The sequence below is a fragment of the Phlebotomus argentipes genome, unplaced genomic scaffold (assembly GCF_947086385.1).
Source record: "Phlebotomus argentipes unplaced genomic scaffold, Phlebotomus argentipes genome assembly contig_5, whole genome shotgun sequence".
Taxonomy (NCBI): domain Eukaryota; kingdom Metazoa; phylum Arthropoda; class Insecta; order Diptera; family Psychodidae; genus Phlebotomus; species Phlebotomus argentipes.
This window is the reverse complement of record NW_026776165.1, coordinates 10,069,818-10,141,906: the sequence shown is the minus strand read 5'-3', so window position 1 is coordinate 10,141,906 and position 72,089 is coordinate 10,069,818. Positions and strand designations below refer to the sequence as shown.

The 72,089-nt window shown below is 42.5% G+C and overlaps 3 protein-coding genes across 3 annotated transcripts; all 3 read right to left on the bottom strand.

Annotated features, from left to right (window-relative positions):
- Window positions 1-3,085: 3,085 nt before the first annotated feature.
- Window positions 3,086-7,851, bottom strand: LOC132255982 (uncharacterized). The gene is made up of 4 exons (XM_059752159.1): window positions 7,758-7,851; window positions 6,560-7,267; window positions 6,301-6,500; window positions 3,086-4,492 (listed from the first exon to the last, which is right to left on the bottom strand). The coding sequence occupies exons 1-4, from the start codon at window positions 7,849-7,851 to the stop codon at window positions 3,491-3,493; spliced, it is 2,004 nt and encodes a 667-aa protein (XP_059608142.1). The 3' UTR covers window positions 3,086-3,490.
- A 13,757-nt stretch (window positions 7,852-21,608) lies between these two features.
- LOC132255981 (probable cytochrome P450 6g2) lies at window positions 21,609-26,688 on the bottom strand. The gene is made up of 3 exons (XM_059752158.1): window positions 26,594-26,688; window positions 22,106-23,034; window positions 21,609-22,042 (listed from the first exon to the last, which is right to left on the bottom strand). Exons 1-3 carry the CDS (start codon window positions 26,686-26,688, stop codon window positions 21,609-21,611), a joined length of 1,458 nt encoding a protein of 485 aa, XP_059608141.1.
- Window positions 25,270-66,220, bottom strand: LOC132255980 (protein embryonic gonad-like). Its single transcript, XM_059752157.1, has 3 exons — window positions 65,686-66,220; window positions 47,519-47,596; window positions 25,270-27,607 (listed from the first exon to the last, which is right to left on the bottom strand). Exons 2-3 carry the CDS (start codon window positions 47,594-47,596, stop codon window positions 26,804-26,806), a joined length of 882 nt encoding a protein of 293 aa, XP_059608140.1. The 5' UTR covers window positions 65,686-66,220; the 3' UTR covers window positions 25,270-26,803.
- Between the last annotated feature and the right edge of the window lie 5,869 nt (window positions 66,221-72,089).

Below are 72,089 nucleotides of genomic sequence, written 5' to 3'. Positions count from 1 at the left end.
GTGAATCCCATACTTTATTGTCTTCGGCGCACAATTGCGAAAAGGTTGCACCACGGTGAATTTATTAATTTTATTGATCTCGCGTCGCGGAGACAAACAGGTCGTGTCATGGATATATTTCTCGCGGTTCGCGGCTCGTGCCTTGGGAGACGTGCACTGGAGGATGTGACCAGAGGCGGCTAATCATGCTAATTGCCACGCCAAGTGACACGCGATTCACTCTTCACGCACACACGCGCGCGCGCAGCAACTTTGTATCCGTGCTGAGGACGTCCCACGCACTCAGTGGCTGCTCGGGCCATAAATCACGCGTCAAGAAACGGACACTTCTTGCCATGAGACTTCTTTGGGACTCCATCGGCAGAGGCGACCGGCAAATCTGCCGCAGCTCCATCAATAATCTCTCTATGAGGGGAAATTGAGACATTCCAGCTGGCCTCCACGGATGCCCCATGAGAAATATGTGGAGAGAGAGACACTCTCTTAGGCATTCAACAATTTCCATGCCGCGTCGTCAAATTGATGAATTTCCTCCTTGGAGTGGTAGTCAAATAGAGAATCCACCTCCGTCTGTCCGATACCATTATTTATCGTTTCTCATCTCATGTCGATATTTTGAAAAGAATAATCAAATCCCCAGGGAAGAGCGCAATCTGCCAATGCGTACATCATCTTAGGCTCAAGATTGAATAATTCTCAGCACTGAAAGACTTCAAAATTGTCCACAAAGAGTCAAAGAGTGTATTCGATCCTTAATTACTTCTTTCCGTCTTGAAACTGAGAGAAATTGAACCAAAATCAAGTCTTTTTTAGCATTAATTCAAAGTCTTCCCAGACTTTGACTTTATCTTCCAAAAAAGTACACCAACTTTGCCATTGGACTCACCTTGGTTCAATGTGAAAATAATCTCGCCAAGAGGAGCGAACAACACCAGAAAACTCTTCATCGTGATGCTTTATTGGTTCCAACTAATTTTAATTCCTCTGCAGATAACACCTTTTTTCCCTCCTTCAAAACAGCCGAAAAAGTATTTCGTTCCTTAAAAACCCGTCCGCGTGAGTGCGTTTCTTTTGATGCCCATGGTAAAACACATAATTAGGAGATGTTAATTGAATAAAAATCACATAAATTGATTAAAAGCAAGGCGAAAGAGCGCAAAGGATGGAATAAATTCACGATGTCAGGGAAATTGTGTCAAAAATGTGTTGGAATCCATATAAGATGCGATGTTTCTCTGCTCCAATCCAACTCATACTCATAATCACCCAATCAAACCATAGAGTGGAATAGCATGGAAGAAAAATTTCGTTGATAAAACACGGAACGCGAACCAGTTTTATTGTAGGTGTCTCGATATTCGAAAATATAATACTTCAGCGGGCATTTATGGTGATTCCGTCGCGCGATTTGCTCTTCTTTTGCCCTCGCAAACATCGCCAAGAGTAGCAATTTCCAGGTGAACAAGAGGCGAAGACACAAGAAAACAAGAATATACCCTCAAAGTCATGTGTTTTCTGCGAAATCTTCATGTCTGCAGAAATAAATTGAGGCAATGGACGTTAATACTGCGATTTATGCGACAGAGCCATTCACGAAAATCTCGCCAAAACTTTTATTATACACATTATTATGTGATCTTCAGGAACAATCTGTCCACGAGGGAATTTTCTGCATTCCATCCAATATATGGTATTCAATTTCTCTCCATATTTTGCCCTCTGACTTCTTTTTTATTGTGTCACGCATAGGCTAAAATACACGCGCGAATTGCCACTAAATCACAAGAGCGAAATTTCACCAATGGATTCAATTCAAAAGCATGTTTGTTAATTCATGGCAAAAATGCGAGATAAAATGTCTCGGCAATCCATCGCGTCAACTCAGGAATTCGCTCCAATTTTGCAATACAAAATCATGCTTGAGAAAATATTAAATTGCGATTCGATGTTGCAATAATAGTACATTTTTTTGAAAATACAAATTAAAATATTTGTCAAGTCAATTTTGAGTTCAGATTTTTGGGTTAAATAGCAAATTCGCGGGTAAATTCTTCTTAATTTCCATCATTTTCATACATATTGACATAGAGAAACCATATCAATTAAGAGATATGGACAAATTAGGCATTTTAGAAAAGCTTTCCGCATTTCTTTTGACTTCTTCAAAGATATCAAGTGTGTTTTGCGCATAGAAGACTTCACCAAAGCTTTCTCCAGTTTTACTTATCATTATTATACCTATTTTTGGAACAAATTTTCTCATAGAAGCTCTATTTTGAAAATAGAAAATTATTTGCAAATATGAATGAATAAAAGCAAGAAATTAGCTCAGTGCTAAAAATATCTTCAGCTGAGTGCAACTCCACCTAAATTTCTTCTCACTTTTAAGAAGTATATCTGTAGATCATTAAACTTAACGACAAGTCTTTCTGACAGTCTCTTTGTCCGCTGAAATGCTGCTTCGATCGGCTTCTTATCAGTGCGCGCTGTGGCGGAGTGAAAAGAGATCTGCCATTAAATTTGAATAGGAATTTCCAGTCCAGATCCAGAAAGTGTGATCACAGCAAAATTGAGAGTTATTCGGGCGCTGGAGATTCTTCTAAACCCTGAGAATTCCTGCTTCTGCGGAGATTCTTCAGGAGGCCGCGCACTATTAACATAATAACTCTCAAGTCTATCGTGGATTCTCCAAAGATTAAAGCGGTACAATTTGCTGCTGATGAGACTCCGGATCGGATGAGTTTGTTTTTTGAAGAGGAAGTTGAGATGCTGCAATAAAATTCTTGGGAAGCTCTTGTGCAACGACTGAGGAGTGGTTCGGAAGGTCGTGACTGGAAACACACCAAATTTATACCTTCACTTGCAGCCGCTTTCTTGACGAGCTTCTGAATTTGTCACTTTTGTCTAACATCTCGGGGAAAAATGGCCCAAATTGTGAATGAAACTCAAACAGAGAGAATGTGGGAAAATGCTTCGATGGTCAGAATGCTGTGCCGCAGAAGAATTAAATGATTAAACGAACTTACCAAGTGAAGTTCTATCATAATTGTACGAAGCTCCTCTTCCGAGATGATCAACTTTGTAGTCCTTCTACTCCAGCCGATTTTGCACACGTTTCGTAGATAATTTTGAAAAATTATCCGCCACTTATCCAACAGTGGCGCTGGCGCTGCCGCGAATGTCATTATTTTAAAGTTGTATAGGCCGTAACAATTATTTAGGGTTTATAAATATAGGGAATTCTGGGTGGGTATGATCATCTCGGAAGAGGAGCTTCGTACAATTATGATAGAACTTCACTTGGTAAGTTCGTTTAATCATTTAATTGTACTCCGCTCCTCTTCCTCGATGATCAACTTTGTAGATGTTCAACGCAATGTTACGGCCGCGAAAGATAAATTATATCCATGAAATTTGATTATTGATCTTATATTTCATAGATTAACTTCAGCTTAGATCTTATTTCTAACAAGATTTTTTCTTTAGTAATTCATCCCTGTAGGATTACATTGGCAAAGGAATTCTTGTTGTTTGCCAATGGTAAGTTATAAAACTTGACAAAAGTATGTGAATTCATTGTCCACCCAGCAGTCTTTTTAATCACTTCAATATCTAAACCCTTTCTATTTGCCGCTGAGGTGGCAGCATGGCGTGTAGAATATCCCGAGAAAACAGTAGTGTCGATCTCACACTCTTCCAGGACATTCTTAACCCAATGACTGAGAGTTTGGGCGCCTACTAATTTATGTGGACGTTTATGTGATATAAAAAGTTGCTTTTCTGCGCCTCTTAGTTCATTTGTTTTGCTCAAATAATGTTTAAGAGTCGACGCCACACATAATTTGGGTTCTTCTTTATAGAATGGGATGATTAATACAGGTTGAGATCGGCCAACACTTGACGTCTTGATTCTCTTTGGAATCCTTATTTCAATTCTCTCTTCGGTCTCTCTAATATCCTCGATATTTATCAATGAGAAAGTCTGCATTCGATGTCCCGTAATAAGAGCCAGGAGGATTATCAATTTAAATGATAGATCTTTAAGAGTTAGTTCCACATTGATGGGTTTCTGCCTATATAGCTCTAGCACGACTTTAGGATCCCACGTACTATCGTATTTTGGCTTACTAGGTCTGATTCTAACAACTCCTTTGAAGAATCTTTTTAATCCTTCATCTTGGGCCAACCAAGATCCAACTATCATCGATAGGGCTGATCTATATGAATTTAGCGTACCATAAGAGACTCCCTTGTTAAATTCAGCAGTTAGAAAACGAAACACACTTTCAGTATTCGTTTCAAAGGGGTCCAAATTGTTGTCTGTGCAGAACTCCCACCATTTCTTCCATCCTGTGTTGTACTGCTTCCATGATGACTCCGAAAGAGATTGTAGGACTATCTCATGACTCTCCGACGGGATTCCTTTCCTCTCGCAGCTCTGCTTGACAAGACTCCTGCCACCAGGGTAACTCCTTCCCAAAATTGCATTTGCCTGTCGACGGAAATGATACATGTATCAGCTTGAAATTCTAATAGTTCCGAAATAAGCATCGATTGGAAGATCGGAAACCATGGCTGAGTTGGCCAGTAGGGTACAACAACGATCCCTTCGGCTTTATCATGCTCGATTTTTTGCAAGACTCTCAATATTAGAGAGAATGGAGCAAATGCATAAAAGAAATAATCTTTCCAGGAAATTGTAAATGCATCTACTGCTATCGATTGAGGATCTTTCTTCCATGACACAAATTTCCTGCATTTTGCATTTACTCGTGTTGCAAAAAGGTCAATCTCAGGCTGTCCAAATTCCGCGACAATGCAATTAAACGCTGAATTCGACAATTCAAACTCTGTGTTAGAATGTAATTTACGTGATTCTGCGTCAGCGTCTGCGTTATCTTCTGAGCTGATATATGATGCGAAAATCCATAAGTTTCGCTGCTCGCACCATCTCCAGATGTTCTTGGCCAAAATGCTTAAATCTGTCAATTGCACTCCGCCCATTCTGTTGACGTAGGAAATTGCTGTAGTATTATCTACACGCAAGAGAATCTGACAGTCTCTTTTATCCTTTGCAAAGCATTTTAGTCCAAAAAATACCGCTGTCAACTCTAAGAAGTTTATACTCTCTTGTGTTTCACGATCAGACCAGAAACCACTTGCTCTTTCTTCATTGTAAATAGCACCCCAACCTGATTTGGAAGCATCCGTGAAAATTACATGATCGTAAGACGGATATCTGATGGGATTTATGCTTAGTGAGCCCACAGTTGCCCACCAGTTGAAATCTTCAACCACCTCTTTATTGATAGTTAATCTTCCTTTGTAACTACCATTGCTATTCAAAAGAGCGTTAAATTTTAACAGTTCACTGGCCTTGGTGTAGACCAAGCCGTATTTAACTGCCTGGCAGCATGATACAAGAAAGCCTAACGTTTCAGCAAATTTTTGAATGCGATACGTCTTATTTTCCTTGAAGTTACTCGTTAAAGAGACAATTTTCTCTCTCTTTGCCTCTGGAAGTTCAACTGACATCCTCCTTGAGTTGTAAAACACACCGAGAAATTTGCAGTATTGTGATGGTTTCATCTGGCTTTTCTCGTAATTAATTACGAGACCCAACTTGGTCAGGATCTTCTCAGCATTCGTCATATTATTTGCGCAAATCTGAGACGATTTTCCCATTATCAGAAGATCGTCAATGTAAATGACTAGTGGAATCTCCAAACTTCGCAAATAATAAGCCACGGGCTTCATGATTTTTGTAAAGACGAATGGGGCTGTACATAGTCCAAATGGCAGACACGTGAATTGATAGAGATTGCCATTAAACGAGAATCGTAGGTATTTTCTATCCCTCTCATCGATCGGGAGTAAATAATACGCATCCTTCAGGTCTATTGATGCCATATAGCAGTTCTGCGTCATGAGTTTAGTGACAGTACGACCGTCTTCCATCTTGAAATGCGGAGGATCAATAAATTGATTCAGTTGTTTGAGATTTATAATAAATCGATACGAGCCATCAGGCTTAGGGACAAGAAATATCGGAGAAATAAATTGTCCCTCCTCCGCAGAACAAATCTCAATTGCAGATTTTTCTATTAACTCATTAACGGCTAAAGTGATATTCCTGAATTCACTTTGAGAGAATTTCTTCTCATTTGGCGGTCGAGGTTGATGTACATGGCGAGAAAATGGGATTCTGTACCCATCTAGCCAAGAGAGAATTACTTTATCTGAAGTAATTTCACTCCAACTCTCATAAAAGTCTCTCAACCGACCAGCCCGATGACCTACCGTCTCTAACGCCGGCGTCTGGAGTCTGACGTGGTGCGACTCTTCTCCCTGGATTTGTACTGGGTCTGCTTCCTCGACGAAGTCTGCTTCTTTGCCCCGCTGGCCGCTGTCGAAGTCTTCTGCGTTCGCTGATGCTGTCGCTGCGGGGCTTTCCAGTTTTTTGTGCGTGGAGTCGACTCCTTGAGATCCTTCGATGCAGCCTGGAGAGTTTTGGTATTCTTGATTGTCTCCTCCAGTGCATCTCCAAACAGAAATTCACCAATTTCTGTTTCCTTTAGAGTATCTCGCATGGAAGCACCCACATTTGCCACAATCAGGGACCTCCTGATTAAAGCCTGGTCGTGCTGTACATCAGAGATGATTTTATTGGCATCGGAAAGAGTCTCAGCGAGACTCTTCCATTCCGGAGGTTTAGACGTCACCACCACAGAAAGCGCTGTGGCGATTGCTGACAAGGCAGCAGAAAGCTTCTCTTGGCGTTTCACAATTTGATTGTCACGTGAAACGACTTTCTCAGACATAGTAGCCTTCACAACTGGGTTCAGTTTTGATGGCTCAAATTTGCCGCAGTTCTTTGGCGGAGGATACTTTGCAGTTAAGATCTTGAGCACATCATCGGGAATTCCCTTGCCAATGATTTCATCCCAACGCACGGCCATTTCGGGAAAGACTTCCGGAGCAGAGTCTTTTTCCTGGTAAAGACGCTTTCCCAGGACTTCAATAACTTCACCCGCGGTGAGAATATCAGCCTCATCGTTGTCGATGATAGCCAGATCTGGTGGAGGATCTTCCTCACTCTTGTGAGAATCGCTTTCAGCCTCATCGTGGGACTGAATTGAAGGAATGTCGTCCTCCTTGCGCGACCTGTCGGGGCTCTCACTGCTGCTCAGCGAACTCCTGCTCCTCGTCCTGTGTCTGGAGGCGCTCCTAATCCTGCTCCTGCCCCTTGAGGTGCTCCTGTTCCTCCCTAAGTTCGTAGGAAGAGAAAGAATTTAAGGATACCTTCAATTCTGAGATGTCAATGTAGACGCTCTGAGATGTCAATGTAGACGCGAGATTGATGTGGGCAGGAGACGATGCTAGCCTTGCGCATCAATGAGAGATATCGCTCTCAACCGGAAGGTGCTTCTCCTTCGAGTAATGACTCAGAAGGGACGTGTGATGCACACTTAAGGCTATGCTTATAGCCTTTAAAGCACGCTCAAGTAAAAACTAGAGCTTTCCGGGGACACAGTGAGCATGGCTCACCTCAGACAATGGCTGTCCGGAAGCATAAAAAACAATAGAGCAGACCGCGCCTGGCTCAATAGTTTTTTATGTGTGTCCAATGCGCTGTGGTCAGGGCATGACCTGACCACGATGAGTGAAAACTCATCTTTTGGCTATCCGGAGTGTGGTGTCCATAACCTCACTTTAGGTGTCTACAAAGAAGCAGAAAGTTTTAGTTCTATTCTTACCGTGACGCTTCTGCTTCTTCTTCCGCTTTCTCTCCCTCAGCTTCCGCTCCATCCTGTCGAACCGCTTCGCCAATTTCTTGATTTCTTGCTCCATTTTCGAGAGCAAAATCACGAACACGTGTACTTTATTCAGCACAAAGCAAAAGAATGACATTCGCGGCAGCGCCAGCGCCACTGTTGGATAAGTGGCGGATAATTTTTCAAAATTATCTACGAAACGTGTGCAAAATCGGCTGGAGTAGAAGGACTACAAAGTTGATCATCGAGGAAGAGGAGCGGAGTACAATTGCAGAATGTTGCGGCGAAATGACGGGGAAATTACGACACGATTGTGCAAATAATATGTGCAAGTGTGGGTGAAAAGATCCGATCGCGATGCACCTTTTAAATGCAAAAGATCGCACTGATCTACATTTTGGGAATATCTCGCAAAACACTTCCCCCCAAATTGTCTTGGGTATAATTTTGCCCACTTTGGAGCAATTTCCCGCCACTTCTGCCCAGTAATTTGCATATATGCGGTAAAAGTGTGTCCATTTTTCGCATATATAAGGTGGAAAAATGTGCGCCGTTTTTGCTTAGGAAAAATAGACCTGAAAATTGCATGAGCGCAATTTCCATTGCAGTGAACATTTTCGGTGCATGTGAATGCTGTTGGGCATATATTTTCAATAGCAAAACACCGCATAGATGATTCTCATCTGCTGCAAAGTGCCTCAATATGACCCTGATCTAAATCGTGATCGTATTCCACGACAGGCATCTTCCACAATGGGGCATGCCTCTTGCCAAAGAAATCATCAGCACGGTGCGCAGCCCAAAAGTGTGAGAAGAGAATTGATATCGCGATATTCCGTTAAATCAATTGATTATTGGGATTTTCTTTCCCAATCCGCCGCGACTGCACAAAAAAGTATGTGGCTTCGCCATCAAATTCAGAGACATATTAACAGAAGATCATCGCGCGCACAAGGGGAAGAAATTAAGTGTCTCAATTCACAATCAACCAGAGAAGAATTTATGGTTTTATTGGACGACAGATCATCTTAGTTTTTCCCGCCAGCCCATGAGTTTGTTTTTCCTCTAGAGTCTCTCGCTCGGCGAAGGAATAAAATCAGCATTTTTGAATGATAAAATTTCCAATAAATCGTGCGTGGCTCTAATTAATTTGATACTAAATTGATCTACTTGTGTTTTATTGATGAGGAAATTAAGTAATAAATTTTAATGGGCTCTCTCTATATTGCCAGCAATTTTATCTAGTGGGCAAAACAGGGAAAACATCTCAGTGAGATGGATCATTTCTTCTTCTGACCACTCCAGAGACTCAATCACGCCTTGCTTCACAGACGGGCTCAATCGCGATGCCCAGCGATTTGCCTCACATATTTTCCGTGCACCTCGATTCATCCACACTCTTTTTACAATTTCTAATCACTCATCCACCTCCAATCGTCGGCGCGGTTTTTCCTCCACGCAATCTTTATTATCAATTGCCGGCAATAAAGGATGAATTTCACCAATACGATCTTGTGAATGAATATAAACCTGAAATGTCAGCGGCTGAGTTCCATCCTCAAAGTAATCTGGAAGCTCGTTGATCTCAATTTTCGCGGTGGTGCGAAAAAAGGCCTATGCGAAGCGGCAAATGGCGCATTGGACATCAAACTGTGAAACTCAGTGGCAAAGGCACTCCATCATCCAATTTAATGGACTCGAAGAGCGAGTCCTCCTTGTTATGCTGAGGAGCATCGCGGAAAAAAGAAGCCTACGCGTCTCACTCCTTCGTGGTGTGTGCTCGCGATGCCCCTTCAGAAAGTGCTCTAAATGGCAAAACCATAAATCGATTTTATTGCCATCGACATAAATGGTCGTAATGCCTTCTTTTTCCTACCCCGAGCGACCTCCTCGGCTGCAATACCATGCACTAATTGCATAATTTCATTGCAAATTATTGCCACTTTGGCCGCTTTTAATGCACATATACAGACTCTCCTCGGCTCTCCTCGTGGGGGGTGAAAAAGGTTACAATATTGCACCCATGGGAAGATGCTAAACTCCCAGCTGAGATTCCTCCAATGCATTTAACACTCAATATGGTCGTCGACTGTGCGGAAAAGAAGTTATCCTGCCCATTTAAATTGCCAACTTCTTCGCGTCGCCCATTGAATTCGCCATGCCAATCTGCATGTGAGAGATTGGTTATATGCAAATACGCCAGACTCTGTGTACGTGTGAAAGGGGCAAAAAATAGCACGCGGAAGCTCCAAGGGAACTAACTCACTCTATTTACGATCATTGCCACCACAGATCACACTTTTCCACCTCTCGTGCACTCCAGATAAGTGGAAATCGTCGGTGCTTTCAAGGGGAAAATGACGCGACTTTTGCTCCAGATAAGTGCTCAGAATTTACGATTCTCAGCTTGTTTTAGCAAATAAAAATTGGACAAATTTCTAAAGCGATTCCCACTCAAACGAGGAATGTTAAAAATGTGTTATATTAGTTTAAAACAGTCTGTATTATATTCTTAGTCCACATGCGTTTAACATTACACCACTTATGTTATGTACACACGTTAAGCCAATTCAACCGCCTAAATGTGTATTTTTTTTTAATTACTTCCTGAGATTGTGTTAAAGAATGTGTCAAAAGTAGAATGACAGATCAGAATAACTTGCAAAATATGGATCAATCTGTAATTGTGGGTCTAATTTACAAGAATGAACATTAAAAATATTTGCAGTAAATTCTTTTCACCATGAATTTACTAATAATTTACTTTTTTACATGTTTGAAAGAAACAGTTCTACTTTCCATTCTCTAATTCGGTTTCTTATTTCCCCCTTGGCTTATTTCCAGCATGAAGTACCCTAAATATTGCACTGCGACGGAGTGAAGCTGGCATTCTTGTGGCTGAAGACGCGCGTGAAAAGAGGGAGATTTCCAATGGCGTGGCGCATTTTCATAAATTGATGGTGTGATAGAAAATGGCGTTGATTTGCATATAGTGGACTCGGAGTGAGTGAGATTGGTCAGAATCAATTCTCGCGATCAACAATTGCTGACAGTGTGCCTTCAAAATAATCCCAAAGCCCGCGGCCGAGACAAGACTCGCGGATGGATGTATGCAAATCGATCTTGACACTTTTCACCATCGTTTCAGATGTCACTCAATTGATCTCCTTTTCTCCTTCTCGCCACCATTTGTCCCATCACGATGCGCGCGATGCTCTCTCGCGGGAAAATTCACCGCGCTGGAATTTGCACAAGAATCCCATGGTGAATGTTTTATTTGCTATTTGACAATGAGTCACTGGGGGACTGATTGATGATCGGAATACGATAAGTTGATCGCTATGAGAGATGGAAATTACAAACACACCGATTCCACATTGCTGCAGGTCAGTTTTATTGTAAAACTATTCCGCACGATCGCCTGTGATCTTCTCCCATGCTTCGCCATGTGGAATTCATGGGACAATTCCTCAGCCTCATTGTTTACGCATTCCACCTACATTGCACAATCAATCAAATTGGGTCGATTTCCAGACATCCGGGGGTGGTTAAGTCGCCAAAATCACGCCTTAAATCCACGCACAATCGACAAGAAAGTTCACCTTTCTTGCCACCAAAATCATCTCTAAACTCAGTGAAAAAGCAAATGTGCGTGCAGGAAAAACTCTGCTTGATCACCCTTTGACGCATTTCTCTGCGCATCCTCGCGATGGCTGCAATGTGGCTTTCTTCCTTCAAAGGCACCCGTCTTGTAGCTCAATCTCCAACTGGGCATTCGTCAAAGTCAAAATATCAACGCAAATGCATATTTTGCCGTGCACTGATCACAACTGACAATCTGCCGTTGATCGCGCGCGATCTTCTTGATCTCCACTGAAGATATCATGTCTCCCCGGGGGATTTTCCGCGTATTTCCTCAATTGCGCACCGGAGTGAGGAAAATTCCAGTAGCCGCGCACTCCTTCGCCATGTGTCGTGACGCGCTGGTGTGACCCAAATTTGGGACTTCTTCGACAGTGGAAAGAGAGCCGAGTGACCAAGTTCATATTTCTCACGATCGCCTTGTGCAACACAATAAAGTTGATTTTATTTGCTTAATACTGATGCGCGGTGCTTAAAATTCTAAATATGCAATACGGTACCCACATGCTCATGGAGTCAGGTTCAATACGAGGTGCATTCTTCCTTCTTTTCATCTTCTTCCCTATATTCAAGCATATATAGAGACACTTTGTGGCAATAGAATGTTCTCTCATCTCTTGGCCATTTGGAGTCTCTCTCTCTCCTCTCTCTCTCTCTCGCCTCCTCTGCGATTTGCTGCCGGGGAAAAATTGTGAAGATGCTCGACTCGGGGGAATTTTTCCGCCATCGAGCGCGCAAAAAGACCCAACTTGATGGCGCGAGTGAGTGAGAAAGGGGGGAAAAATCATAGCTCCGCGAGAGTCTATGGAGTTGGGATTATTTTGCATATTCTATTATGCCCATCGTCACATTGGCAGAGGAAAATTCACTGCAATGTGCGAGTGAGAAGGAGCTCTCAGCCATGGATATGTCATTTTGGACTCAATGCACCGCGATCACAAATAGAGATCCGCTTCCTGCATAGATATGTCGCACAAGTAATATTTATTGAGCATTCTTGGCACTGCTACGGGATTCTATCTGGAGGGGAGTTGGCAAGGCGGAAAAAACGCCGGCCCCATAAAGAGTCACTCTCACGGCCAGAGCCAAGATTCAATCGGCAGATTCGTTGTACCTTCAAAGCCCCGACACGCATCCCCAGATAATGAGGGCGCTTTTGCAATTGGTCTCGCCAAATCAAACTTCCAACACATCCGGGAATTGCTATTTTGGCACAACATGTGCTTCAGTGGCACTCTGCGAAGCTCCCTTGGCTCTTATAGCCTATTTTGCATTTTCATTCACTGCCAGACTAAATTATTCCACTTCATAAAACTTACCCAGAGCAATTCCAATCCTAATTTTATGGCTATTTCACCGCTTCTTCAGAATCACGACACCTTCTCAAAAGACTACCAAAGAATTTCTCATACAGAATTCTCAGAAATTCTCAGGGAATTCTCGAGCAAGATTGCAAAGTTTATAGATAGAAATTTTAAATTTTGATTTTAAGTCAACACACGTGATAAACAGCCATCAATTCAACGGTTTCACTTGAACAATGCCTTATTTTCTCAACTTCCAATTCGCAAATTGAAGTTGATTTTCGTGAATCTCTTTGTTATACATTTGTATGTATCTTCGAACTGTTATTTAAAGCAGAATTGATGCAGAGAAAGTCGCAAAATTGTCTCATGAATCTCATATTTTACTTCTGTGAAACATGCAAAGTTCCTTATTTGCTGAAAATGCATTTTTCTTCACACAATTCGCCATGAAACTCCAATAAAATTATCATCTTTTCAAATAAAATTTGTGCATATCTTTCAGCGCCAATACAATTTGTCATTCCGGTATCTTCTTCGCGTCTTTCCCAATAAATTGTCCCAAAGTGTCGCTATTCTCTCTCACTGTTCTTTTCATATTCAACATCAAATTGATGACCATCATTTTCGCGTGAAATTTCTATGCTACCGTTCAGTGTGATAATATTTTAGAGTCAGCCAAAATTGGTGTCTCAAATTACCCAAAATAAGAAAGAATGAAGAAAAAAGAATTCCCAATTCAATTCCACACACATCTCGGCAGATGAATTTTAATTAGTGCCAAAGGAGAGTCCGCAGAGTCACCTCGAAATCACCTGAAGATCGCGATCGCTCGAGGAGTGCAAAAAATAATTCAGGGCGAGAAATTTATCATAACATTTTTTTTCTTTATGACTTTTTGATTTCCCCCAATTAGGGGTTTACCATGTGTGCAAATTAATAATCTTGCTCTGGGTGAAAGTCATTCAACTCGCGAGATCAGTTAAGAGACACTGTGCACATCTCGTGACGTCAAGGGCGAAATATTACAGTCGGAAGTGGTGTACGATTCGGTTCTTGAACACTTCTCAGAGAATTCAAGAAAGATTCTCCAGTTAATCCTGCCCAATAGACACGAAAAGTAAGCCAAAGACGTTGTAAGATTTCTCTGTATTCTTCCACGTTCAGAAATGTTTAAGAACTGCGGTGTACTGATCGCAGTCTCATCATCTTCACCTTGTTTCGGACCAACATTCAGCGCGTCTTGTGGAGAAGACGCAGAGGAATTTTACGATGGACATCGCGCGAGGTATTTCGTGGGCAAATATTAATTTTCACAGAGATAATTTTCATATTAATGCCCTCACGGAATTGAGGAAGAACTGTCGAGATATCGTGAGAATTGCACAAGATTTTTACCTGCAATTTGTTGCGTCGCTCATCGCAACGCCGCGGCGATTTCCGCGATGATATTTTTCCTCCCCAGATGCAATTTGACAAGCAATTAGCAATTTTTGGCGGTGTGAGATTGGGTAAATTTAGCGATTCCGCCGCGATTGGACAATTAAAGTCTTCATTAATTTTTATTGGCTTTCTGGGTCGTGAAAAATTAATTCAATTTATTTGGTATTTATGAAACAATAATAAAGTGATTCGGCACGTCGCGACAAGCCTTCGAGCATCGCGAGATCGCATTTTTGGTCGATGCTACAAATAAATGAAATTCACTGCATGATGGGTCTTTTAACATATAACACGACAATCCCAAGAGGGCATTTGCGTCTCCACGGATGATCTTATCACCTTATTTATTTGATTAGCTGCCTCTCTTCTCTCCTTCGCCAACAGATTTGGCCCGCGAAGTGGCCTCACAAATCGGGTCGCGTCGCTGGGTGATTCATAGAATGCCGATGGTGGTCTCTTCAACGGGTTCGCTTAATTTATTTTCACGAATTTTATCAAATAAATTTCAAACCACCTAATTGTGCCCGAAGAACACTTTAGCATATGGCGAAAGAATGATATGCGCCTTCGAAAACACTCCGAATCCAGAGTCACTTTCCAATCAATTAATTAATATTGATGATATCATGCAATGCGATCTCACCAGATATATTTCTATTTTCTGCCTCATCTTCTCAATTCACTCGCACACCATCGAAAATGGTGAGATGGAAAATTTCAGGTATGCCAGATATTTGATGCGCGATGCCCAGAAAACCACCTGATTTCCATTCAATGCTTCTTGCCACGTTCTTAATCATCATTTCTCCTTGCCGAATTTCCCCGCGCTTTTGATGGCTTTGAAAGTGAATTTGATTACCTCGGCGGTATTCCTCGTGGAATTTTTGGTTTGCCGAAGAATTCCTAATCATACTTTTGGGTATTTCTCACCGTGTCTGCGAGAAATCTTGCCGGGGTTTTTGCAATTTCCACCACGACGATCCACTTCTTCAGGACACCCCAGTCGAAAAGGGATTGTCGGATGTCTGACTGGACGTGATTTGGTTCGGCGATGGCCGTAAATTGGCGTTGTCCGTTAAATAGTGTGGCCATCAAAATGCCAAAAATGGCCCAGTCAATCTAGATCGGGGCTCGTTTATGGGCACTGCGTGAGATAAAATGCAAATGGGTGCATCTCGGCAAATGTGTCTCTGCGTGGGTCAATCAGAGCCAGACAATATCCATTCTAGCATCATCGTCACTTTTTGTCGCGCTAATTAAATTCACTTCAATCAATTCTTCTCCCCGCGAGCTGTCCGCTGGCGCGGTGAAATTGCCAGTTGAATTATTCAACAGGACTGGTCGAAATGGTGAATTTCGTGGCACAAATTGGAGCTGAAAATTAATTTCAATATTCTAGATAGACGAGATTTATCTTCTCCCCTGTGTGTTTCTGGGCACTGGAAGATGCACAGAGCGAGGAGAAGATCAATCTTCGGTGTTTTCCAGACAACGGACGAAATCATGCGCGCGAATCCACAATGCGGGAATTAATTATGAATTCCACCGCAGATTTGCAGAACTAATTCATGATTAATTTAAAACCAAGAGCCGAGAGATCTGAATTTTCGACGTCGCGACTGTGCATGTTACAAATATCGTGGCATGGACCATTAATGATCGCATTTGATTCTCCGTGACCAGGAGATGGGAATCCGCGGAGTGTCACTTCTGACATTGATGTATCGCTTCGCGGACACACCACGAAATTTCTGCATTGTGCGGATAATTGAGTTTTTGGGTGCATCCAATTTTTGCACAAATCAAATTCATCAATCATCCAAACTTGACCGTTCTTCAACCGTCAATTTCCCAGCCATATTTTGCACGATGCGATCATTAAATTTGCATAAACAGCTGAAGCGTCCGGATCTCAGCTGGACACGGGAAAGACAATTGGAAAAGTGCGGAAGATCCTGGCGAAAATGCAGAGCATCGCGATTGTCTTCTCACGGCGTGATGAAGCGTGGAAAGCCAATTAACGGATTTAGCGTCGCGCACACTGTCTTAATTTATTCGTCCCCAAATCAGATCTTCTATCAAAACATGTGATTAACAAGACACTCAACGAGGCAGAGTCATAAATTCCTCCATCTCGCGTGCTCAACTTGTCTCATTTTCCCTCTGCGTGGTTCTTTTTTCCGCGCGCCTCGCATGTTCGCCATCGCGGCCACCAAAAGGCCTTCGTCAAATGCAGCCAGAGTGTTTTCATCAAAACATCATTTTGACTAAATATGCGCCACATTGGCGGGTCACAGAAATCGGACAACGCGCGCGCACGTTGGAGAGAAGATGTATGGCCATGGAAAAGGCTCTCCGCACATCCTCGCAATAAGATAAATATCATCAATGCCGTAACTAATTGTAACGAGTGCCTATTAAGCAACCTTTACGATCATGTCTCTCACACACTCCTTCGGCACTCACCAACTTCCCGGACACGAGACATAATTTAATGTGAGAACATGCAGATTATTGCTATTATTGGGAAACACCTCAATTATTCACTGAGACTCACCTCTCCGGCCTGTGTTTCCTGCACCGGCACCCAAAGTGCTTTATGATCGTAAAAATCCATTTCCCAGATTTATTGTCGATAAATTCTCAATCCGCATGCAGATTATTTACGGCTAGTATAAATCCATTTGTATAACTCTTTATAGGTGATATGCAACGTGGCGATACTCTTTGCCATATATCCTCGTCTTCATTGAGAAGACCATCGCCTAATCTTCGGCCTTTTATGTCGAAAACGCACACAAGAAAACTGTCTTTCCACTCAATATTGGCAGCCGCGCTTCGCTTGTGCAAAACTATAAAGGATTTCAGGTTGTAACATTTGTCTTTCAGACCCTTAGAAAGTAATACAAAAACATTCTGGGGGGTGTTTGAAATTGATGAACTTTGTTCATCCATCAGAGAAGCACATTGTCATTAATCAAAGACAAACGCCACGATTATGACATTGGATCAGATTGAGAGTGTTCCTTGAGAAGTGTCTATAGAGTGGCCGCGATGATACCAAGTCTATAATTCTCTTGTAGTGTTAATTTCACAAATAAACACCCGTCGAGGAGATCACATTATCTCAGCCACTTTATTTCCCATCGACTTGGAGTCACTTTTAATTGAAGATTGCGCCACCCAATTGTCGCACATTCGACACGATCGCATTATTATGTGCTCATACTTGCATTTGAAGGCATGTTGCGCAACTTTCGGCAATCCTCCCTGCGATTTGCCTCCCAGCAAACAGCAAAATATGCGACAAACAGTGTCAGGAGTGTTCTATTGTGGATATTCACATCAAAATCGTGCCACTCGCGAAACCCCACAAAATTTCCACCATCGCCATCAAGATTGTGACGCATGTCATGATTTTTCACACTCAATTCGCGACGGATTATGATGAGAAAATTGCCAGGAGAAACTGTCGTAGCTCCGAAAGAGGTGCTTTTATGAACTATTTGGATCGCCAGCTTTGTGATCCGCCAACATTTATTAATCTCCACGATGGGCAATTCGGCTCAAGAGTCGCCAAAGTGTCGATAAACTTATCAACGAATCGCCCTATTGAAGCTCTCGAAGATGAGCTTATTCACTCCGGCCGGTGTGCAATAAAAGGCTCCATATCTTGGCTTTTTATTGACACTCTGACCACATTTCGTTACGAATTTTCATGGATCTTTCCGTAAATCCCACGAAATTACTCTGATGGCTCTTTGTGCGCCTCAAATTCCAGCGGGATCAACTCACTTTCTTGTGCCCAGCTGGCAAAGAGCGCACAAGACATCTCTCTTGCCCTCTCTGGACGCTTCTTGATGATGCGATGTGTGGGATTTTGTGGGTCAGGAATTTAATCTCTTGCACGGTTAACAAAAGTATCGCTCCAAATTGATCGCTGGTGAGGCAGCAAGAATTGCCAACAGTTGTCAGTTGGATTGACGCAAGCGCTTGACGATGGCATGGCAATCGATACGATAAGAACACGGCTATGATGACTAAATAATCTCTCAACGGTGGCGAATTCCATCGACTTCGCCAGGCAGATTGAATTCCGCACAAGAGCTATTGACAATTGATGTGATAATTACCCATTCAGAATTGATTGTGCACTTAATCAATTACGGGGGATCGCGCTGGGTTGAAGATCGCGCGGCATCGACTAATTACCTTTTATCGCGGGCGCTGCGAGGAGTGCTGGCGCACGATTCACTCTTTCGATGGATTGTAGCATCATTGAACTGTCAAATCGTGTAATTTAGATTGGTTGCACTTACAACTGGATGATGTGGCACATCTTATCCATGTCAATCAGGAGCCATTCCCCGCGCCATTTGCCAGAAGTCACCACGAAGGGCGGGAAAGCGACGATGAAGTGTGACACCTTCGCGCATTTCTGCCGGAAGAGCAATAAATTGTGCTGTGACAGGATTTTCGCACTTAGAACCACTTGTGGACATCTTGGCCGCTGCTTCCGCTCAAGTTCAGCCACTTGATCACCCCTTGCGATCATCCTCGGGCAGCATTAGAGATCCACGGCAGGCAGAAAGAACCAGTAGCCGAATGCTTTGTTGCACACAATGCGCGATGGCACATTGTAGATTAGCCATCGTGTGTTGGTGGATTTAGGGAGCATTAAATAAATTAACACGCGGTGCAGTGCCGGAGAAATCTGCCATGGGACTTGCGCAAGAGTGGGTAAATTTTATCTCTTCATATTAATGCCGAACGCCATCGACTTTGGCACGCATTGTTGCGAATCATGGCGATAGGCATCACGAGACTCTCTCTCCGCGAGAGTTCCTGGACCACGGCCGCGGAAGGCCTGAGCGGAGGACAGGGAAAAAAAGTTGCACGATGGCAATCGCACGTGTGGAATTCGCGGGGAAGTTTCAAGTGGAACGCTTGATAAGAGAGATATCACCATGGCGAAGTGCAGCCCAGCCAAGTGTGTGTGTCTCAATGCAAATTTCACCCATCGTCGCTGGGCTCTCGCGCACCAATTGCCATCAGATAGCGGCAAAATGTTGGCTATTAGTTGCCATTCTTCGCGATCAGCAGATTCATACCATTCTATATGCGTTTATTTGTACGAGGTGTGATCGTGATCGTGCTATGCGGGTTGATTGTGCCACTCTCGCGGCATACCTCGCTCTTTCTCTATGTGGCACGGCAAAATTTTCTCATCACACATTTCTCGCGCATACACATAACCCTTCTGCTGCCAAATCCACCAGATAAATCCCAGCCGAGAGGCGTAAATCACTCCCATTGACCCGCGCGATGGCAAAATTCGCACCGGAATCGCTCGAGATCATCGCGAAAAATTCGGCCAAACCAAAGAGCTTTGCGCTGACTGACTTACATATTTGCATCAAATCCTCCATATTCACAACTCATATCCTATGCAGAGGAAAAATGATTAGTTTTGCGTGTTTGTTAAAAAAAAATTATGCCTCTGAGACGTTTTTCTGAAGCCCTTGAAAGCAAAAATTTACTCTCAAGTGTTAAACTTTACAAGATATTCAATTGATTATTATTATTGTATGATGCCAAGCGAGAAAATTGCACATATGTTTAATTAATCTCACAGCACATATAAATGTGCAAAGTAATGGCATTAAACGCATAGAAAGCAATCTTTTGCTCATAATTAGCATCTGATGCAATTGATCTCACCATAGCAAACTGTCCATCTGATGTGACAGGTGATCGAGTTTTTATGCTCTCGAGACATGATCTAATTTCCAAAGTGGATAGCGATCATTTTTGGGCAAGTTTGTAAATGTAAAAATGCACACACATCGGCAAATGGCTCAAAAGGGCATGCGGAGTTTTTTTTCTTATACTTCTTCTTCTCTGGCCACAAGCATCTTTTCCTTCTCTCCAGCGCCGATATACTTTCGCGATCAAGTGATGAATTGAGATCAGCAGCAATAAATCCACCCATGGACAAGCCGCAAAGTAATCCACAATTTAAAGTCTCTCTCTCGCAGGGGATTTGCGATGAAAATGTACAGAGAGCTCGCTCACTGTCGCACATAATTGAAATGATATGATGACATTATGATTGACATACGACCCATGAGTGGATAATTTATAAATATAGCTCACTTTCATTCCATTGCGCGCAGACTTGATGCTCCACACGGTGTGCAGCGCATAAATAATTTATGTGCGTTTTGCTGAATTTTCTGCATTACAATTAATGGTTTTATTAGGCTTTGTGCATTTCTGTGGTGGCTTTATGGGTATCTCTCTCTCTCACTGTGTGCATTTTCCAAGCGCTAGATGGACTTTCCTCCGACCATTTCCACGGCGAAGATGAACAGCGGCCACCAGAGATTATTGGTGAGTGAGTGGACAAAAGGCAAGAAGAGGCCTTAAGCACCAATTGATGCCACACTTCTTTGGACATTGTGCAAAGAGAGTCCGTCCGACCGAGGAGATATACTTTATGTTGTCACCCAGCGCCATGAGATATGGCAAAATTACGACTCGCGCGATTTAATAAGTAATGAAAATCCTATTTAGATGTCTCATGGCAGCCAGATACGCCAGGGGTCACAATATTTATACGCCGCTTATCAAAAGTCACCAAAGACGCACTCAAATCTCAACTTAGCCCATTCTCTCTCTCTCTTGGCGACGCGCACAAGATGGCAAATGCAGCGGAGATTCCACTTTTCTGTGCCTGTGCCGTGAGGAGAAATTTATCCATTTTAACAAATTTGGTGCAAATTTATTCAATTTCTTCACCGCGCGCATCTCATGGCCAAAGTGGTGGCCGAGGCACACAGCAAGAGAGGCCTCTCCTCCCCAGTGAATGGTCAATTGAGCGAGATTCATACACAAGAGAGCATGAGTATGTGCATGCAAAATGAAGCAATACACAATTATGGGAAAATATTGGAGAGACATAAACAATATTTACATAAATAAAAACATCGATGCCGTGATGGTGCTTTCTTGCATCTCTCATCCACTTGTGCACAGCCAAAGAGAGTCGTCTTTGGTATGCACAGGAGCTGGAGAGACGCGGCGGAATCATCATATTCAAATCGATTTATAGGAAGTCAATTGTTCTACATGGCTGAATTGCCTTTTCTGGCCACGCAAGCCTCTCTCGCTCGCACTGCGAATGGACATTGATTTGTCATATTTATTTCAAATTGTATCAGACTGCCTATTCACCATTGTCACAAGGCTGCTCTGCAGATGGGAAAATGCAAAAAGGTGGAATTTGTCAAGGAGAGATTCCTCCGGCTTCTGGACAAATGACTTGCGAGCGCGTCATCTAATATCTCTCTGGCTGTGCAATGCTCTGCAATGGCCTTAGGAATAGTCTTAAAGATCATAACATTTTGTGTGCGCTGGGAAGTTAGACTTCCCAGTCATTTATTCAAATTTCTTGGAATGTGAGAAAGATGGGATCTTCTGGATACAGAAGAAATGTCATCCTCTTGAACCTTATCTGTTTGGGAGTTCTTTTGCAGAAAGATACGCGATACTTAAGCAAGATTGTAAGTAATCCCATCTTCACTTGCAACGCTGCAAAGCGGAGTCCTATGCAATTTCTAGGTCCTTGGCCGAAGCTTAGAAAGTGCCATGGATCAATTGGAGGTTCGGCGTTGGCGGCGAAGCGCTCCGGACGGAAAGAAAGCGGTTCCGGGAAGAAGTTTGGATCTCTCTGAATGGCGATGGCCGGAATATAGATCACCGTGCCTTGAGGAATGGAGAAGTTATAAGGAGGTGGCAACGAATAGGAATTCGACCCGTTTGTTGGCTCGTAAACCCTCGTCAAGGCAGGTGAACTTGGGTAGAGTCGAAGGGTTTCTGGAAAAACAATTGAATGATGTAGGAAAATTTCTCCGACACTCATTGACAAATTCGAATTACCTTGGAAAACCATGTGAAGATACTGTAAATTGTTAAAATTTTCAATATTCATCTCTTTCCCACTGTCTCTGAAGTCTTCTAGTTCTCTCCTTAGCTTCTCCTGCACATCCTGATGCCCGGCCAGTTCGTACAAAGCGAAGGACAGCGCTGATGATGACGTATCAAATCCAGCAACCAAAAAGGTCGCCGCTTGACCAAGTAAAAGATCGTTGTGGAAAACCTCCTTTTGGCTCTTCTTCATCGCATTGAAGATGTCGATCAGGTCATTTCGCACAATTCCACTCTTCACCCTTTCCGCCATCACGTCCGAAATCGTTGTCCTGAAGAAGTCCTCAGTTTCCTTTGACAAGAATCTCAGTTTGAAAAGTTTTGCAAGCTCAGGGAAGAAACAACATGCTCCGAATTCCAGAACACGCATAAAGCTCGAAGGATTCACAATTTCACGAATTTTTCGAACAAAATCACTATTTGGATTGGTTAAGGCTTCAGTTGTCACTCCGAAAGCACTCGTTGCGATCGTTTCTAGAGTGTAAAATCCCGCCAATTCCCTGGTGTTGATCTCTGCAGAACCTCTGGCAGGGATATCTTTGGTCAGTTTGGCTTCCAAACCCTTACAACTGTCTGAGATGAGCGTGAAGAAGTTCTTCAGCTTACGAGTGGTGAAAACGGGGCTTAAACTGCTTCTGACACTCTTCCAAATTTCCCCTTTCGCGGCCAAAAGAGAATTACTCCCGATTGGATCACTTTTAGGATCTGAAGCCATACGTCGGTTCATGAATTGGGGAAAATCCTTCACCACAATCCTCTTAATGAGCTCAGGATCACGAATAATGAGACAAGGCTTGTGGAAGAAATAGAATCCGATCAATGCGGCCTTTTTTCCCTTGGGATGATTGTAGAGATCCAACAGAAATTGAGGAAAACTGATTCTGTTAAGTAGAAAATTCTTAATTGCGCCAATCATCGGCGGTCCGGCGATGTATGGAATATTCCTGGATAGCCAATAATGCTCCAAATACTTTTTCAAGCCCTCCCAAAGACACAGGAGAACAATACTCGTCCACAAGATCACTTCGAAAGCACCCATCTTAATGCGTTTCACTAAATAATGCTGCCAATTCCTCTGTCTTTATATACCCTTCCTAATTAAACTGTATTTTTCTTTATAATACCTTTAAGTTTTATTGTCTTCACACTTATTTTTTCTTTGTTTTGAAGCTTGGTAGGAAGTTGCCTCAGAATAATCCGGACCTAACCGAGTTTTCCGTATCTTAATCGTCACAACTTACTAATTAAATAGCAAAAAGAGCAAATAAATAACAAAATGAGAAGGTTTAACGATCTTCAGCCTCCGATTGTATAGCTTCTGAGAAAAAGAGATATTGAATAAACAGACAAACAGATTATTCCACCATCCGAATTGAGTCTATTTTCTTCACCTTGCAAGGATCAGTCGAATTTACTGCAGATCGCTTTCAATACTTGTCCCAAAATCTTGGATATCAAAACAACCATGATTTCCTCAAATTTCCTTGGGCTTGTCTGTGAAAAAACTCAGCGAAATGATGACGAATATCGCATTGAGTCGCTTGAATTGTGGCGATTGTCTTGCCGCGTGCGATGCGATCGGTTAAGATCAAGATCGCGGTAATTACTCTTTGTGACACCGTAATCTCTCCGGTCATTGAATAGAACTTTTCATCATTGTCTCAGCAGCATGAAAAGTGATTTATCAGTAATTTTAGCACCAGCGACGCCATCGCGAGCCATAAATCAACACAGCGCGCTGAAGTCTCACGCTGCTTCACGCCACGCGCAAAATTTGCGTGTCCGCGAAGATCGCGATCAGGTGAACTAGTTGCGATTGCAAATTTGCAAATTTGTTCACCCGAGAGTCCATTGTCTGGCCACCAGTAAATTGTGCATCGCGCGGCGAAGGGGCAAAATTTGAATTTATGGCCTTCCAGTGTTACTTGCGTTTGGCGCGGAGTAAAAAAGATCTACGCCGTGCGGAGAAATTCCGCAGCAAGTGCATTTGGCCATAATTCAAGCACGTGAGCACACAATGCTCAAGTTCAATTGAGCGTAAATCGATGCTCAATAGTTGGAAGGCGAATGCAAAGTGCGTCTTTTTTTCTCTCTCCTCCTTCCGCCGCGAAACATTATTTATCTCCGTGGAAATTGTATTTGTACAACTTTGAGGCGACAGATTAGGGGAGAGCCAAGAAGTGCACGCATATTTGAGCGGGTTTATTTTGTCTTCTCCGCGCGCCGCACCGCGACTTAATGTGGCAGCATCGTTTGGTGCACTCTTAAAAAGTGTTGAAACGACATCAATGGCCAATGCCAGCAATTTTGAGACGCACAATCGTGGCTATCAGGAGGCATGAAAAAGGCCCCAATTGAGCATGTTGAGCGTGCCTTTTTCGGATTGCCAGCCAACTCGCATAAGCGTTCTGCGAGAATTTATGCTCTTGATCGCACACGAGTTCAAACTCAAGCGTCACGGTTTTATTTTCTCAGGGATTTGTCAAGAAAAGCACCGATTGAGAGTGCTCTTCAACCCTTACATTGTATGCACAGATGATATTGAATGTTTAACTGTATTGAATCAATGTCTCACAACTTTCTGTCACCAAGCAAAATCTCCTTTCGGCTCAAGAAGTTCTTGAATTGATTAGTTTCGTTTAGCAGCAGCCTTAGAATAATTGTGATTAACTCATAAAATCTAAATGAAATTCTAAACGATCACGAAATATTATCTCATAAGTGGATATAAAAAAAATCAATAAATTAAGCAAAACACATCGTAAACACAAATTAATTGACCACTTTTTCCGCTGATCTGTTTTTCATCACAATTTGTATCGAACTTACCTGGAATGACTTATTTGCCATTGAAAACATGAATCGTTGTCGAGTGGAACGGCGCGATTTTCTCTGTGTGCACTTAATTGGTGAGGATCACGAGTGGATTTTTTCCACGTTTCACAATTTAATGAACGTGGCAGAAGTTCCGGGATCAAAATAGCAAGGCAACCACTTGACTCCTCATCTAAATTCACTATTGGAGCTATAAAATAAATAGCGAAATCACCTGCTGAAGAGTCTCTTCATGTGCGATCAAGTGCACAATTTACAATTGTCTCTCGCGATCTCCTTCTCGGCTCTTCTCTCCCATTCAGTGTGAGGAGTTTCAACATGCGCGGGCTATTAAAAATCTGCTGAAATATTTGGTGTTGAGCCTGGAAAAAAAACGGCTCTTCAAGCTCGAGCGCAATAAGTTCATGGGTGTTCAAATGCAAGGAGTTGGGAAAGATTTCTCGTGAAAAGCTGATGTGTTTGAAGATCTCATTTTGGTGATTTGATGACGTTTTTTGTTTGACTATGTCTAACAAATAGATCCAGATTGTGAAGATCTCTCGAATCGACATAAGAGGATTGATGAGATCTCGAGAGATCGCGCCAAGGTGACTTCTTTCGAATTTAACACAGAAATATCCGCTAATGAGTTCTCTTTTTTTTTATGCAAGAGGACAGACCATCAAAAAATAAATATACGCACAAACAAAAGAGAATCATGAATTGATAAAAAAAACGGAATATATTAACATCTCTCATCTTTACAAAATATAAATCTGACATTATTCTCTTACACAGATTTGGAAAAGTGTATAGAGGAAAATGTGGGATATTTTTCTACTGTATCAAGTGGAATGTCTTGTATTTTTCTCTGGTTTTCCTTGTAATTCACCTCGCGCTTCTCTCTGGTTGTCAAGCTGTGTGTGTGTTGCGAAATTCAGAAGATTGAGGATGAAATGTCAAAGTTATCAACAAATATCATTAATATCTTAACTGTCTAGGAATGCCTTTTCTTCAGCTATTTACACAATTCAATTCATAAGTCTTTTTTTTCGTCCATCTCCTCACAATATTCGAGCAAATTTCTACAATCGAGAGTGATTTGCGGCTATAGGAAAAATAATTAACAAATAAATACGTCGCACATCTCGCTTCTCCTCCCAACACTCAATCGAGGGTCAAGAGGCACAAATATCATTAACTAATTTCATCGGCAATTGTACACTCTCCTCGCTGATTGTCTATTATTTGTTTGGACGCGCACGCAACATGATGGGGTAGGTGAATAAATTAAGACGATCACAGGTCGCCGCCACAATCAGCAACCATTGAGGCATTGTCTTTGATCTTCCACTGGGGATGGGCACAGCGAGTGGCACTCCGAGCCTCTCGCGAGATCCAGAAATAGCCACAACTTCCGCATTTCTTATTGGGATTCGCCATTTGAGATTCTAATCTGACTCTCAAGACTGGCCATTTGAGTTTTTCCACATATATCTATTGCACACAAGCACAGTTTGATGAAGAAGCTCTCAAGAAAACTTAGCTTTTTTGATGCTCACGCGGATGTTTCATTCTAATGAATTGATTGATTCACAAAATTGTATTTTGGAATAATATACTGACCGAACAATTGTGGCAAGAATTTTGGCGGAAGTGAAAATCCCCAGGACGAATGCCGACAGATGCTGACTAGGCTGGCGATTTGTGCTTTCTGGCATTACGAGTATTTCTTTGTACATAACACAATCATACTGGCGTCTTGCGTCCCTCGCGCGGGACTGGGATTCCTCGTGGGGAACTGGCACTGCGTCCCAGGGCGGCGTGGCGCCGCCATCATCCGAGCAGCGGCGGATTGGGCGTGCGCGTGCACGTGAGATCCAGTGGAACTGGCTTCGACTGCTCCAGCAGCGTCACCGGCGACGGAGACTCCGTCCGGGCGCGCTTCCGGGCTGGTGAGTGGCACGGGGAGGTCTTCATGGAGAGATCGATGGGCTCCTCCTGCTCTGAGGCGCTAGACAGCAGCGGCAGGGCCACGCGCGGTGGCAGCTGCAAAGGCGGCAGGCGCAGGAAGGCGTCGGTGCGGCAGAAAGGCGACAGAGGCTCCACGCCGGGCCGGAAGGCCTCGGCCGCCCGACTGGAGACGGAGGAGTGCTCTGTCTTGGACTCGGCGCTGGCGCTGCCGATGGAGCGGCAGCTACCCTCCTCGGGATCGGCTGAGGAGGCGCCCGAGTCGCTGGGCGAGCTCGTGGCGCACCTGGAGGCGTCCGAGGCGCGCTGGCGCGGGTTCTGGCGGCTCCACGGCGGCATGCCCGAGTGCTTGAGGCTGAGGTTGGACAGGAAGTGCGCCGGGAGGAAGGAGGCGTTCGAGAGCAGATTCGCGCCGGCGTCACTGCTTGGCGGCCCGGCGCCCGTCTTCTGGTTCACCTGCGCTTGCTGCTCCTGCAGCAGGCAGTGGATCTTGAACCAATTGGAGCGGCGGCCGTAGCGAGAGCCGCTCTTGGACATCCCGACCACCAGACACTTCCTCAGCCGACACGCTTTGCACGCCGTCCGGTTCTTCTTGTTGATCACGCACTCGCCGTTGTTCTTGCACTCGGAAATCGACGAAAGGTTGTTGTACGTGCGCCCGAAGAAGGACTAGAAAGAGAGGAGAGAAGGAAAATGTGCGAATCTATAAATGTGAGACAAAATTGAGAACTCAAGACTGGGTGGAAGTTGTAATTTAATACATCAATAAAATAAGGGAGAAATTGAAGCCGCGCGCATTTTGCGAAAGAGAGACAAGAGTTCGAAAAACAGGCAGAGAAATTTCTTGCCTTCAGGACACCGAAAAACGCCCATAAATAATTGATGTTGCGTCCAATTAATTTGAACAATAAACCATAAATCCAGTGCCAGTGACTCGAGAGCTCGTTGGCATCAGACAATCAGAAAACGATGAGTTGAATGGAATGACGCGTAAATTCCACTATAATTCATTTTGTACCAAAATGTTTATTTAATATTCCACTCAACCCGCGATGTTCAATAATCAAGTGCGGGACTTTCGCGCTGGAAAAACTTCTCGATTTGCCCCCCGAGATTCGCGATTTCTGCGCCAAATTTTCGCCGCGGCAATTTGTCATCGAAAAAATGTCGCTCAACTCAACGTGCTGGCATTTGCTAAAACATTCTTGCACTCTTAATTTCTTCATTACGTGCACTCGCTTAATTGCAATCTGCACTGGGAGATAATTGCGCGCGGTTGACGGAAGTCGAGCGACTGCTTGTCATCGCGCGCGGCTCCCAAAATTAACTGGTTTCCTTGGGCGAATTCTAAGAACAAAACCCAATTCGCCCCAGCCAATGGTGTCTATCTGAAAAATTGAGAAAGGATTTCCCAATGCTCGCTCAAAGCCATTCACTCTGCCGCTAGATTGAAGATCGCGGCGAAAAAACTGACAATGTTATGTGGGAACTTCATGTGCTTTTTGCCACTTTTTTGCGCACAGAAACACCAAAAGCAATGACACGAATTCACTGTCTTATTATCGCTTCCCTGCAATTTATCAGATCCGCAGAGTTCGCGACTTTTGTTACTCTTTCAACACCATCCATCACTGTGATCCTATTCCGTGGCCGATTCATTGCCTCGGCGATTGGGAATATATTGTTGATTTGTTGTTCGGCAGATTGGAATTGCCTATATCACTGCCTCATGATTTCACAATTTTCCATCTTGCAATGTTGCGACTCGATGATCGCCACGGGGTCAGCATGGGAATCACACTTTGCGGTGGGAGATCGTGTGAGATTCCTCGCTGAGCTCGTCGCAACATTTTTGATACAAATCTGTCGTCTCCGGAAATTCCTGGGCGTTTCGGGTGGATTTTTGCAGGTGTCTTCTTGCGAAACACATGAAATGCAGATTTCTCTTCGCGTTGACAAACGAAGCGCGCATTTCTGAGTCAAGGGGGAGAAATTGTGCCCGAAACGATCCCTAATTCACTTCGCTAAATTATCTTAAAATGAACAATTAGATGTTATAAATTGTCTTAAATTTAAAAATATATTTAAGAGCTTTTTCTACAGCTCAATCAAGATTAAGATTAAATTATAAACAAATTCATGTAATTGTTCAACACTTTGTAAGACTTTGACACAGCTGCACACCATTTCTGGCCACAATATCTCCCCCTTTGCTCTGAGTGCAACTCAGAGTCAAAAATGATGGTGCGATAGAGAGTTTATTGCCCATGATTTAGTCATATCGTAAAATGGAACAATTAAAATTGTCTGAAGTCACTGGCGTTGTCATCGACAATTTAGCACTCTTGGGCTTTTATGGATCACGTCTTGTGGCGAAAAATCGCGAGAGATTTCAAGAGAAGGTGTGGCTCCTTTTAAGCCTTTCAAGTGGACAATTTTGTCGATCGGAGGACAGCTTTGCCGAAGTAAATCGCACACAGTTTCTTGTCACTGGAAGTTCCCACATGAGAAGTGGCGAGAGAACTCTGCGATGCGATCAGCAAGCCAAAGTCATCTATAAATCATCCATGTGAAAATGTGTGAGATATGAAAGAAATGATGCCCTCTGCCCTCCATCGCGAGGAAATTACCACTGATGAGATGTCTAAAATGGCTCTCTTGTCTTCGTGTTCGCGTTCATCCTCACCTTCCCACACCCAATTGAAGTGTGATCTAATAAATTTCAATCATTACCATTTCCATATCAGATCGTGAAGGTTCGATTGTGATCACAAAAACGCTTCCCTGCGGTTTAACACGATATACAAAGTCGAAAAATTCTTCCACACTCCTGAGATACAGTTCCCGAGAAGCGCTCTCATCGCCATTGCGCCTCTCTTTCTTTGGCAATAGACGGCGGTGAGAGAGACGTGTCGAATGTAGGCCATTATATTGACGAGTACAATTCTCACGATACCAAAAAGTGCCACTTTCTGTGGCAATTGCACTGCGCTCTAATCCCTCCCCCACGACAATTCCAACCCAGGCGACACGGCATCTTTATTGATCACTGGATGGCAATCCAAGGAGAAATGTGTCCCCAGAAAATCCACCTTCTTTTCGGTTGATCTTTTTATGACACAATAAAAGCGACTAATTAGCCGATAAACTCGCCGATTTTATCACACTTTCAGGTCAAACAATCAAGTGTGAAGGAATTTCCATATTTCTCAAAATAGCCAATCGTTACTCCAGCTGTTACAGCGCCAACATTTCGCTGGACAAAGTGTAATGAGATTTAACGAGGCAGTCAGAAGGGTAACCATCAAATGCATCTAATAAAACGATTATGGGGGACTTTTATTTTGGGATATATCACACAATTTATGGGTGTTTAGTCAACACAATTTATACTAAATGTTTCACATCATGCGACCGACTATAAAATGAGGCCGCCCACGCGATCAAGCTGTTTCTCAGCCACTCGCGCCTCGCCGCGTGAGCAGGTGTATTCTGATATGACATCTCTCGGCGTCTTCGCCCAGGAGATTGCCACAGGTGGGCTTTTGCCAAATTTTTCCGCGAGTTTCACGACTCTTCGGGCATCGTTTGGCTGAAGCCAAAGCTCCTGACGTCATTTAATCACAAGTTAAATCACGCGACTCGTAAATATAAACACAATATGTAATGAAATCTGTGCGTAAATGTATCGAATATCCAGATTATGTAAGAAACCCAAGAGAGAAACAATTTGCCCATTTGAGAGAATATAAATTTCCAAGGAAATCACTTATTGAGGTGATCTTGTTGTGGCAGAAATGCTCCTTAAACCAGTGTTTTCTTCCACAAAACTCACGAAAAGAAAGTTCAGCATAGATTTTTAAAAGCTTGCCATGAATTTTGATAGAACGCTATAATTTGCCTTAAGTCAATTTGCAGATCCAGAGGAAGCTCAGTAATCTGTCGCGAAGACAATGGTCAATTGCTGGATGTTTGGCGAAAAATTGAATCCCCAGCGGTGAAACCCACACGCAGCCTCACATGGCGCAGGGATTCTGTGCTTTGTGGACCAGAAAGCACGTGGAGGAGAGTCGATCAGTGGGTGCGATTGCGAGAGTGACACAAATGGTGAATTATGCCAGCGAGCGGGCGATCAAATTGACCCCAAGGGAGCGAATCCGGCGCACCAGAGAGATCTGCTAAATTATTTGAATCAGACAAACATCCTCGAAAGACGTCATGTTGAGGAGAATTCTGGCAAATCTCGTCTCATTCTGCCATGATATTTATGACCAGCAACACAGACTTTTATCCAACAGAAGTATCTTCGTCACTTTGGCCTTCGCTTTTTCAACAGACGACTTGCCACTTTGCGGATATGCTCTTCCAGAGAGACGAAACTCTTCAGGCCATCGCGCAATGATATTTCTAATTCGTCATATTTTTGGCTGACGCGGCAAAAGCGAGTATAAGATTCAGTTGAAGAACCAATTCTGAGGTCTCTCGAGGGGCGTGAATGTATCATTTGAATGCCCGCGTGCAGAGCTATCGAGATGACTTTTGCCCATGAGTTTTCCCATCGTCATTCCAGTGCGAAAAGTCCGCGCTTCGGTGCAATTTTGCATTCTCCACGCAAAGAAATGCGCCTTTGCCGTGCGGAGACGCGAATGAATGCCAGAGAATCTCCGCCAAATCATGCGATAACCACACCTAGAGATGTCATGTTGGGGGTTACGATGGCGCAGAAAGAATCCACATCATCTCGGGCCAGTATCTTCCGGTTCTTTCATGCCCATCGCACAATGTTACACACAATTGTGCAGAGAAAACAATTTCTGCCAAGAAATATTTATGCAAATATTACGGCCATTTTCAACAATCAATGCTCTTGGCCTGAGAAATGCCCTCTTAAACATTCCTGGCCACTCGGAAAAATTTTACGACTCTTTTACTATTGCAACATGAAATGGTTCACGCCAAAGGTGTTAAATTTCTTGTTTGAAATTCAAATGAAAAGTTGTTGCAGAAGCGCGAATTGCATGTCAAAGATATCATTCAAGCGTTGTAATGGGAAAACTCTGTAAGAGAATTTTCTTTTCCTGCGCAGCGCTTTTAATTGGAAGTTCTAGAGATATTTTCTGTGGAAGATGGAGCAAAAACCTTCGTCGGCAAATAGTCCGCATTAATATGCGAAAAGGAATTTTTCACTGTCGAATAGCAGAGGCATCAACATAATGTTGACATGAATATAAGAAGCGACAAGTCCCAAGACGCACGTACCAACTCTAAAAGGCAATAAGGTGACTTTAAATTCACCACGATCACCAATATTTTTATTACGGAACGTGCGTAATATCAATTGAAATAGTTTCAATCCAGTTGCGAGTAAGTACGCGACAAATCATGCTTATTTCGACCTCTCATGGGGATCTTCGCTCAATTGTCCATCAAGTCTCCCCAGTTTCTTGTGCGCGCTTTTTTCTCCACCTCGCGATATATGTATGTTTTTCCACTGTGATTGTCGCTTGACGATGTCTTGACACGAAAATTAGCTTCACCATCTCAATTTCACGGCGCACAGTGAAAATCTTCTGCTTTTCCATGGACTCAATCTGTTCGTCAGGTGGAAAAATTAACAAATAGGCATTTCGTAATGACAGCGAAAACCCGTTTCCATATCTGTGCCAGCCACTTTTCACCCCAGCGCGCGAGAGAGATTCCACGGCGAAGAGGCGCACACAAAAGAACCTCCGCGGCGGGTTCTTTTTTGCCAAGTGGCCATCCACTGCTTGTGATTCATATGCCAGAAATGTTTACTACAAAATGCACAGTTGAAATGGCATGCGAAAAAAAAGAACGTATGGATGCGCGAGAAGCTTAGGGAGAGTCAAACCATGAGAGTAGATCAAAGCGCATCCTTCTTGTGACAATATTGAGCTCTTGCATATCTCATTTTGATGCAGAGCACCTTCCACCTTGCCGCGAATGCTACATGAGCCGCAAAAGAAGACGATGACGACCTGGAGCCGCGAGAGCCATTGAGAGCCAACAATCGCGTAATAAATTGCATATTAAGCATGTGAGACGACTTGAACTCCTTATTCACGTCATATTTCTATTAATATATCATCTCGAGGAGGGTAAATGTGACAACGATTGCGGGACTATTCAGCATCACTTCTCAGACTTCTGAGGGAGATTGTTGTGCAAATTACTCACAATTGCCACGTGATGCTGTGAAAGAGACTTCAGCAGCGACATTCTGTCGTTTGCACTCCATTTTCTGGCTCCATTTTTCGACTATAGAATGAAAAACTCAAAAAAAAACATATTTAGCTCTTGGAGAGAGAAAATCTATTGACAAATATCGCGATAAGGTGGCGCCAAAGCTGTGCGAAAACTCTGTAAAATCTTGTCAATCTTCCCAATAGACAGACTCTCAAGAGACCCGGGAAAAGGGACTATTTAGTTACCGTTCCAAGCGACAATTCATTGCGTTGATGAGTCAAGAATGCCTCACAAAATACCTACAAATCCATATTCTCTCCGCGACGTCCAAAAGTGGATCAATAAATTGTCCTCCAAACCCCAAAAGTGGGAACCAGATTGATCCCCAATTGAGATAACAAGCAGAGCATCTTCACTGTGAAGTTATCAAGCCTCGCAACTTGTGAATGCCAAACGACGAACAATGTCACGGATTCTGGATGGCATAGAGAACGATAGAGGATCATAAAGATCACCAATAACTTATGGTTTGTAGCTAATTTAATTGAGTGCCATTTATTGCTGATAATCAATAGACATGCGACAAAATGCCGAGAACATTTTGAGCATCGAATTCACACCATATTTGTGTATGGACAAAAGCACATCTTCCACGGGAAAAATTTCCAATTCAATTATTCGTGGGTGTGTCAATTGAATAGAGGAAATTTTCACTCCAAGTGGAGGAACGAGTTTCATGGATGGCTGAAGACACTTTCGGTATTTCTCGAGCACGCGGACGAGATCAAAAAAGGCCGCGAAAACACTTGAACGGAGTCACCAATTAGAGAGGATGGGCTTTTGGCGTAAGTTTTGTGGGTTAATTTTTGTCATGTCGCAGCCATTGAGGTCTAGCGCGCGGCTGATGAGATTTTGTGGCCTCTTCAGAGCGTCTTCTGATTAATCATAATCCCAGCTGAATTATGGGGCAGGTGGAAGATGTAATAATTACGAGCGGACTCTCGAAAATCGCCTAATTGGATAGATATTGGCCAAGAGATTTCCCGAGATTCACTTAATAGGATCATATCGACTACCGTCTTCGAAATTCACACGTCAAATCCCTAAATATATCACCTGGGAACTCTCTCGCGATGTGAGAAGATCACTTGAATCAACCGAACGCTTTGCACGAGAGATTTTCTCTTTGTGTGACTGTCACCATTTTTTATCAAATTTTATTTCCTCTCGCGAGACGACCGAGATCACAAGGAATTCCGTGAGATATCAAAGCCCATATTTATATGAAAAATTCAGTTTTGGAAAATGAGACAATTTCCATTCACATCATTGATGTCTTCACCCACCTAATAGACCATTTTACATTTCTGTTGATTTTTGAATCACGCCGAGCCTCAATCGACATTTTGTCACAACAAATGCTCAAATGTTGCAACATATTTGTGATGATCTCTATTTCTGTCTCGATTTCTGTGCCTTCACTGGACGGAAAATGATCTGCACTTTGCCAAGACGAGTGCTGATCACTTGATGAAAATGCACCAGAGAGCTTAGAATGTCTGTCCAAGGCTTCATCTTGTGCAACATTCGCGACCTTTTCATCCGCACACAACTGATGATAAAATTAAATTTATTTATTTCAAATATGATTGCATGCAAATTTTCAGCAACGAAGGCAATTTGTGTCGGTATTGAAACACTTTTCTGCTCCTATTTCTCATTGGCAGTGCTGAAAAAACTCTGAGTCTTTGCATGGCGGAGGGAATCTCAAGATCATTTCACACACAAAGGTGATCTTGGCATTCTGACAAGGATGCGCACAATAAGCCAACGATATTGAATTGAGCCGAAGCGCCAGCATGGAAAGCAGAGCGAAAGACATGCAATTTATTTAAAATCTAATGTTTGTATCTCATGAAGTAATCTGACAGCATCATCGCGACTGTTGAATGTGTCGTCACATAATAATTTGAATTATGGCACTAATTTGTCCAATTGCATCTGCAAATATGTGCAGAGTCTCCCGCGATCTAACGATCAGCGAGTGCAGAGATGTTGTGATGACAATTGCTGGCCTTCCCATGAGATCTCATTGCTTCTTTTGAGACACTTGCCGCGCTCTCCTCATTTCACCCTCTTCTCACGTCGCAGAGAAACCCAGAGAAAAGCTCCACTTCCTCGTCGCCGCTTTCTTCATTCCTTTCGCGAGTGCCAGCCAAACTGCCAATTGATCATGCTCCAAAAATTCCTGCTCAGTCGCGCCACAGAATCGGGAGACGCTTTATTGACAACACACCATCGTCTATATTGACAGAGGCAACCCATCGCATTCCACCTTAATTTCATAATTGCAACTGTGTGCGACGAGTGACACAGAGTGCTGGAAAAAAGCATCAACTTTGACTTTTTGACATTTTCCGTCCGAGATTCCCGAAACGATCATCTCACTCGGCCAATTAATTCTTACCCACATTCGCCTCATCACGCCACATGACCCTGAATATACTGTGCCGATTCGATCAATGATCTCTCCAACGATTCTCCCAAAAGTTCCAAGGGGCTAATAATCTGCCGTTCGTCGGTAAAAAATCAGTACGCTTGTCAGTCGATTTACTGTTGAGACAAAACGCTCATAATCGAGCAACTTTCTGTTCAGTATTGAGCAGATAAAAGCACTTCTCTCAGCACATTGAATGAGCATCCCTTAAAAACTACATCTTACATTTCTTTGGGTGGCTTAAAAAACATGTGTATTGGCCAATAAGAGACCTGACTCCTTAATTTGTACAATTAGCTCAAGTAATCGGCGCTGTGTTCGCGAGTAATGCTAATACTTTGACCTAAAAAAAGCGATTTTGCGAGCAGATTTTCGCGAACGGTGAAATTCTCAGCTTAACGATAAAGTTAATATTTTGGGCAAATCTCTGATCAACTCGCTTTTGATCAAACTGATTTGCCCCTCGCAAAATCCGCAAGATTTCCTTGAACACTTCAATTTGAGCAACAGTGGGAATTTTTTCCGAATGCACTCTTCTTTGATATTTACGAGCCACCATCCCCAAAAAGTCACAGCAGGAATTCTCACTCGGCGAGTACAAATTTCGCAAAAAGAGCCCATATCAATTTTCCATCCACGTCGAGTGCGATCAATAAAGCCAAAGAGATCGCGGCGATCGAGGCGAGAAAAAAGAGCGATAAATAAGGTGCATGTGAAGGAGCAAAATGGCAAGAGCAGAAACAAGTGTAATTGATGCAAATGGTAATTAATAATGGAGCAATTGGTCTCGATCTAGATTTAACATCTTATAACAAGATTTCAATATTGAAGAGCAGTGAGAGAGAGAGAGGCCATGGCGATGCTAATCATCAATTGTTCCACCAAAACATAAATAATGGCATTCGCGAAGGGAGTGCGAGCGAGAGGAGACTGCCAGATAATGTAACAAATAACGATCACTATCGTGTGTCGTTTCGCAATTTCACAAGGAAATATATAGAGTCATACAAGAGAGCCGCAGCAAGATCACATAATATAGAGTTGTACACAGCCTTGAAAGTTGTTCCGTGCATTGAGAAAGAAGACGCGAAGTAAGGAAAAAAGCGACCGATCGTTCGGCTGTGTATATAATTGAATACATCGCTGATTGCAATGATTATTAAACCATATAACAAAGTATTATAGGGTATAAATGCTCGGATATGATGTTGATGGCAAAATGCAAGATTGCGACGATGTTTGGCATCAACTGGAGCAAAATGCCTTCGCATGTCCAACACATGGTGAGCACAGTGCAAAATGCCACCAGTGATTGTTTCTAATGTCTGTTTGTCTTGTTATATTATTCTTATAATCTCGCTTACATCACCTGACACTTCACAATTGTATGAGAATGACATTTGCTTGACTCGCGATATTATAATGATCATCTTTATACACTTTTCAATGACTATATAGCCTTTCTGTGTGAACACAGATTGCCAATCAGCGCATGAGGAAATTTTTTGCATACTGAAGGCCAGGCGAAAATCCTTTTATATCCACTCCAATTCTTGAAGCAATCTTCTTCTTCTTGGCCGCGTGCACGCGATCGACCAGAACGCTCATGACGATCGAATTAATTTCAGCGTCGTTTTTTTCTGCGCCATCGATAAGTAAAATGGTGAAATTTGTTCGCAACTCATGGTTCTCTTTCAATTAATGTCCGTGATCTGCGTGAGGGAACAATTATTTAGTGCCGCGAACAATTAAAATGATATCAAAATTGGCGGAGTGATGCGCAGAAGCCCCCCAGAAGAGAGATGAGCAAAGAGCACGGCGAGGATCATGAAAACGTAGGCTTGCCGCTGGTAATGAGGTGATCTTCATGGTGATCTTCTTCGATTCTCACGTTTAGCCAAACACTCAGTGCACGCATTGGGTGGAGAGCATTGGCATTATGGCAATTTAAGTGGGATATGGACTCTGTACTTGGGCTAATTTTATTAGATTGCATCATACTCTATATACACGACGTGTTCGGGCGGTGAATGAAAGAGAAAGGGGAATCGCACACAAGCATTTCAATCATTGTTTATTGTAACAATAAATTAAATGTTGGAACAAATTGCAATGGGAAGAACTAAGGCACGTTGTGAGCAATGCGTGAGCTTATCTTACAGGAGTTTAAAGTTTCAATTTGATCTGTAAACTTATATATGAACTACAGCGCATCTAGCAATTATTTAATGTACTTCTGCTGTTCAGTAGATTGCCAGTATAAGTAATACAATAGAACAAATAGTAATTGAATCAAATATCCATGGTTGAAGGACTGTCCTATGCTTTTCACAGGACATTCCGTGGGACATGTCATGCGCTCTGTCTTCTACCACATGCATTTGACCAGTTTCCAAGCGTATTCACTCCATATTGCTGCACTAACCGTTTCAGCTGCTGCACAAATTGCATTGCGAAGAGTTAAGTAATTGCCGAGCACGATGATCCAGAAAATATTGACAGAGAGTCTCTCGCCCTATCTTGGGCATTCTCACTCGCGATACGCATCGCTACCTGCCGCTGTTTGCACACGGAGTGAATGTGGGATAAGGATCAGGTGGAGAGAATCCATTAGGATGGAGAAAGGCGAGGCGCAGTCTGAGGTAAATTGCAAAACACACTCCAAACCACGTAAAACACATTTGTGGATCGTGAGACTTGGCAATGATGAGGCGATCATGACAGTTAAATAATTTTTTGTGCCGCGATCTCTAGTGGAACGGTATGATCGCGTGTGTTCATTGAGATCACTTTATAATGATTTGGATCTCTGCGCTCTCAATGTTGATCCTCTATGAGGCTCTTTAACTTCAAATTAAATTCCTCTTTAGTATCAAATGTTCCATCGTCTTTTTTTTCTGCCCTCTCAACTGCCTCTTGAATCTTCAAATTCACATCATGGGATGTATTTTGGCGCGATCACCTTTGCACACACACACACAGACGACCACCCAAATCCCACTTGCACACGAGCATCTTTAGGGGAATTTATTGTTCTGATTCCCACAATAAAATCCAGATACTCTTGATCCATTTCATTGCGCTGCCAGAGTGTGAGTGTGAAGTTTAGTCGATGGAAAAAATGATCATCTCCCGGAAATTCATAAATCCTCGGCGAAGAAATACTTTACGATCGGTGCTTCAATATTTTTATTTGGCCGTTCACACACCGCGGAAATATCTTTCAATTGTGAAGAGTTCATGACCCAGAGCATCATCTTTGCCTGATGTTTTCCCAACAAAGCCAGGCAAGAATGTTGAGAGGCGCGTGATGTGTAAATATTGGAAAATGAGCTAATATGCTAAAATTCACCATCCAAGAATTACACCTGATGCTAAGGTAGGAAATTTCTTGATTTTTTTTCGGCCCCACAAAAGCCATCAAATCACCTTCCATACACCCAACATTGGATGGTGTTTAGAGGAGTCTGGGCCACGATATTCTCACAAGGAGAATCAATAAATCTAATTTATAAATTTATATTTATGACTCTTTTCAATTACCATCCCAAGATGATTATCGTATTTCGACTCATGTGCTCGCTCGCCTTAATGTGTAAAAGTGAATTAAATTGCGATCACGAGGTGAATTATTCAATTGTGAACTCATCGATCATTTCGAAAAAGCAGCAAATTGCAGAGTAATTTCACCCTTCGCCCCACCAACTTCAGTGTTGTGTTAAATTTAGATTTATCTGTCAGTGATCTAGTGTATTATTTTCCTATGCCTTTTTTTACAGCATCGCCACTATGATTCATGAGATTCTTTTCATCACACCATCGCGCGCGCAGAGAAAGGCGCACTTTTGAGGAAGAACCACACATTGGACAAGTTCCCATCGGACGCGATATTGCCAAAGTACCGAAATAATGACAACCAGAGTTGAGGTCACTTTTTAGCCACCGACAGCCAGCGAATGTCTATGACGAGATGAGAGAAACTGCGCACATCCTCGCGCTGCTCTCTTAGGTAAATTGTGTCTGAGGCTTGTAGATCATCTCATTATGGGGCTATTAATTTACTGGCTTGGCGAACGTGACTATTAGCTACACTTTGCACATTCACTGTCAGAGCAATCCAATCAGTGCCAAATGATTGTGCGAGCAGAAAACAAACATGAGAAATCATCTGCGCGATCAGCTGAGAAGAGGAAGTTCATGAGATCTATTTGTTTAACCTGTCTCAAGTCCACCTTCACGCAAGTGATCTCGTTCCGAAGACTCAAACTCACAGGGTCCAGCTATTTGCATTGACTTTCCCACTCTGAACTCATCTGCAAAGTTGCAGCGGCCACATAACTTAGAAAAATTGTCAAATTAAGCTCCTTCAGACTTCGTGCTATGATTTCCCTTCTCACTTAAGGCAATCTTCATCCCAAGAAGCTTTGCGAAACACTCCTATCGCTCTCTGATTTCCTCTGAGCAATCTCAGGCAGCACGAAGACGGTTCGCCTTATCTTGGGATACTTCATCAACGTCTGGACTCTAGCTGGAGCTCTCGCCCTCCCAGACGGCCAGATAATTTGACTCTGAGCTATTTGCTGTCACTAATATGATGGATCTATCAATCAGCAGTGTCTCAATTTTCTCATGGGCGCCCCCCATTTTTTGTGCGTCGCGGCCGAAAAGACGTGCGCTCATTTGAGGTTCTCAGGGCGTTGAGCAACGCGTGACGCGCAGTGCATGGGAAATATGGGGGCTCGCGGCGCAGATTTATGCGTCCGCCGGGGCGATTCCGCAATTAGAACATTCTGCTGGCCAATTGAGTGGCTCAATGGAGGCATGCTCGGTGCAATTGTCGACCCATCATGATGAATAGTGTGAAAAATTTGCACGACGCGAAGACAAAGGGCCGCCGCGGATTTATGCGATGCGCCGCGATTGTCTCACGCTGCCAGGCTGTCGGGGAGGTGAAGAGGGCGGGCATTTTCGCTGGGTGGACAATTTGTGGCCACCCAGTGGCGCTCGTGGAGCCCTCGAGTTGATAACTCAATGAGCGCCCGGCGATGGCACTCTAAATCACCGCCGGAGGACAATTAGTGACACCCCCTGTTTGTTTGCCGTGTGGAAAATTGGCGCGGCACAAGTGGAGGGAAATTACCATGAGACAAGGTGTGCAATTTTCTCACACCGCCGGCCCGATGAAAGACATAGAAATGCACACGGCGAGATCCAACGCGAAGCCGTGGTTGTACATCGATATGTGCTAAGAGATATTAATTTATTAGTCTATTATTATTGACTACTTGGTCAATTCTTGGTGCTACCATTGGACGATTCAATCGTCGTGTGTCTCAATCCGCCGAGACGGTGCTGAGTTATTGGTCAAGTGTGTGAATTCTTGAGCAAGTGCTGTGTTTAACACTGATATTAATTTGCATAAACGCGAGGCACTTGCTATGCACATCATCCCTCCTCTGCCGATGATTGCCGTGGAAAATTGATATACAATCCGATAACAAGATTGCGCTGATAATGGGACGAGTGAGGAAGGAAAGCACGAAGTGGAGGGAAAAATTACGCGATAAACATATGCACAGAGATTTGTTCAGCGCCATTAAGTGAGGAGGAAAAAAGCACCTAATCAAGCGATAATTGAACAAATATTGCAACTAGATATTATTATTTAATGTATATGATGAAATTTGCTGAACACTCTTGCGCACGCGGTGAAGGCAAATATTGATTGTGAGGACTGCGAATGGCTCTTCTGAATGGATACAAAACCGTGAAATATTGTGGATATTGTAGTAAATTTTGGCTCCTCTCGCCTGGCAAATGACTTTCGATTGACCCTCGAGCCATTTTCCAGCGGTGTTCCCATAACTTTTCATTAGTGGGCAAATACGACAAGCATTTCAGCACTCTCTGCAGCTCCTTCTATTCCCATCCGCCTCTTGGGTGATAGTCTCCGTCCGATGGATTATTATTGACTCTCTAAATTGTTATCGTTATCGCTGCCAATTTCGCGAGTGTTCATCTCCCCTGAGAGACTGTTGTCGTCTTGGGTTGTCCGTCTTGTGGACATCATTATCATTAAGTTAATGTGCCAACACGGCGTATACAAATGGCCCGATCGACCATCATAGCTGTGGCGAGAGGTGCAAATCCGCACTTGTTTGAAACGGGCGCGCATGCATTTTCCTTGGCGATCGCGATCTTCGCACACCAAAGTTGATCTATAATCATCAATGTCGAGACATTATGGACTTTTTCAACTTGCACCGCAACTCCATATCTCTTTCACTTGATCACCACGCTGTGTTGTGCGTGTGTGTTGTCTCTGTTGGCCAGGCAGAGACATTAATTTTTACGACAATCACATGCAATTTGTCCGGCCGATGAGGCTAAATTGTTAACTGTTGTAATGCAAAAATTGGCACATTTGACCAAAAATGATGATAAACGACATGAATTCCCCATCGGTCAATAATATACGGCAAAGAGAGCAATTTCGATGCGATTGGGACGGTTTTTTTTCCATCTCCGATGCGGTGGTTCCTGATGCAATGATTTTTATGGCTCTCCTCTCTTCTTGCCCAAAAGATCACTTACAATTCCGAAGGAGATCGGCGCGATCTCCTTTGCCTCTCTCTCACTCGCTCTCTGCCAATACTGCAAATTAGCGGCTATAAAAAGCCGAAGAGGAGGACCCTTCCTCGCCAAATACATACATCCCAAATCGATCGTGCAGGGAATTTGTTGCTGCCAAATGTCTTCATACGCGCGATCGCGACCGATCATCAAAGGGAGTCACTAATGGTATACATGAGGCCAACACCTGACCCACACTCAAAATAATACCAATAAACAGTCTGGCGATCTCTTTTTTCCTCACCAACCCGTAATTGCTTAATTGTACCACTCGGGCAGTTCGCTCAGAGATTTTCTCTTGCCCTCATCGCGATCGCCCGGCCAATTTGTCGAGGGTCAACTCACGAGCGCCCTCGAGCCGGTGCACTTTCCTAGCCCATGTGCGGAAGTGGCAATGAAGACTGCCCGAAAGTACACAGCCGCGAGCGCGTGAAGACTGAAGATCTCACCTCTTAGACGTGCTGAGCATTTCAACGGGGACAATTAATTGCACTGCATGCAAAGAATGTTTGACACACACTCAGTCTCAATCAACTGGATTGGCCCCAAACTCAACAACCTCAAACTGCTGATTATATCGATTCATAACAAAGGTAAATGAAATTATGTGGTGAGTTTCTGAAGACGTGATTTATTCTTATGTGATTTGCTTTCCCAGAACGTGCTTTTGCACTGTATTTTTCCATTCCAAGGGACAGATGTTACGGTCGGAAGTGGTGTACAGCCTTTCGGAAGGGTTAGGAACTGAAAATGGTTAAATATTCAAAATAATTGCATTGCAAAAGCTTGAATTTCAACAAATTGAGGCGTTTTCTAAATGATTTTGCTCATAAAAATCAATTTGGGGTGGATTTCAAAGAGATTCTTCAAAGAGATTGCAAAGACAAAACTAGAAAAAGCAAGACAGAAATTGGTTTTGAATAAATCCGGAGAAAACGCCTTCAAATGTTAGAGATTTCTAAGGCTTTTTTCATAGACAAAATGTCACTTAAATATGTTTCCACGCTGTTTTTTCCAGCGTGAAAATATCTCTAAATTTGTCTACGCAAACTCACGATTGTCACCTGAAATCTGCGAGGCTCTCAAGTGTTCAGACTGAGTGTGTTGTGTTCTTGGCTGTGTTTCCATTCTGACCCAGGAAGCAGATGCTCCCGCCACCATGTCATTGTTTCCCAAATGACAATCGCTGGACATGGCGAGAGACTCTTGAGCAGAACCAGAACAAGTTTAGTGCATTTGGCATCACTTAGCGTCGTCAATTGAGCGCATCGGAGGCGTTTTTGCCCTCATGCCCTCGCGATGCGCTCTGGTAAATCTCATAAGGAGCAAATGGACAGTTTCTGCAATCTTCCCATAGCTTCATTTCCCACTCACCATCGAAATTGATATGACTCCCCATAAATTGCGCGAAAACTGCTGCCGCGCGGTGAAAGAGCTCTCACGGCGGTCAGCCATTCTAGCCCACACTGGGGGACTCCACTAATTATGTTAACACGTCAATTAATTTCATTTGAAAGTGTATTAGCTGCACACTCGAGCCACTGTTTATGGCAGTATCTCTGTCGTCACATGATAGCGCAATTGACTGGCGGAGCACTTCGCGAGATCACATTTCCATTGGCAAAGTGCGTGCGCTCTTGTGTGAGATTTATTCCCAATCGCGCGCCTGAGAACAGTGCGAGAAATCGCAGAACAATCGCTGACTTTCCACAAAACCTTCTTTTTTTTGTGCAAAATCTCTTTGGAAAGTCCAGCATAATCTCATCTGGACGCTGTATCACGAAATTAATGCACTTTCAGTGGTGCAAAAAGCTTCTCTAATCCATATGAAAGCATAATCTTCGCATCTAAATGCGCGATAGTGAATTGAAAAGTCTTCGAAAGGAAGATCATTGTCCGCCAAAAGTTTGTCATTTTCCGTAAATAGCCTCGAGTGTCTCATCAATTTGTCTCTCGAACATCGTGAAAATTATTTTAAATGCGATATCGTGATTTCTTTTCTCTGTGCCTCAATTTGGCGCGCGTTGTTTGGGTCATTTTTCAGTTGCCATGAGAAAAATCTGTCTGTCTCGAGACGGTGTGAAAAATTGTATACAGCCAAGACGTATAATATCATATTTAAGGAGATGATTTATGGAAGTTGAAATTTTGATTCATTTAGTCCAATTTTTAATGTAAATGAGCCGTTTATTAACTGGACGTTTTTGTGTGATCCTCAATCTGGGCAGATGTGTCGTTCTTGGACAATGAGCGCGAGAGGCGTGAATGGCTCTTGAAGTTGCAGAATTAATCATGCTTTTCTTTCGATAGTCGGTCCATCGTGCAGAGACGCTGAAGATGGAATGTGAAATGGGTGGTAATTGCCATTTTGGAGCATAAAATACCGCTGGAATGGGAGAAGAATTGATCATCACTGTTGAGTGATATTATTTACCAAACATGTACAAATTCAGGCTGTTTGCAATTAATCCAGTGCCGCGGAGATGAATTCCACGTGATTATAAATCACAAGAGCGGAATTATGGGCTATTTGTAGAATAATTTACCTCTAAATGTCTTCATATCTCTTCAAGTGCATGTGAATGGATTTTTACTCCGTCTTTCTTCCATTTTTTTTTTCTACCTCCACATACTTATGAACTCTCCTTATGGCTGAATATTGTTGGTGTGCAGAAATTATATCATGAGCAAATTGATCGGCTTTTTGCATGGCAAGATTCCATTTGCCCAACACTGAAGGCTCTTCATTGCCTTCCACGGACATTATCAGCCTCATCATCATCAATGACAATCATTTCACCCGGTAAGTGCAAGGGAAAATGTGTTCATTGATAATTTGTCATTGAACGTCAAGCTCGCAAGAGAGTGAAAAGTAGCTGAAAAGGAGGCTGCAAATGGTGGAGCAGAGCCGCGAAGAAGGTGGTTTGCATGTGCTCTTCATGCATAATTAATGTCCATCTCATACCCAAAAATTTACCACCTCAATTCAACCCTCAGCTGTGCTATTAAGCATGCGTAAAAGAAATAATTTTGTGTTAAAATCCCATGAACAAAGTGCACCGAAAACCGATTATTTTGCAATTTTATCGAACGAGCATAATAAAATTACACCTCGACCCCTGTAATCATAAATTTCTTTATAATATTTCCCCCTCATGAGAGCCGCACATTTCGGATATTGTATAGGTAATTGCAATGAGGAGACGCCAAAAATTCTTAAATACTCCGCGCTCTCTTCAGCCGCGTCCTTGTTTTCCGCCAACACTTTTTCTTGGCTCTTCTGCACACGCACTGGAATTTTACGTGAGCAATTTGAAATCAATTTCTGCCAATCGCGCTCTCACTCTGGGGTTAAATCATAAAGCAAATATTTTCCCTCATTTATTGCCATGACGGTCTTCTCCAATATCTTTAGCACCTCGCAAATTAATTCTTTGGCCCTGTTCCGCCTTTTGAGCCACCGATAAATTCCTCCGCTTCTTGGGCCAATTCGGCAGCGTGAAAATTCATTCAACTCAAGATTATGGCTAAAATGTGAATATAAATATTTTCTTCACTAATTTAGAAGAACTTCTTGCTGTTTTCCACCTGATCAGTTGACACGACAACAGACAGTAATTCGGCGCGACAACTGCGGAGGAATTCGCGTTCGTGCGGGAAAAAAACAAGAACGATTTCATTTGTTGTGCAATGCAGCAATCCATAATTGTTTCCATATTTTCCCCTGATTTATCACTTTTCTGAGTGCTCCTCCTCTGGGCCACTTTATTCATTAATTTATTGTCGGCAATTTATTAATGGCTGCCCCTCGATGGAACATCTCTTTTCGCTCAGCTCTGTGGCAAATTGCCGTCGTAAAGAAGTCCACAAAATTGGGCATTAAGTGCATGATATTTTGAAGAGACAGAGCGGATCGTGGGTGGACAAATTGGCGGTCATGTTTGGGGAAAATATATCGCGCGCAAGGGAACAAGACGCGTGCAATAATTAAGTGTCGATTGGTCACCTGCCGTTTTTCACCCATTGAAAATGATTTGTGACCATCATTTTCCGATCGATGCCGCGATCGGTGCTCATAAATGGCCGTTTTTTCGGCTCTCGCGCTTTTCACTGCGGCCAAATTAATAATTTAACACGACACGGGCGGACTTTGTGTGCCAATCAATCACACTTTTTGATGATCTCCTCGCGATTGTTTTGGCCCACAGAGTGCACAAAAAATCACGCATCCTGCTGTGTGTGGCACTAAATCAGATTTTAATTGCTGCCGAACGTGTCTCTCATGTTGGACATCAGCACGAGGGGAAAGTCATTCTGTGAAAAACGTCCCATTCGATGTAATCACTTGTGAGTCAATTTACGAACCGTGATTGACCCATCTGAAGGCAAATATTTGAGCATTGGCAAATTATTGAGTTTTAATTACATTTCATTAATTTTGTCTTATCACAAAACTGTCTTTATTCTCCTTTCTTAGATTTGTAATAAGAAATAGTCATATTTATGCATTCAATCACAAAGCAACGCACAAGAAAACGAAGAAGCTCAATTTGCGCGGTGAACATGTAAAGATTTTCATGCACAAAAAGTGTTCACATCTTTAATGATCTTTCAGCGAAGGCCCTCAAAATTCTCCGCTTATTTGCAATTACATATTCAGCGTGGATGGGAAAGGTTGCAATGATTTAGGTGTAATTCGCTGGCCAAATACGGGGAAATTTAATAACGATACATCATGGTGAAAAATGGTGGAGAACCACCCAAGATATAACACATCATTCCATTAATTAGAGTAGATTATTTATTTATTCATCATTAATTATATCGGCGTGGATCGCAAGCAAATGACTCCTCATTTCTTTTCCCACCCACTTACAGCGACTCCAAATTAATTTCGCGCTGGAGCTTTTTTTTTCTCCTGGCCACGGCGATTCGGTCTTTAGCCACACGCTTAATTCCACACTTGGGGTGATAAATCAGCGGAATGCCGGGCGATTTGGCGAGAGGGAGGCAAAATGCGGAAAAAGGATCACGAGAGGGCTCGCCATCTCATTGATCTCCAATGAGTTATTGCCCAACAAGCTTCCAATTTCAGCAAATCCCGCGCCGAACAAGAAATCGCGCAATTGCTGGATAGCCTAACAAGAAGCGACACCGTGGCCGCAGGGGCAGCAATTTCGACATATTTAATTGCAGAGACGAAAATCGATGGTCCGGAAGAGAAAATAAGGCCTTCTTCTTACCTTGCAACCCTCACAGGTGAATGCACCAAAGTGAAATCCAGCGGCTGGTTCTCCGCACACTTTGCACTGTTGATTCATCTGCAAGGAGAGAAACAAGAAATCTTCATTTGAATAAATTATTGTTATTGCATCTGATGGTATTTTGGTTTATGTGGTGCAGAAAAAAAGAGCTTCACCTTCTTCTGACCTCTGTTCAGAGCCATTCTGTTCTGAATTTAATTCACCTTATCGTGCCATTCAGAGCACATCTGTTCAATTCTGTCCAAATTTGTGAAGTATGCTAAACTTCACAGAAAAGTCTTCACTTGCATCTTACAATAATATTCTTTTTACTCTCGTATGATTCTCCATAATTGGAGCTTTCTGATTTGAAATATATAGAGTTCAATTGACTTTTTTGCCCAATTCAGGAATCTATTTTTAAGCACTTTTCCACTGAATTGTATCGAAATTATCATATTGAGAGCTCTCTTTTGATAATCTGACCACAAATGGCGAGTTCGAAATTAACACATCTCCCCAAAATTCCTCTCGACATTCTGTTATGCAGATTCTATCCCGCCTTAAGTGGAAAGCAGTTGGAAGCGCGTGAGGTGAAAATTAGACTCTCAGCACGCATCATTGGCGTTTTTTTTTTCTCAACTCTTGGCCAATGAGTCAGTCGCCCAGTGTCTCTTGGTGGAAGCTCGCGAAAGAGGAAGAAATTGGCCACATAAATTAAGCATTATGCTCAGTGAAAATACTCATGCAGATTCGATGACAAGTGCAGCGATACTTTAATATTTTTATAATGAAGATTTATCGTTTGACAAAAGTGCAACAGCGCAAGTTGCAATTGAAAGTGCTTCGGGGATTGAGGCTTCCTGCGCTTTTTCCGCCTCTTTATTGTGCCAGTAAAAAAAATACCATCGCGAGGCTGAGCATCTTTTCGGCTCGGCATTTATTATTTATGGGCATTCGCAATTGTACTGAATTTTGAGAGATTAATTCTCGGCGGTGATTTAATCGATATTCATGTGCTACAATCATCATCATCAATTAGCCCACGAAGGCGGAAATGGATTATTTAGTCCATTGCGGAGATTCAGTAGCCATTTTTTCTGCCCTGTCCAGCAATCGATATTAAAACATAAAGCATCTTTTTCTCTCCGCCACTCACTTCACCCATGAGAACTCTCCCAAATACATAATTTCACCCAGTCGGAGTCGTCAGCATGGAAATTGCTCGCGATTTCGCACAAGTGAAACAAATTGTTAAGCACCCATTTTTCACGTGGACCCACGAGCTTCATTGGTCTTCGATCATCACCCAGAATAAAGGCGGTGTCGTGAGCAAAAAATCATCCAACTGCTTTATAATTGAAATCATCAATTATCAGCATAGCTCTTTAAGGCTTTTCTGCTTCTTTTTTTAGCGCCCAGAAGAAAACTAAGAGGCTCGCAAGTTGCTGAATTGCTTGATGATCTGTTCAAGAGCTAAGGAACCTTGTCACTTAACACTTAACGCTTATCTGGCGAGGCAGATTTAGCTACTATTACATTAGTTAAATTGTTAGTCAATCGATAATTTTGCCGTGCTGTTAATAAATTTACGCTCCAGTCCTGAAATCGCCACTTATCAGCCCTCTGCAAAGTAATACCAATGGCGGGAACTGGAGATGAAGTATGCGTAATTTAGTAATTTCTGCTTCGGAATGTCTCATAGTGTCGAAAATGGCCTCAAATTAATTTCCAGTGGGCGTTTCGGTCTCCCCAGAGAGAGAAAAAAATGATCAACCATGTAATTTCTTGGTTAATTTCACCGATAAATGCCATTATGTGTGTGCAAAAAAATTGTTAATACTTTATCAATTGGGTGAAATCTCAGGTGTCTCAGGAGCTCCTTGGGCCATGCGGAGAGTGGCTCGTTTTGGGTGCTCCTGAAGACAAGAAAATGAATAAGTGACTACAAGACCCAATTGAATGTTAGCAATAACTCCTTTCCTCATCGCCATCGCCAGAGTCCCGCAATTGAATTGCGCGCGTTTCGGAATTGGTGAATATAAATTCGTGGATCGCGTCGTCAAACCGGATTCCGTGCACTCCAAACCGAGTGAAAATGCACACAGACTGTCCAGAAGGTAGAACCCCAAGATGGGTAGAAAAAAGGCAGGAATGCGACCATGCGATTCCTTATGCGAATGACGCTTTGCATTTTGATATAATTCCTCTGCACTCTTTCGATATGAATTTATGAAAAATTTTACGCCATCGGTGTTCAAGAAGAGGCCCGCGTTATTTATCAAATTGTACATATCTCCTCATTTTAGCTGTCTTAACAATAACATTTCTGGCCATGGCCAAAACACCCAACCGATGCAAAAAGATTCTGGCTGCACTCAATCGCGCGCTGATCCTCTTTTATGCAGAACCACAATCGCGATTCGTCATAAATCACTTTTTCTCCACAACACATACAAGACGCGAAGTCAAGTAATTTTCGGTGAATTTCAAATTGAAATCAATTTATTAAAATTAATTTAATTCTCCAGCCGATTTTTCATTCCTGCACTTTTCGCTTCTCAACGTTGATCATCGTTTTTGCGGCTCAGCGCTGACTTAATTCAATTTGATGTCTAACAAGAGAAATGTCGATTCGCACAGCATCACTTTGCGCCCTTCACAGTGACCTCTTTAAGTGCGCTCTTCCGAGTGTCATATGACCATGCATGTGACACTCAAGGGACACGTCACATGAATCGTCCCTTGAAACGAATCGTGTGTTTCTTAGACTGTCCTCTGACAAGTACTATCCGGTATATTTACATAAGCAACAAAGATTCAGTATTTCAGTGGCTGTCATCACACGGGAATTCCAGCCGAAACTTCAGGTGGCAAATGATCTGCGCTTATCGCGACAAGAAGCAGAATTATAAGCTGGAAATTCGAAAAAGTCACATCACGATTGATCGTCTAGGCGATCAACCGCTAAGATTGTGTTGTTCGGTGGAGATGACGAGCAGAAAAAAAAACTGTTTAGACGATCCAATTACCATAAATGCACAATAAGTCTCAACAGATTCGGACAAATTCGATCAATCTCACACGTGGGATGGCTCTTTTTCCACTTGAGCGTCTCCAGCAAATCTCTCAAGAAGCTTCCCAGAATGAACTCATCAGTTTTTTTTCTCTCTCCTTTTGTCACTCACTTCAGCTCGTTCTTTTTTTACCTCGTGTGCGTGGAAGTCACAAACAATGAGTGGTGAGTTCATAGGCTTTGACATGCAAAGTAGGTGGAAAACGTTAATTGATCTCTTTATAGAGAATATCCAAAACGTATTTGTCCCTGGAAATCAGGGTCAAGACAAAAAGTCTCTTTCATGTTTGGCGCGCAAGTCTGCGTTAGGAGAAAAAAAGGTTGAGATGAAAGAAAAATCTCTCTCGTTCAACTCAAATGAGATCAATTTTTCACGCAGCCGATTCGTCCAATGAATCACGATTTGGAGTGTTAATTAAATTAAGCTAAACGCCCAGGTTAATTGCATGAAATCACGAGTGAGCTTTGAGAGGAGGCGAGCTCGGTATTTTTGTAATGTTGGCATTTGCGCGCGCAAATTGATGATGCGCGCTGTTCCTAATTTTCCCGCGGTGGCGCACATGGGAAAAATGTGCTCCACAAATAATATATCTCGGATTCTGTGGCCAGAGAGGATCATTTTACCATAAAATCCACATTATTAGTATGCAAATGTTGTGGTGTTTCTGGCTTGATTTGTAGATATGTTTCCTAATCTGCCATGATTGCCGATGCTTTGCGTCACCTTTTCTTCGCCTTGCTCCCCCATTAATCACACGGTATGAGAGAGCGCAGAGATATAAGCTCTCGCGGCTAATTAGTATTGAAATTGAATGGGATCAAATCGGACCAAATCAACATAGCGTTTGGGGGGATTTGGTGGTCATGAGTATATTTGGACTGGTTCTTGTGCATCCGCCGATCTCATAAATCACCTCAACATATTTCGTCTCACCGCAAAAGACGCTCTTCGACTCTGGCAATGATGTTGAGAATCATTCGGTGGCTTTTTGTGCGCCAACTTCATCATCATCGCGTGTTTTGCTGATGGTTGTTTGTGAACCTTTGCATTTAATCGAGCTCCTGAAAAGTCTTTTGATTTTCTTCACTCTGGTAGGACCGAATCCAGCGACAAACATTGAGGCTCTGCACAGTGAAACATCCCATGTTGGGTGTTCATTAAAATGCCTTCTGTTGAGGTGAAGATCTGTCTCTTGCTTGTGGTTGCAGACAATAAAAAGTGAGCACATGAAAATGATATTCGGGCCAAGAATAGCAACCACCTTGAGGCACTTCTTGTGCGTATTCGGCGGCAGCCGAAACCAATTTATGGAGATTAGATGGCTTTATGGACGTCTTTTGTGTGCGGGGACTTTCTAATATTTTTATGAACCATCACACCAAATTATGCTAGCGCAGAAATTAACTGGCACACATGGAAATTCTTCACAATGCTCCATATTCGACAGTCTATTTATCCAAGCAGCCCAGAGAGACTTCCCCTTCGCCGAGCAGCACAAGAATTAATGAATCTCTCAAGATTGAGTCCCAGAGAGAGAGAGAGGTGTGAGTATGGAAAAAATTCCGTTGACATAATCGTAGCATCGTGATGTCTTTCACTCTTCGCCCCTCGCGAGATGTGCCGCCGCGCGTATTCCATCAATTTGTACCACTCTCGCTAGATAAACCACCTCTTTCAACACACTAAACACCCAAATCAGCTTAAGTGAATCACACAATTCGTCCCCCGAGTCACTCCAGAGCCTCTTTCACGCGGAAGATCACGGAGAATCCGTCCCATTGTTGTTGACTTTGACTAATGATGATGAGGATGACACAACAGAAACATTCCTTCAGACACCACACATAAACGACGTCTTGTGATTCGCCTCGACAAGGCGCGATGGAGGAGAAATATCATCGCTGCAAGATGCATCAGAGGTATTTTGTGGATGACGAAAAAAAATACGAAACAGGATGAGCAAATATGTGGACAAAATGCCACGGAATTGTGCTCTTGTTTAACACTTCAACTGATGGGGTGTGTCTTGTCAATTGCCCTCCAAGCATTTCGAGACGAAAATGGACACTTTATGCCGAAATACAGTCGCGTGTGGGTGTCTTTCTTCTTGCAATGCTGCCAATGCAAATTGGACAACAAAAAATCCCATGTAAATTGCATCTTTGACTTTTTGTCCATTCACAATATGGGGAAAAGTGAGAGTTAACAAAGGGTTTTATTTGCTCTGAGAGTCACAGTTTGTGCTTTAATTGCTCTGAAAAGGAGCATTGATTTGTTGTGTGTCCAAACTGGTTGATTTGACACTTTATCAGCACGATTTCGTGAAAATACGTGCTGTCTTGGGAAGAGTGTCTTATCTTAATTTCTGCTTTTTCGCATCACTCCCAATTACTTTCATTTTTACGTGCCACATTAACTCCTTCTCGCAAAGTGCATGTGAAGTTATTTGTGGGTGGATCATAATGTTGTCAAGAGACACGCAAAGAGTTGATAAAGATGTGGCAAGATTGTAAGAGAGCGCGATCGATATGGTGTTCTTGAACTGGGCGATTAATGCCAGAAAGTAAGAAAAAAGCGTGGCAAGACGAAATCTGGGTGGTCTCGTGAAAAAGATACAGTTGAAGGAAATACGGGTACCAAGCAAATGATCGTGATTATATTTTATGTCTCTGCTCACCATCTTCTGCCATGCAAAAATAATGCCACAATCATATGGCGCACATAAAAAGTGTCACAACAAATGAAATGACGGCATAAAATCCAAATATTTTATAGTCACTCTCTCACCGTTGGACATTTATGGGATTATTTTGTGGTGTTTCGCATTCGGAAATACAAATATTATCATGCTTAGAATCACATTCCTTTGCCTTTTATTTTCTGCTATAGACAAATGAGTGGTATAACATTTTTAACTACACATTCTCTAGTAAGAGGCATGTGTATGAAGTTCAGTATAAGATGGAAAACTGTGTGTGTTTGTGTGTTGTAGAAATTTCTCGAGTAATTGCAAACATATGACTTTGAGTCCAGAGATGATTTGTCTCGTGGAAATTGTCCCATAATTCATTTTTCCTCCGCACAAACTGATTGAGTGGTTAACCTTGTCTTGAAGACACGAAGAAGATCACTCAATGTACACGATCAATCAGCGATGTGCTGGGGAATGCATGTGTTGGGTTACTGTGTCACTCGGCGGGTGGATGGACTCAGAAGAATCTGCAGAGATTGCAGAGAGCAGTCGACAGACAGCGATCATTTGTTACACGGAATCTGGATGAATGCAGGAGTTAATTTTTAATTACAAGTATTAATTGTGCGCCATCAATTATCCGCTGGTGCAGTTAAGGGAGTCAAGTAACGAGACAATCAGTTGCAGTCCTCCACGTTTTCCTCCACATCTTCACGCCAGAACCACTCCTTTCAGACGAGATAATCCTCACGATTTGCAGATACAATCAGTGGGATTATCAGCCCAAATCGCAAGAGAATAGACCTCGATCGCACTCCTGAAGATCACATGACATCAGACTTGTCACGAGCAGCGATCTGACGATAAAATCCTGTCACACAGTCAAAACATGCCAGTCAGATTTTCATCTCTTTTGATTCTTTTTCTCTCCTTCGTGAAATTTCACTCGACACATGAATCGATTAATGTTGATTGACAAGATCACGTCACTCAATTGTTGCGCATGCGAATCTCACGCGATGACAGCGTATTAATTGCGCGCAATCGCGAGTGAAAATTTACGATTTTATCTCACAACTTTTCCCCGAAATGGATCACTGGCAAAAATGGCTGGGCTGAGATCGCTGATCATTAATCACTGGATGTATCTCTCTGGATGGAGAAAAGTCACAATAACGAGGAGAACAATAGGACCCATGGGTAGATATTGCATTCGATACCCTCCTCTTGAGGACATGAATTGTGATCGATTCGATCTCAGCAGGACGAGATTTGCATGCCTCGAGAGGAGAGAGAGAAATGGTAAAACGACAATCATTTTTTATCATCAGGCATCATTTGTTATGGCGGCAGAGGAGAATTTTTCGTGATTAATCGTTCGTCATCTAATAAGTCGTTCCCATGGCTCTCTTGCACGTCTTTTTTGCCATGCTTATTCTAACAGCCACAATCCATCCAACTGAATAATGCAATGCACAGCCACTACTTGATCATTTGTCCGGTGCTCAGACACAGACAAATTCATTGCATGGCAAAATATTTTCATACATATTTATTGGGTGGAGTGATTTCTCTCTGGTGCGCATCTTGTGATAAAATGCGCCGACAATTTCTGCCGCGTTGACCACAAAATTGCGCCTCTCGCCGCCAGACCATCAGTGAAAGTTTATCAGCAACACACTTGTTGCCCGTGGCCACGAAATTTCCCGCCGCGGAGGGCGTCAACACCGCGCATCATCACTGGGTAATGACAAAAGGAGTTCATTGATCCAATAAATTGATTGGATGGTCAAATGGAAATTGCCAAATTAATTAGGCGCACGAAGAGGAGCCGCGAGAGCGCATCAACTATCGCACGGCTCAGCTGAGAGAGGTGATTAGTGGCGAACTGGACGCTGGCGATGGGGAAAAAGCCGCCGGATAGCTCCGAATGGGTAACCAATTATTTTATTTGTACCACTTTTTACACTTAACACATGTTATTACCTTTTTTGTGCCTTCATTAGAGAAAGAGTCTCCCGCTCGTCCCCCTCGAACGGCACCTTGGCGAGCGCGCACAAGGAGAGAAAGATGGGCTTCTTATCAGTGAGGCGCAATCGCTGATGCTCTCCATGGAATCTCATCAGGCTCAGAAATCTATCAAAAACCGCCACTCACGTTGGCAGCTTCAAAGGGCAAAAAGCCGCGACACTTTTTTCCCCCTCGCGAGCCACCAAGAAAGAACCTTCTCCAATTCATCGACACATGCTTCAGCTCTAATGCCATCATGCTATGGCTGATGCCATTCTTGAAATGTTGCTGAATACCGTAAAAAGGATAAGTTCATCTTCTATAAATATGTATTGAAACGAATTGCAATTATCGTGTGCTTTTGCTATTTGTTAGGAGAAAATTCCCCGCGCACACAGATGCTAGAGATATCCAGGAGATATTGCCACCTCTTGGGCGGTTTTTTGCCCTCCTCACCAACTTCTCCGATCCACTCCAACTGTCCATCGGCAAGAAGAACCATCCATCAATTTGCGCTACTAGTGTTTTGTCTTGTTCCGCTTACAAAGTGCACAGAGTGAATGCCAAATGACTGAAGATGGTGTCGTATCTCGTTTCCAATAACCATAAATACAACATTACACGCATTGATGACCAATAAACAGATTGAAATTAATTTGGTTCGTTGATTAATTCCCTGCTAGCTTTTTTCCACTTCTTTCTTCTTAATTTGCTGTGCGGTTTTCAGCTCCATCTGAAAAACACACTCATCGCACGGTTTCAACCCTTCAATGCGGAGGGCTTAGAGGGCTGACAACTAGCCAAGATGCAAGTAATCTTGGGGAAAATTGAAAGACCAAAGGTTCCTTCAGAATTCAAACACAATCTTGGAAGAAATTCCAGTAAAAATTCTTAGATTATTAACCAAAAAGGATAGTAAAAATTAATTTCGCAGACTTAGAACCAAGAATTAATTATATTAATTATTCTTAACTTCTTTTTATTTAAAATTTTAGATTTTACAACTCTTAAATGATCAATGAATGCTGTTTTTGCATTCGAAATGTGTGAAAAATGTCAAAGAAAACCCACAATTCTAATGCGTCGCTCAAAACAGCGATTTCGGCGGATGTTCTGGAAGTTGTCAGCCCCTTTCCGAGGGCGTCTCTCACATACGTTTCCCAACATTGTAGATTATGTACTTTTATAGGGTATATATCCACTCATTTGATGGAATTATCAATAAAAACGGATTTAATGATAATTACTTAAATTCTCACCGCACTCAGCATCTCTCTCGCGGAGAAGTATAACAGGAGCATGGCTGAGCAAAAATAAAACGCCAACACACCGTGGAATCACCATACTCTTGATGGCTAAATAATTCAAACGTACATCTCAGCGTGAACAGTTTTTAATGATGTGTTCGGCGTTGAGAAGGCATTGGCTGTGGTGTATCAAATGGCGCAGGAGGGCATCGAGATTCTATGGGTGGTTTTTCCCTCCTGTTTCGGAAAAGGAGCTTCGCGCTGTGCGCAAAAAGTGCGCGCGCAGCTCAATTGGCGTAGAGAATTGCCAAGACATCGGATGAGCAAATGACCACGCAATTCTCATGCCATTTTGCGCTATTTTGCACTGTATTTGGAAGTGATGAGACCGTCTTTGCCATCGCACTTCCATATCTGCTGGCGATAAATGCTGCCTTTTTGCACCACGCAGTGTCAACCCAATAAAAGCACTTGACACTTTTTGCCCGGCGCGCTCTCGAATGCCGCGCGATGAGAGATATGGAGCAGCTGAGAGTGAGTGGCACACCTTTGGGCCGCCTTATCGCCACCCCCAGAGAGTGATTGACGAAATTCCGATGGATTATGTCAAAATTCGAGTGGAATTTGCATAATTTAGCGCGCGCGCGAGAGAGAGAAAGAACTCATGTCGCGGGTTCGTCGCTGGCGCGTTGATGTCTTTCGTCTCAAGGTGACAAAAAGCACCACTTTTGAGCATCGAATGGCAATTTGGCATCCCATGGAGGCACTTTCCGGAGAGATTGAGGACAGAGTCTGACTGTGTCATTTCACTCTTCTAATCCTCATAAGTTTGGGAATCGCGCTGCGACAGCGAAATTCAACGGTCGAGATGCTGTGTGTTTTTTTCTGTCTCCGGAGGCGAAAGAGGCACACAATCTCGACAGAATGTTGATTTGTAAACAGTAGCAATTGAATGCGAAATCAACAATCAATGGTGGCAATTGTTATGACTAATTCATCAGGCTTTTTCCCATTCGCTGCGTGAATTGGATGTGCGGAAAAAAATCTCTTTTCTCTCGGAAATTTTTTCACGATTCCGGCATTATTCAAATTATCCATTATTCGTAACGATTCCATCTCAACGGCACTTTCTTCATCTTGGGCGCAAGTGCGCTAAGGAACCGCCCGAGAGGTGAAACTCCTCAAGTGGGTGAAAATTCGTCAAGAGGAAAAAAAATGGGAGTAATTTGCGTTTGAAAGGAATTGCTCTCTCGACCTAATGTTTACTTTTATGATCAAATTCCAGATGGTAAAAGGCTGAATGATGTATTGTTGTGTGAATTAATAAGTTTGTTATTTTATCTTAATTGTTTAACATCCCATTTCGGGCTGCCGCGGAGAATTGTCTATTGGCAGAGGCTCTCTGAAGGGGCACAAGCACTCTCGGTGGAGCCCTCGAGAATATTCAAATTAGTGGACAAAAGCGGATGGTAAGTCGAGCGCAAAAAATGGGAATTTGGCTTCTGGCTTTCTTGGGGGCATTCGGATGAAGAAGCAGCCGAGAAATATCTCGTGGTGATTTTTTTCCCCGACTGTGTCCGCGATTGAGATCTTTTCTTTCTTCTCCGCAACTTATGGGTGATAATAAAAAGAGGGCCCAGAGAAGGAGTTCAGAGAGTCGCTGATTAATTGTGAACAGCCAAAATGTGAATAAACACATGGGGAAGTGAAAGAATGGCGCGCAGACGAAAAAGAGCGCGAGAACATGCGGAAAAGAGATCGACAGCCAGGAGAGAATATCAACTCCATATAGATTGAAATTGAATAAAACCACATTGAGCACAAGAATTGTGCGCTTCTTGGGTTTTGTGAAGCAAATCCAACTTCTCGCGCTGCACCTCAACAATGAATTCCGCTCAGCGCATTGTGTGGTTTTTTCTCACCCATCAGAGTTTATATGAATTGGGTTTTGTTTAGTGTCGGCTCACCAAAAACACAAATATTTACCAGTATCTATTTGTCCTTCCCTATTTTTAGCCATCACATTTCGCCGAAGACATTTGCGCGCCCAAGATGCGCACCGAGAAACCACGATGAATCTTCATCTCTTGCACCGCACAAAAGCAATAAGGCATGAAATGCGGAAGATATTTTAATGGAGTTTTACGTACTGCACACACTTTCCAGGCGATGATCACATCCCATCGAACACTCTTGTGGCTTTTTTAATTAAAATCACTCAAATCCCCCTTTTCGATACTTCATACACTTCTAGTCTCGTAAAACACAGTCCACGGATGGAAAGATCACAATTTTCCGGACAACTTTGTATCTCGGCAGCAAATCTCATCATCCGGATTCTTTTCATTGGTCAAACCAGATAATTAAAAAATTATTTTCATTTTAAATTTAAAAAAAAATCAAAAATTGGGATAAGATAACCAAAAATTTAATATTTCAGACCAATTATTGATATAATTCAAATTATATTTAAATATACTCTGAATATTTCATCAAGATTTTAATATATTTAAATATTTGATTATTACAGAATTTTCGATTGTATTTCACAAAGACAAGATCAGAATTTTTAGGTGTTTAAATACGCAAAAAACTATTTTATTTACAAATTTTATTTTACGGGATTCATAGTGGTTAACAGATTATTTGGAGGTTTTCAAATCCTCCCTATTCGTTCTGTTAATATTATTGATATAAATTGATTTGAGAAATAAAATCGGAACTTCTACATGCATTTAAATTGCTGCCCTCTAGTGGCAATATATGGCGAAAATAATTAAAATTTTAAATGAAAATCACGATTTTGTATAATCAACAAGGTCTTTAGAAACCATTGAGAAACTCTTTATGATCTCCACAAAGTGTTTTCTTAACATTTCTGCTGTGAATTGCCAAAATCTTGCTCATCTGAGCAGATTGATCGCATTTTCACGACACTGAGCGTTTTTTAGCTGGGAGAGTGCAAAACATGAGCTCATGCTCTGACTGCGCAATTTTTGTCGCACCTCAAGTTCTCACATTGAAATATAGTAAATAATTTTGATTTTTAACGATCACGACGACACTCTCGCGTGTGTTTTCCCAAACCATCTCACATGATCTAAATGAGGAGTGTGTTTTTTATCAGCTCTTCAGCATTGCCTGGCAAAGGAAGAGGCAGCAAAAAGCCAAGTGGTTTATTTGAATATGAATAGAGGAGTCACTCTGTGATATTATTGTACAACTCTGGGGAATTTTCAGTCTCAACCTCGCGACACATCTCATTTGCTCTTTTTCTCAATTCATTTTAATCAATATCAGGCGACACATCTTCCGTGCCTCTCTTTTGGGCATCCACTTTGATGTTTGTTGAACTAAACAGTGATATATTTGACAACTTAATGTGACCAGCAATCATCTAAATGGACCCTGGAGCCGAATTCAATGCGCCCGATCGCTTTGTGGCCTCGCAAAGGCAATCGCGAGCGTATCACTTAATGTGGAGATGATAAGGTGCGAGCTCTTCTGCGTCACAACGTCGCATAAGTGAAATTTCCCTCGCTCGACGACCTTTTGTTGGGCGCCTCGTAACGTATATGCAATTTTCATTGTAACCTCTGACACGGATCGTTGACTCTTGAGTGTCTCCTCTTCAGTTTTAATGGTGTGTCCGTGTGTCTATGAGAAAATTGAAGAAGAGATGAGCCGAAAAAAAAGGTCTTCGATGGCTCATTTATAAAAGGTTTTAGAGGTGACGCTCGGCGATGAGAAAAGAGACACTCAAGCAACCCTTTCTTGCCGTACGGCCAAGATAGCGAAGAGTGTTGCAATAAATCACTCAAAGTGATTCGATTTGCCTCAACAAAGTCTCTTCTCTATTCCGGCAAAGGGGACTCGCCTTTTTCCCTTCTCTCGCCATATATCGCGTGAAAATTTCACAGCCCATGCGAGGTGAGTGAGAAAATGCTGGCAACTGCTTTGGTATTCATGTGGTGTGACCGCGGAGGCCCCTTATTTCTGCCCTCCATCGCCGTGCAAAAATCCCCGCCAGGGGAAATTAATTAACACGCGGCGGTGATTGACAAGATAATCAAGTGATCAATTAAATGGGCGAGTTTAGGCGATAATTAGATGATGGGGCATCGCGGTTGAACCGTTAGCCATCATCGCGATCCCATGTTTAATCCAATTAGATAGTTTAGATCGCCCGAAATCACACACACTATCGATTTTTATTCCCAATCCCACGCTCTTGATGCCCAGAGAAGGAAACTTTCATGTACGCACAGTGATTATTTGGCACGAAACCCGCATCATTTCATCGCAATCATCATCTCCGGACCAAATCATCTCGCACGTTTGATGATGAAGTTGTTGGAAAAATCTTCGACCACATGGCGATCAAACTGTAACTCTCCGGGGGGATTTTGCTCAATCCAGAGAGACTTTTCCGTACACCCACTGAGCTTTTATTGACGCCAGACAGACGAAAAAAAATCAGCATGGAAAGAATCACGCCAACAATTTGGATGGAACTTGGCGAACAGCACAACTCCTATCCTTTTCAGCAGCATTCGCCAACAATTTGCCGCTCTTGTTTGGAACTTCGCCAGCACTGTGTCTACGCATTTTCCCATTTCCTGGCATTTTTTCGTGCCCGCAGAATAGTTGGGCTGTTAAACAAATTCCACGCATCTCTTTTGTGCCCTAAGTTAAGGCGTTTAACTTCCCTCGATAGGTTCACTCCTCGGAAGCCACATATAATGCCTTCCAATTCAGAACTCTGCATACTTCCCTGAGTTCAGCACACTGTTCTGCATTTCTCGAACAATGAAATTAATCACAGATTGCACCATATTGTCTGCTGTGCAGAGCTTATCTGTGGCGGCTGAAATTGTTGCCTTTCGCAGTGGAATACACAGTGCCTTTTTATTAATTGCTCCTCGCTTCCAGATGACATTCCACACGAGAAACTATTAACCGTCGCCGCTCAACAATCAATGATCACTTAAGAACGACAAATCGATCGTATCCCATATAAAATGCATCATTGGTAAGTAAATAAATGAGTTGCAAGATGTTGGGCGAATGAGAGGCACGAAAAAAAAGCACCACAAAACAGTGGAGGAAGCTTGAGAAGAAGGAGAATCGCGTGGAGAAAGAGAATGAAGAAGACATGGAGAGATCACATCGATTCCTATTCCGAAAGATGTTTTATGATAATAGAGACACCGATAAGAAAGTGCAAGAGGCAAAAGGACAGTGGAAAAGGTGCACCACACAAATTTACATTTATCGTGATGATAATTCCAAATGAGAATCTGCTCGTTTGGAGTTCTAAAAATGGATAGATCACCTTCAAGGCGAAGGAATTGTGCCACAAAGTGGTGTACAATTCAAAAGAAATGTTTTTTTTTTCCTTCAAGCCTGCATTTTACCATATTTTTCTGGATTATGTGACTCATTTAAGACTAAATAACACGATTGTGATAATTTTTTTCACTAATTTCTGGAAGATAATTGACGAAAAATAGTGTTAAAGTACAGCATAACCTAATTTTTTGGCTTAACAGCTGCAATCTTGAGTTAAAAATATTCTTATTCAGAATCCATTAAGAAAAATCACTGCTATTCAAAGAATATGATCAAAAAGAAGGAAGAAAAATCAATAAAAATTGCCAGAAAAGCTTAGTTAAAAAGTTGTGAGTTAGATTTTGGTTAGTTTTTAGTTGATTTTCAGTCGTAAAATCAAAATAATTACCATATTTGGCGAAATATCACTAATTCAATTTTCTTAAATCGTTTAATTGAATGGATGGCTTTGAAAAGTCTTTAGGGATTTTTTCTACCAAATGTGGAAGTGTCAGGAAGTGATACGTACATATTTTAGCCATATTATCTCCTCCTTGGGAGAAATAATTTTCGGCAAGAAGTATGACACAGTTTTGAGTCAATTATCTTCCCCCCTGATTTTTTCTATTTCAGCGGCAAATGCGATAATTTCCGCAGTTTTGTACGAGCATTTCTGAAAGGGTGTAAAGACGGCGATTCGCACGCAATCGAGGCGATCGATTGGCGATCGACGAGGTGGAAAATTGAATTAAAACACCTGAGCATTAGACTGAGGCACAATTTTCTCCAGTTTCGCCAGAGAGTGGAAAACCACGCCTCAAATAGCGGTTCTCTAGCCAATCAAATGATGCTGCTTGAGTCGCGATCACCTGCGATCTCGTAACTCTGGCGATCGCGATGCCACACACACGCTCACATGTGCGCTTTTCGAGTCAATTAATTTTTCCGTGCGGGTGGAAATGATCTGGGGAACGTTCGCCAGGCACTCGCGATCACCTGCTCGATCCTATTTATGGCGATGGTGTGAAAGCTTCGAGAGGCATTCCCTGGCTTTGACGATCACTTGACAAGCACTTTACTGGCTAATTAATAAAACACGACAATTTATTGCGATCACTCGATCGCAATAGACGGCAATGCATTTTTCCACCATCCCATGAATCTCGTGCATAATTGAAAGCACACAATCAGTTGGAATGCTTCTGCGCGCTGAATCTCAAAGATGAAGAAATATCGCGAGTGTCACTTGATCATGTTCATTTTTTCCCCCCATTGGCGATATCGCCATGGCAAATTAAGCACAATGATTGAGTGTTTGTGACACTAAAGACACTATTTGCAAATAAAATATGTATATGAGTGTCACTGTATTTCTTTTTCACGTGAAATCCTCTCGCGGCCCGGGAAAAGTGGTGGGAAAAATGACAGCAAAAATGTGGACATTTTGCACAAGATCGGCGCGCAATGCTGTTGCGCGCGCGGTGGAAAAAAATGATCGCAAATAACCACACCCTCAACATGCAATATTTATCGCGATATTATTGCTGGACGCCGCAGATTCGTGGGGGGAATACTTTAAGGCATTTTACCAAAGGCCGAAATGACAAGATTCATCTGCATTTAACAGCCACTTGGCATTCTTACGGTCAATTTGCATTAAATAATAAATATATATTTTGTGGCGGCCTGAATTTCTCCCCTTGCGCACATTCTGGCGCCGCAATTTCTTCTCCACCACGCGAAATATCAATCCATGATCTTTAGCCAATGCACATTATATTGCTTTATTTTAGAGCTCTCTCGATCACTCCACATATGTGAAATTGACATCGGCGCAGCGTTAAAGTGTCATCGGGTGTGAAAAAACAATAAGTTGTGCGCAGCATTGAGAGTTGAAAATTGATGGTCTTATCGAATGGTGAGATAATTATTTTTGATTTGCTCCACACACGCCTTTTCTCACCCGCGAAGAAGCTCAAGACAACAGCAATATATTCTGTAACCACGATCAATTGATCGTGTCTCCGTTGTCTTCGGGACTACCATGAGAAGCTACTGTTTAAACGGCACAACTTGTCTTACCATCCATCGCGATTTCCACCGTATACAGATATTTATTTTCCTCAATGGCAGAGACACGGGTTATATTTTCCCCTCGATATTTCGTGACACTTGCCTCAGCGATCTCCATGTCTCCTCCATCCCCAATATCTCCCGACATTCTGTGTAATATGATAATTTGCTACTCAAATATTATTTAATAAGAATGGGTGAGCAAATCGGAGGACATGCTGGAACAAGGAACAAGATACAGATTCTCCATTGGAGATAATCACGATCTTCTGGCCAAACAGTTCTATATATTTTCGGTCGTGTGGTGGAAATGCTGGGCTGAAGCTGGGAAGGAATTAATTGAATTTCCCATCCCAGAAGCATCGACAAAAGCGGCCCCATGGCAATGAAATTTATGAATCTATAACTCGGAATACAAGTCTCTTTCATCTACCAATTTGAGGATGCCACTGGAGAAATTCAGAAGCCGCGCCGCCGCGGCTCAGGTGGGAAAAAAACTAGGGAATTGTCGCGCACCGAAGCTGTCCCGGGAGAGAATCTCACATGATCTACATAATGTGACCAATAAATTACTGATTAAACCACCATAAAAGCGACTTTAGCCCCAAAGAACACGTTTCTAATTATTTTTATGATTTTTCTCATCACACCCATTCTTCCTAGTTGCTCTCTAAACGTCCATTCGACAGACCGTTGATGTGAGATTAACGAAATGTGCCACTCTTTCCAGCACAACAATATTCAAATTTTTCCCTCCCGACTATAAGACATTGTATTCCAAACGATCCTATGCAACTTCTTAATTCTTATCTTCTCAAATAGGACGCGAAACATTGAAAATCTACTTCAGTTTCAATGCAGTAAGTTTAGATAATGTAAAACTTAAAACTTCGGACTGTGTTTTTAAGATTATTCAATTTGAAAAATTAACTTTCGAACTTCTCATGAAGAAAATCCGTGAGAAAAGAAGACATCTTGAACTACACGGATCATTTTCAAGGTTAAAATTAATAAAACATAAGATTAACGTTCTTAAATTATAAAATAATATTCTTAAAGTTGAATAACAGGCGGTTATTTCATCTCATATTATATGAAATTACTGAATTTTAGCAGTTTTTTCAGATTTCGTTCCAAATTTGAGCTGTTCATGATCTACAATCAACTCTTTATCTTCACAAATGTCTTGCCGATCTTCGCCTGTGGCCGATAAACTCCGCACTTTGCAACGAGATCACCTGAATAAACTCCAAAGTCCCTCTTGGCCAACTCTTTGGCACGCAATTTGAGAATTAAAGGGGCAATTAAAGTCGGGTGGGCTGCTGAAGTCGTGGTTGAAAAACAAGAGATCGCGCTTTTTGCCTCCACCCGCCCAAATTGGACCTAAAAGCGGCAGATGCCTCGGCTTTTTGTCCTACTCTCGTGCGCTGGTGTTGGTTGATTTATGAATTTTCCTATGAGGAATCTCATGACATCGCGATCAGCGTAGAACATCCAAAACCCACCTGAATTGTGAGTGTCTTTCGAATTGGGAGTGAGAAATTTAGGGGCCCATTGCTGTCGATTCTAATTTGCATTTGGATACTTCCAGCAGCTGATTTATATTCCCAACTAATGATGATAAATTCTGTCCATTGACTTCAAATACATCCTCATTACAATCCACTGTGGATTTATTGCTGTGGACCTCTTAATTTGCCTATGAAACCTATGATATAGAGTGTGGTATATATTCACCTTCTCAGCTCGGCTCTCGGGTGATCTTCAGGTGATGCTCTGTATTTTTGATGCTGTCTTTTTGGGGTGATTTAGCAGGAAAATTCACAGCAAAGTGTGCAAAGCGCAGCCCTGTGAATTCTTCAGATGCGCCGTCATTGAATTGAATTAATAGTGCGCGCTTTTATTTGTTCAGATGCCACAATGAGAGGTGAGAAGATTGTCGCACACGAAGGTGTTGGAAGGCATAAAAAAGTGTCACGAGATGTTCTTTCTGTGGGCACGTGTTTCAGTCTCTTCACAATTCGCGATCATTTGAAATTGACTGGAGAATCTGCGGCGTATTTGCCAGACAAACACCGCACAAATGACTGAATCTCGATGACGAGGGCAACAGTCAACTCACAATTCCCGATATTCGCAATATCGCTGGCCTTTTTTTCCTTCTACTGGTCTTTAAGAACCTCCTCGCAGATTCACAGAGATACAAATATACAATACAAATAGCGCGCGCTGTGACTCAGAGTCAAGGCAAAACACACAACACAATCGCAATCTGGCCAGGGAAGTGCAGGTAAGTATTCACTTTGCGAAGAACTTTAGCTTGTCCAGTGGATGGAACAATAAAAATTTCAATCAACTCGCGCAACTGTGATTAAACTGAACTGCGGCAATCTCAAGTGGGCCTCAGCTTGACGCAGATCAATCGATCTGTGGCTCAAGTCGCGAGCAAACGTGAAAGGTTGAGCAAACGACGATGTTAAGCGGCGAAGAGTCAATTCACGACTGAAGACCCCGCATCAAGGTGAGCCTCAGACAGTCGGCACAAACACACAGAGTCTCCAAATGATTATTGGCAGCCTCAGCTGGTGCGCTTTTCAGGAGATCTCGCTCTCATTCTTGCCTCATGCCGATCAACTCGCGATGCTTTTTCATCATCCTACGGCTTTTTTTGCGCTGTGCGCGGCAATTGCCAAAACAAACACTCAGTGAAGGATATTTTAATCAGAGCACAATCAAGCGTGTTTACATCTTAAGGAGATCTCTTCACCTAAAAAACTCGCATCATCGACACAAATTCAAGGGTGAATTCTGGACATGAGTTTCCTCAACACTCAAAAATTGGCTCGTCAATCCCAGTGATTGATTTTCATTTTAATTTGCACTCATGTGAGTAAATAAATACACCACCAAAATTCATGACACGGACTTTAAATGTAAGTGAAGAGGCGAATAAGAGCTTTTATGTAGCCATATCAAGTCCCAAATGCTAAAAGGCCTGCGTTTTCCCCTTTGGCTCGCTTCCAGTATCTTTAGGCCCTAAATAAAAGACATAGAATTTCAGTGGATTTCAGATAATTTCCCACTTCATCGCCGGACTAAATGGGATCGCGAGGAAATGATGTCTCAGCGACAGATTTATCTTCTCTTCAGCACGCAATAACAATAAAAAGCCAAGACCGTTGAATCATATCGAATATAGCTTTAAGGTGAGTAAATTAAAGTGGGCAGATAAGCAAATTCCAGCGACAGACCATCGCGAAGAATTTCCACCCGAAAACGCGAGATGCTCCGGCAGACAAGATCACGGAGATCACTCAATTTTATTGCAAATTAATTGAATGATTTCAATCTTCCACCACTTCAAGATGTCCAATATTGCTCCTTGGCCGTCAAGTTTTTGTGTGGACAAAAAAAAGCACCGAGGAGGAATCAAAATGAGGTGAGTTTCGGAGTGAAAAAGAAGCATTTCTCCACGATTGGGTGTTAAGAATAGAAAACCTTTTAGCTTCTCGAACCCATCATTAAGACACTTTAATGAAGGCTGAATTAAACAGCTCGCGCAAGTGGTAAAAGTGTATTCAATGAATCGTTGCTTTGATATGGAAAATTAAGTGTTTTTGTGTGTTTTTACCATAATTTAATTGCACCGACACTCTGCCTGCCCGGCTTCAGACCATTTTCGACGAGTTCGCGCGCCTTTTCTATTCACCACAATTCTATATAGCACGTCCTCATTATCACAATTATCTGCGTTAAAATTACATATGAATTTCCATACGAATTGCAATTATAACAGCATTAGTACCTCGTCATTATCTGCAACGGGCTTTTTCATCTTCCATCATCTTGGCAATTTTTACTGACTCGCATTTTCACTCACAACATATATTCTTATACCGAAAAATCTCGCCCATGATGGAGTGATACCGTTTCACATCGACACTCAATATATTGGTTAAAAACATACAATTATCTATCGATCAAAATCAATTTATTTGTCTTACATTTTATTGGTTTCTTTCACTTAAAATCAACAGCTTTTGTTGAAATCGCCTTTTTTTCTTGCTGCGGATGAAAATCACACACACAGGCCGGGATTTTTGGAGGTCTAATAAGAACAGGTTGGAAATCTCATCATTAAATCTCTCGATTACTTCCTCTTTTTCGATAGCACACAACTGGTAAACACAATTAACACCTCGAGATGCGCGCGCCAGGCAATTTGTATTCGATAATTGCTCTCATTTTGCATTCATGCCTTTTATACCCAGAGAAGATACTTATGAAGGGGTGATTACTGAGCATTGTTGGCCATTCAATGGACTAATGAAGCATCACAAATTACCAATGGCACCGCGACTGTGGAGAATTCGTCTCAAGGCATCTGTTCAAACTCCAAATCACACTCCTTCGGGCAACACAAGTCTAGACTCGAAAACTAACTCAATGAGTCAGACCAATTAATTCCAGCATGGAATTTAGTACTTCGGGAAAGATTTGGAAGAAGGCATTTGCAGGCATAACTTAAAAAGGATAAGACAGCAGTGCAGAAGATCAAGAACTCAAAAAACCCGAAACAAGTTTAAAAACGAAAGATTGTTGTCATAAAGAACCCTTAACTCAGATGATAGAGTGATTGACTAGCAATTTAAGGATTCCCAATTCGAATTCGGAGGGAAAACAACGCCTGGATTGCTCCAGGAATCTTCAAAGTTAAATTTCTCATTCCAAAGGCCGGAAAAATGCCGGAAATGTTCAGTAAGATTTCTCCAGGAATCCATAAGACAAATTTTTTCTAAAGGAATTCAGCAGGAATCCCTCGTGATTTCTTTTGAGATCTGTTCTTAGTCTTTGAAAGTAAGTTTTTCCAAAGAAACACAGAAAAATACAGTCTCAAAAACGATTTCTAACATTCAAGAGAAACCTACAAACTCAAAAGTTGATGAAAAGGATCAAAAAGACACTTTGAAAGGCAATTGAATGAGATGTTACAATTGCAATTCGTCGGCCTATTCTTCTGCTGTTCACCAAATGTGCTCCACAGTAATTGGTCAGTTTACTGGCAAAAGCTTTGCGAAAGTGTGAGGAAAGCATGCGTTCCCAATTTATATTGGGCTGCATTGTGAGATCCGAAGAAGCTGCGCTCGCGAGAGGAATTTCTCCGCGTCTTTTGTCAAGCCATCGCGTCTCTTTATCTGGGTGTTTGTCTGTCAATTGTTGCGGCTGCTGTCGCGTCTGAGGGAGGATGCCAAAGAAGTGGTTGGCGAGTGGAGAGGCTCAACAATTTTCATATTGTCACGTCTCCACCAGCGTCAAGACAACCGATTTGACACGGAGTCGACAATAATGATTTTGTTGCGCGCACAATAAGATAAATGTGCGTTTTGCATATGACCCACTTTGGACACCATCCCATATGAAGAGTCAATTTGTGGCCTCTTCTTCGCTGAGTCAGATCGCCTGAGAAAACTGTGGGAGAAGCCAGAATCTCAAGCGCTCATTAAAGTGCACCTCTTGTGTGACTCAATGTGCGTGAAATACTCCAATAATTTCACTCTGACGCAGACCAATTTATTTGTCACATTTCCCGTTGAGCCAATTCACGAGAAAAATTGCTGCACGGCGCAAAGTTTCGCTCTTCACCATTTTGCACTGCGCGATTTCTGTGACTCGAGAAATTTCAGGATATCTTTCCGATAAAATCCCACCATTGACTTATTGAACTAGAACTTTATTACTCTCTTGGGCCGGAAAGTGTGCATATGAAAATTTTAAGTTCCTCCTATTGATTAGTGCCATAAATATCTCTGAAAGCATCCCCAGTAAGTGCAGCAAAAACCTCCGGTAATTCACCAGCCAAATGGGCTATTTAAGTCATCCCAGACTTTAATTATTCCCAGAATCAATCTTCCTCTCCGGAGAGATCGAGTTTCGTTAGAGAAAACTATCCAGTTTTCTCCTCTCTCAGCATTTTTCTCACACTGGAACTCTACCTCTTTCACTTTGGAGTTCTTCAGCCCCATAAATTACGGTGCTGATATTAAATGAATAAGGCATGTGAAATAAATCTGACGGCGATATCAGACATTTTCCTCCGGTCAATTCCTCATTGGCTAAATGGCCAAATGTATAATTAAATACGCGGTGTGTTGATGAAAAAAAAATTTAGTCACGCTCCACTGAAATTTGGCTCAACACGCACCAAAGTTGCGCCGCGTTATCAATTTGCCACCCGAGAGCCATCAAAAAGCCCCCAAAGGTCGTTTCGGTGCGGAAAATGAAGCCAAAGATTGCGCGCCAAAGTACAGCTGCTCTTTTTTTGCCCACTGTTGCAGCGGCCCAGGAAAAGAAAAAGCATGCAAGCTTATGAGTTAAAATGATTAACAAATTTCGCTATGGACTTTTGAAATGCCCGAAAAAGAGTTGCTGAAATGAAAATCTCTTCTCTCTCAATTTTCAGGCGGATTCCGAAGGAAATTGATCAGCAGCAGCTCATCATGAATGATGACCAATTACATTTGATACGCATCTTTTTCCCGGGCAGAAGGCCAAAAATCCATCCAGCGAAAATTAGGCGTCCATTGAGGCTCTCTTTGCCATGACGATAATCTAACAATGGCCCGTATTTCGAGAATATCTCTTGCGCACATAACTTTTTAGCCGCGATGATTAAATGCTCGCCCTTCCCCTCGGGCGAACATGGAAATAATTGAACAAATACAGTGGCGAGGAAGTCAATAAAAATAGATCATCGATTCGATACAAGGCTGATTTATGTCGTTGGCAGTCGTGGCAATTTTCATCCCCTCAAGTATTATTGTTGTTTGCAAACATTGCAACAAGACCCAAAAGTATAGTTGAACAATGCCGGGCGAGTCAATAAATATCATTTAAATTTTCGATCTGTCGCCTGCGACCCTCTTATTGGTCCACGTCTGTCGATCCCTCGAATTAACTGACAATCTATGGAGGCAGAGGGTTCATTTAGGCGCACATTTGCGCCATATATTTCATCACAGAGCTTTAAGGGTGTGGTTTTACCGGTCTTCCATTGCTTCTGAATCTCCACAGAATAGATTCAAACAGATTTTTTTTTGTGATTGTGGGAGAAAGAAATCCATCGCAGTGACTAAAAAGTAAGTCATTTGCGGCTTTCTTGTGTGATTCACAGATCTCTTAATGACTCAGGAGCAGTTTCGATTGCATAATCTCTGAAGTCCTCAATAACAGGAAATTCCTCACCTTCCAAGTGAACATCTTGAACGTTTTTCGGTTGTATTTTGGAGACTGTTTGTTGAGAAAATTTATTAATTCTGAAAAATCACTCCATTTCCAGCCTTTGCTTCAGCCGTCATGATCACTGTGTCAGTTGAGTCAAAAGTGAAGCTTCTCCATTGAAATAGAAGGCAAAAGGAGTGAAGATATGGTATGAAATGCAGAGAGGACAGTTTCTCGTCGAAGACATGCTCCATTGTGGGAAATTCAATGGCATGTTGCATCACAATTGACAGGAGGAAGAAGAGAAAAGTACACATCGCGTGGAATTCACCCTCGAAGGCATTCGAGAAGGGCACAAGGAGTGGTTGATAAAAAAGTGCAAAAGTCGCTCTGTTGGCTGAAGATTAATGACACGTCTTTGACATTTTATTGTAGTAAATGTGGCACCGTGAAGACTTTAAATCTGTTTATCATGTTAATGCGGTGCTGCGAAGGTACTCGAATGGCTATATGGCGTGTCAATCAGGGTCCGATGGGGGAAAAGAGCGCATTTTCCAACCCCTCGCCGGGCAACAATTGGCTGTTGACCAACAAACAGATTGCCAGTGAATGGGACCGGGCGAGGCAGGCACAATGGGACGAGTGGCTGAGAAACAGGGGAGGTTTCTGAGGGTAGAGAAGTGTATCAAATACGAATATGTGGGGCAGACAATCCGAACTCCATAAATAACCCTGGGCGATCACCTTTTCTCCTCGCCCAGCTCATCCTTCGAATCAATTGTCACACGAGGAGCCGCGTCGCAATCTACCTGAGCAGGAGACAATGCTCCCTTTGCCCTCAGCCATTCTTTTCCGCGTGTCTGTGTGATGTTAGACAAAATATTTATGATGTTATGAATATGGGGCGACAAAATATTGAGGTC

Excerpts from the sequence above, each read along its gene's own strand:
- LOC132255981 (XM_059752158.1), bottom strand. The coding sequence starts at position 26,688 with ATGCCAGAAAGCACAAATCGCCAGCCTAGTCAGCATCTGTCGGCATTC. Across the intron at positions 23,035-26,593 it reads ATTCTTGCCACAATTGTTCG|AATCAGTTTTCCTCAATTTC; the intron begins GTCAGTATATTA and ends TCTACTTAACAG. Across the intron at positions 22,043-22,105 it reads TCTTCACATGGTTTTCCAAG|AAACCCTTCGACTCTACCCA; the intron begins GTAATTCGAATT and ends TTGTTTTTCCAG.
- LOC132255982 (XM_059752159.1), bottom strand. The coding sequence starts at position 7,851 with ATGGAGCAAGAAATCAAGAAATTGGCGAAGCGGTTCGACAGGATGGAG. Across the intron at positions 7,268-7,757 it reads GAAGAAGCAGAAGCGTCACG|GGAGGAACAGGAGCACCTCA; the intron begins GTAAGAATAGAA and ends CTACGAACTTAG. Across the intron at positions 4,493-6,300 it reads AGACGCCGGCGTTAGAGACG|GCAAATGCAATTTTGGGAAG; the intron begins GTAGGTCATCGG and ends TTCCGTCGACAG.
- LOC132255980 (XM_059752157.1), bottom strand. The coding sequence starts at position 47,596 with ATGAATCAACAGTGCAAAGTGTGCGGAGAACCAGCCGCTGGATTTCAC. Across the intron at positions 27,608-47,518 it reads TCACCTGTGAGGGTTGCAAG|TCCTTCTTCGGGCGCACGTA; the intron begins GTAAGAAGAAGG and ends CTCTCTTTCTAG.